At 45.8% G+C, this 71,929-nt stretch overlaps 1 protein-coding gene across 4 annotated transcripts; it reads right to left on the bottom strand.

Moving 5' to 3' along the window:
- Nucleotides 1–24,224: 24,224 nt before the first annotated feature.
- Nucleotides 24,225–60,682, bottom strand: KIF3C (kinesin family member 3C). Of its 4 annotated transcripts, XM_087437040.1 has the most exons (9): nucleotides 60,403–60,681; nucleotides 58,367–60,239; nucleotides 41,461–41,562; nucleotides 40,633–40,755; nucleotides 39,387–39,505; nucleotides 38,795–38,911; nucleotides 27,025–27,133; nucleotides 26,675–26,847; nucleotides 24,225–26,435 (listed from the first exon to the last, which is right to left on the bottom strand). In XM_087437040.1, exons 2-9 carry the CDS (start codon nucleotides 59,906–59,908, stop codon nucleotides 26,342–26,344), a joined length of 2,379 nt encoding a protein of 792 aa, XP_087293166.1. In that variant the 5' UTR covers nucleotides 59,909–60,239; nucleotides 60,403–60,681; the 3' UTR covers nucleotides 24,225–26,341. The 4 variants fall into 4 exon arrangements, with proteins under 4 accessions (XP_087293166.1, XP_014637357.1, XP_004418325.1 ...); XM_014781871.2 differs by having other exon boundaries at nucleotides 27,025–27,130; nucleotides 58,367–60,682; XM_004418268.3 differs by having other exon boundaries at nucleotides 58,367–60,681.
- Between the last annotated feature and the right edge of the window lie 11,247 nt (nucleotides 60,683–71,929).

Genomic DNA, 71,929 nt, shown 5'->3' with positions numbered 1-71,929 from the left:
GAATGCACCAGAGCACAGGGCTGCTGAGGCCTTCATTAGCTCTCACCTAGCCACAGACTTTAGCCTTAACCAGTTTAGCATCTCAAACATGCTTGCCTTGAGTTAGGTCATGACCAGGAGGCAGGCTGTAGGTGGATCCTGTTCAAAGTTCTTACCTCTGACCTCATGTCAGTCAGTAACAGTGACTGCACAGAGGAAGAGGTGCTAGGCTCAGACTGCCTGGACTGGAATTCGCCCATCTGAGTACATTCTTCCCATCAGAAGTTGGGCAAGCCACTTAATCTCTTTAAGCCTCAATTCCCTCTTCTAGGGTTATTGTGAGGTCTGAACGAGGTAATACATGCAAAGTGCTTAGAACAGTGTCTGGTACATTGTAAGCTATCAATAAATGTTAGCTATTGTATCTTATATATTATACCTGACCAGAAGAGAGGGCAAAAATATACCTTCTCCACTCTTCTTCCCTCCTGCAAAACCTATAAATACCCAGTTCCCATTTCCCTACTGTGCAATAAGATTTAACTTACTTGTGACCAGACCAGCAAAAACCTAGAGGAAAGGAGAGAAAAGGAATTGCCTAGTGAATGTCTGCTATATACCTGGCCATTTATATGAGAAAATAAAGATTGAGGAACTTCTCAAGAAATATTTCTTTTCAGGACAGTTTCTACAAACTAGTAATATGACCTTGAAATACTCAATCCTATTCAATTAAACAGATTAATTTAGTGTCCTCAACCATGAGCTAAATACTGACGACCAGAAATGAGTGCAAGACTGCAAAGTAGTGAGGACAGGGACTGTGTCTGTCATGTTCATTATTATATTTGCAGTGTCCAGAATTCCACCTTGTAATAGAAGATGCTCTGTACAATCTATTGAATGAATAAGTTGATAAGTAAATGAATGAATAAGACACAGTCCCTACTCCCAAGTAGCTCATATTAAAGTAAGAAAGACCTATAAACAAATTAAATGCCATACATTGTTATACATGCAATCATAAACGTAGGTACAAGATCCTAAAGTGACACAGAGGAAAAGATGATAAACTCTATGGGTATTAGGACTGGGGAAGGTGTCCAGCAAGGCTCCAAGGAGGAGCCTTTTAGATTGTGATTTAGAATGACAGTCAGGGAAGAGAATGGCTGGGGCAGAGAGAGTAAATGAGATTAGAAGCAGGGAGACCAGTTCAGAGGTCTTTGCAACGCTTCAGGGACATTATGTCCACAGGTTCTAGATCAGCGTTCTTAACCCGGGCTCCAGGGGAGGTGTCCATTAGCTTAGACAAAATTGCATCTTTATTTTCACTAACCTTAAACTGATTTGTTACCTAGGACTTTGTCACCAACAGAAATCACAGATATTTTCATATTATATTACAGTTAAGATATCTAGAAATATTTTTACATTTATCACAACTTCACAATTTCAGTGTTATTAGACCTGCCACTAGATCTTGTTATTTGATGCATTAATAATGAAGCATATATATCACTATATCACAAATTTGTTTTTTTAATAAGCTGATCACTGTATTTCAATATAAATGTCTTTCTTTATAATCCTATGTATTTTATTCACATGTTGAAAGAGATTCTGAAAAGGGCTTCATAGATTTCAACAAACTGCCAAAGGAATCCACAGCAAAAACAAACAAACAAACACAAAAACAGATGGTGGGGGTTGGTTAAGAACTCCTACTCCAGAGTCAGATCAAGTGGATGAAATCCTGGTTTCACCACATAAATGTGTGACTTCAGGCAAATTAAAAAAAAAAAAAAAATCTTTCTTGGCCTCAGTTTTCTCATTTGGAAAATGGGTGTAATATTGGTAGTATTTATTTCGTAAGTTTGTTATAAAGATAAAATAAATACTCATAAAGAGCTTAGAATAATGCCAGGTATAGGATAAACATTCAATAAATAAAATATTATAACCTGTCTAGATCTTGATTTCTGAAGAAAACCCAACAAATGATCCCTTAAATCCAGCATTCCCTGAGACTCTAGACTATTTGTGAAGATTTCCCTGAATATTAACTAAGGCAACAGCCTAAAGAGTCCTCATTTTCTCTGCTTCCCCTTTTGTTTATTAGTCAATTTGAAGATCAATGAAGTGTCAACACAAAGTTCTCATTTTCTGCAAAGAACCAAAAAGGCAACTTCCTGAGAATTAAGGCTGATGTATAAACTCAGATTTAGAGTTGATAGAACCCCAGGGAAAACATCCTATTCCAGGTTCTCTAAAGCATGAATCTAGATACTATTGAAAAGCATAAGCTAGCTGACTTCCTGGACATGAAGGGAAAACCAGAGCCCCACTTAAACTGTACTGTACTGCAGGTGGCCATAGGCTCAGAGATGTAGGAAGCAGGAAGGAAGGCGGAGGAATTGGAGGCCAGCCAGGAGCAAGCTGGGATGGCCAGGCTGTGCTGCTCCTTAGTTACCAGGGGCTTTGTCCAGCCAGATGTCCTCAGCACCCCCTTGGTTTTCTGCCTGAGGAATTTGACTATTCATTCTGAAGTTGTCTTAAATGCTGTCCACATTCACAAATACTCCTCAGAGGCCAAACACATTTTTAAATGTTCATCCTAGCAAGAGATGGTTTACGTAGATGAGGATACAGCTTGGATCTAAGTAGATTTAGGTGCAAGTCCCAACTTTGTCATTTACTACCTGAGTGAATTTAAGCAATTTATTTAGATTCTCTAATCTTCAGTTTCCTCATCCGCCAAACATTGGGATAATTTACTCAATAAATATTCATTTTTGAGCACCTATGGTGTGACAGGCTTAGATTTGAACGTTGAGAATACAAAAGTAAACCAGATAGGGAAGGCCCTGCTGTCATGGAGCTTTATTCAAGTGGAAATGGGGGAGAAATAAATAAGACAATATCAGATGTTGATAAATACTTGGAAGACAATCAAACAAGATGATGTGCAAAAGAGTGATGGAGTGGGAGCATTTTTAGATTACAAGGAAAGCCTCTTTGCGAATTCGACATTTAAGCTGAGACAGAAGACAAGAAGGAACTGGCCCTTTGAAGATCAGGGTGTGGAGTATTCTAATTAGCGGGGAGGGGAATTTCAAGGGCCCTAAAGCCGAAGAAAGAGTTTGGTATATCAGTGGAATATAAAGAAGGTCCAGGGCCGGCCCTGTGGCTTGGTGGTTAAGTGCGCAGTGCGATGCTGGCGGCGCGGGTTCAGATCCCGCGTGCGCATTGAGGCACCACTTCTCTGTCCATCCTGAGGCCGAGTCCCACATACAGCAACTAGAAGGGTGTGCAGCTGTGACATACAACTATCTACTGGGGCTTTGGGGGCAAAAAATAAATAAAATCTTAAAAAAATAAAAAAAAATAAAAAAATAAAGAAGGTCCAGAATGGAGTGAGGTGGAGAGCCATCTGGGAAGAAGTGGGAGAGGTAGGCAGGACTGAGGAGGTGGAGGAGGATCTGGGAGATTTGAGGAGAGCAGAGGATGTGTGAAACAGTTGTTTTGGAGAATGGAGGAGAGAACATACTGGGGAAGTGGAGTAGGGTTGCTTGGCAGCACTGAGACTCCTTTTGAGATGTGTGGTCATGAATTTAAACTAGAACTAGCTGGCATAGTGGATGTTGCTCTGAGGATTAGATAAAATGAATGGCAGTTTTTGATACATGGTATGCTCTCAAAAATGTTAACTATCATAAGAGGTAAAAGAAAAAGATGAGGAAAATTAAACAAACTCATTTATTTTTGCCACCATTTGCAACTCATAGGAGAGGTAAATAATACACTGTGTATTCTGATCTTTGGTTTAAGACAAAGGTTTTCCTCTAAAGTGAGGTTTTTTTGCATATGGACATTTTAAACCTGAGTGTTTTTGCATGCCTAATACAAAATGCTGTGATTTTTGCTCTTGTGGTCTTAATAAACTGGAAATAAATTTCTTCAGTCAGTCCCTTGTAGAACCACTTCCTTATATTCCAAATACAGGAACACAGCTCATCTTAGTATTTACACAAAATTTGCTTCTCCTTATCTTTCTGAGTGTTCAGACAAAAGAAAGATTTCTTCTGGTAACCTTCCAAGATGTTCTGAAATGTTAATTCACAACATTTGGTACCTGGGAACAACTCTGCAGTCTAAGACATCACATCTATTTCAACTTTAAATATAATCTCCCTTGCAGTGCAGAAATGGAGAAAATCCCACCTGCAATTTCCTATAATTTCATCTCACTGATGAGATCTTTTTTGACAAATCCCTTTTTAAAACTTCTTAAGGGTTAGAAATCCTGATACAGGAAAAGCACTGATACTGATGTGGGATATAGCAGAAACGCTGAATGAACTAGATTTGAACAGGACGGGATCTGGAGTTGGTGGGGACCTCAGGGGCAGCTGCTGAGAGACAGGTAGGTGCTGAGAGGTAAGAATGACAACTGGGTTGGTAGGAGGCTAGTGAGGAGTCCAGCAAGGAATAATAAGTGTGCTTGCCCACTAGGAGGCAGAGAGCAATGGAGAGGAATCTGAGAGCAAGCAAAATGTGGGATTCTAAGCATGCAGTCTGACAGCAGGCTGTGAGAACTCCAGCTCTTATACAGCCAGAGAGGTTGAAAAGAACAAGGTAGGCCCCCAATCTTGGTCTTTGATAGCCCCACTTCTATGTTCTGCAAATTCTTCCCCCAGGTAGTGGTGTCTCCCAGAGGCACCATCCACTCCAGTGTTCCTGGTTCCTCAAAGAAACCTCCTACTCTCCATCTCCCACCCACCTCCAAATAATGTTTACAGGTTGGAGAAAATGAGGTTCCGAGGTTGTAGCGAATGCGGCTATTCTCTGCCGTATCCGCCCAACACTCCGGGTTCCTGTATATGCTGACAGCTCCTTCCTGCAAGCATCTGGGACTCTCTGCCTGAGAGTTTTCCCTGATCACTGGAACATGCTTGACTCATGAGCAGAGCAGACCAGAAAAGCCGGGGTCTTAATGCCCGTAAGAGCAAGCGTCAAACAATGATTGGCTGGAGTTGGTGCAGAAATAGGTCTTTCAGTTACCTATTGCTGTGTAACAAACCACCTCAAAAGTAGTGGCTTAAGACAACAACAGTTTGTTATTGCTCATGATCCTGTGGGTAGGCTGGGTGTTCCTCTTCTGGTTTTGCCTGGACTCACTCACATAGCTGCATTCAACTGCAGAGTTACCTGAGCTGAAAGGTCCAAGCTGGCGTCACTACATGTCTTGCAATTGGCGTTGGCTATTGGCTTGGGACACTTTGGTATTCCTCCACATGACCTTTTTTCTTTTACTGGGCTAGACCAGCTTCCTTGTCCAGTGGAGATCTCAGCATATCAAGAGGGCACAGGCAGAAGCTGCAAGGCGTTCCAAGGCCTAGGCTCTGAAGCTGGCATAATATCACTTTTGCCATTTGTATTGGTCAAAGTAAGTCACAGATCATTCCGGATTCAAGGGGCAATGGCTAATAGACACAAGAAACAAGAAATGTAGACAATAAGGGGATTGCTTAACTTATATAATTAAAAAAAAGGTCAAGAATGAAGGTGGCAAACACACAGACACACCATAGGGTGAGCCCCCTCCCGCCATGAGTCATGCTCTTGTATAATCCCCTTTCCTTGAGGACCTATGCCTTGATTCTAGCTAATAGAATATGGCAAAGATGATAAGATAGTCACTTCCTTAATTAGGTTACATTATGAAAGACTCTATCTTAGCCAGCTGGACTGAGAGATCCTCCTGCTGGCCTTGCAGAAGCAAGCTGCTAAAAGGTGAACTGCCTGTAAGAGAGAGGGCCATGTGTCAAAGAGAATGGTCCATTTGTCTCGCAACCACAAGGAACAGAATTTGACCAACAACCACATCAACTTAGAAGAGTACTCCAAGCTCCAGAAAGGAGCTCCATCCAGAAAGGAGTTCCAGAAAAGAACATAGTTCATCTGATACCTTGATTACAACCTAGTGAGACCTCGAGTGGAGGATCCAGCTAAACCATGCCTAGACTTCTGACCCATGGAAACTGTAAGATAATAAAATAGGGTTTGTTTTGAGCTGCTAAATTTGTGGTAAGCTGTTATGCAGCAATATAAAACTAATACGAGTAAGTAGAAAGCTGAGGTCAGCCACTACAATGGAAAATCACAGTCCCTCACTCAGTTTCCAGACCTGAGCCGGTTCTTACACCTAGAGCCCATCAATTGAAGGAGTTACTGAGTCCCCTTGAGGGGGATCCTAAAATGCTGCAACAAGTATATACAGTAGTGATTCCCTTAATCCACCCACAGAAGGACTATGGCCATTTACTAGAATAACTGAATAATGGGAGAAAGGGAATATCTAGATCTTCAAGAGCTCTGACTTGACACTGATTCCAGGTGACACAAAACACCGGCTTGGCTCCCTATTGGAGGATCTCCTGGATTGGGGCACTTGGTTCTCAGGCAAGAGCTCGGTAACTGAAGACTCAGACTCCTCAGGGTTGGAGGCCTGATACTCCTCAAGGATGAAGGCAAGCAACCAAGACCAGCAAAATGCTGGCTGAGGGTGAGGGGGATCCAAAAATGAGTGGTATAGGAGAGAGATGATAAATAATGGTACAGCCACAGTACCCCTGCAGTAACAGGGACTGAGGCTGGTTCTATTAACTCATCTCAATTCATTTTTATTTCAGCTATTGTCACTGGTACCATCTTGAAGAGTCAGTGATAAAATGGACTTAATTTGGGATACAAGGAGTTGAGTGTGGAACAAGGTGAATTGACGCCCTGCACCTATTCTCTTGGCATAGACCTCTCCTCACCCTGATAGCTTTTTCCTGCCAGCCCCTGCAACCCTGTGCCTGCTGGCTTTCTCTGGCTATAGACCCACATTTAGCCCACACTTGGGGCAGACTGCGATTGCCAGGGTGTTTATGTACTCAGCTCTCAAGCAATAACCCCAGCTTCTTTGCTTCTCTGGGGACAGCTCTGAAACACATTCTACACAGTCTCCTGGAGGTCCCCCATGGGACTGAGCTCCAGTTGCTCGTTAACTTCTCTGCCTGGCTTCCTCTCTTCTGTGTTTCCTTCCTTACTCCCTGACTGGTGCTTCCTGAGATCAACTCCCAATAGACTACTTGCACTTACGTTCTTGTCTCAGAGTCTGTTTCTCAAAAACCCAACCTAAGACAGCAATCAAATAAGTTTAGGAAACATGGCACATTTTAGAATCTTGGGATAGGGAGGCCTAAAGTTGAAAAATCTGCATAGTGAGAATGCATGGTCTACAACAAAGCATAACAACGTGGATGAATCTCACAAACATGATGTTGAGTGAAAGAAACCAGACACAGAAGATACACACTGTGTAATTCCATGTATATAAAGTGCAACAAGAGGCAAAACGAATCGGTGCTATCAGAATTCAGGCTAGTGGTTACCCTTGGGAGGCGTAATGACTGGCAGGCAGGATGAGGGGGTTTTTGGACAGCTAGAATTATTTGTTTCTTTATCTAGATGCTGATTACATGGTGTCTCTGTGAAAATTCATCAGTATGCTTGAGATTTGTACAATTTTCTCTACGTATGTTATATATTTTAAAAAATTTTTTAAATATTCTGTTTCTTTAGTGTAGTGACAGATTATTACAAACGGCTTCTGGGGCCAGCCCGGTGGTCTAGTGGTTAAGTTCGTGTGCTCTGCCTCCACAGCCCAGGGTTCGCAGGTTTGTATCCCGGGAGGGACCTACGCATCACTAATCAAGCCATGCTGTGGCGGTTCCATATACAGAATGGAAGAAGATGGGTATGGATGTTAGCTCATGGCCAATCTCCCCCACCAAAAAAAAAAAAAAATTGGGAGCTGGCCCCGTGGCGTAGCAGTTAAGTGCACGCGCTCCGCTGCTGGCGGCCCAGTTGGGATCGCTGGGCATTCGCATGCGCCGGTGCACTGCTTGTCAGGCCATTCTGTGGCGGTGTCCCATATAAAGTGGAGGAAGGTGGGCACGGATGTTAGCCCAGGGCCAGTCTTCCTCAGCAAAAAAAATAAAATAAAAAAGAGGAGGATTGGCATGGATGTTAGCTCAGGGCTGATCTTCCTCACAAAAGAAAAAAAAGTTGGCTTCCAATAATTTGAGCAACAAAATAACCCAAAGTATAAAATAAATTTCATGAGTCTATAGAGACATAAATTAATGATTGAAAAATAAATAAGTAGAGGAGAAGAGACAAATTTCCCATGCAGGAGAATTCCAAATAATTTATGTAAATAGTACTCTACCCTCAAGGAGGGGGAGTGTAACTGGCCACCACTTAAGTGTGGGGCACACGTAATGACTTCCTTCCAAAGAGCACGGTATGGAAAGAGGGTAAAAAAGTGTAGCTTTACACTGGAGAAACCTGATAAACACTACTTCAGCCAGGTGATCAAGGTCAAACCAGCAGCGATAAGTCATGTTAATAATATGTACCCTTAATATAATGCGATGAAAATGACACTTTACCTCTGTGGTCTTCTTCCCAAAAACCCATAGCCCCTGCCTCCCCCAAACCTAATCACGAGGAAAATATGAATCAAAGCCCAATAGAGGGAGCATTCTACAAAATGCCTGACCAATATTCCTTAATACTGTCAAGGTCATCAAAAACAAGGAAAGTCTGAGAAACTGTCACAGCCAAAAGGAGCCTAAAGAGACTGGCCGACTAAATGTAATGTGCTATCCTGAATGGAATCCTGGAACAGAAGAAGGACATAAGATAAAATCTAAGAAAATCTGAATTAAGTATGGACTCTAGCTAATAATAATGTATCAATATTGATTCATTAATTGCAACAAATGTATCATGCTAATGTAAGATGTCAATAGTAGGGTTAACTGAGTATAGAATGTAGGGGAACTCTCTGAACTATCTTCACAATTGTTCTGCAAATCTAAAACTCTTCTGAAAAATAAAGCTTATTTAAAAAAACAGAAAGAAAAATGGTTCCCAATGAACCATGCCTCTCTGTGTCCATTCCCCTTTGTAATAGTTCTTGCCGCTCCTCCCATCAAAAGAGAGTCTGTTTCTCTCTTTGAATCTGGGTTGACCTTTTGTCCTGGTTTGACCAATAGAATGTTGTGGAAGTGATGTTCTGAGTCTCCCGAGCCCCGGTCTTAAGAAGCCTTATAGCTTCCACTTCCATTCTTGGAAGCTTGCTCCTAGGTAAGAAGTCCAACTAACCCAAGACCACCAGGCAGTGAGGAAGTCCAAGCTGGCCACAGGGAGAGGCCAGGGAAGCAAGGAACCCCAGCAGAGAGCCGCAGCCCACCCACTAGTTGGATGCAGTTGTATGAGTGACTCCAGGCAAAACTAGAAGAAGAACTGCCCAGGCAACCCCCAGAAGTACGTGAATTAATAAAGTTTTGGGGTAGTTACACAGTAATAGTAAACTGAGACATTTAGGGAAGCACTTTATTCTGGGAGTTTGAATTTAAGCCCCACTAGCTATAAGATCTTGGGGAAAATGAAAAGAATATTACCTGCTAATGTAGAGGTCCCTCATGAGAATTGGATGAAATAAAGCAAATAAAAATGTTTTGTAAACATTAAAATGCCACACGAGTTTAAGACATTATTAGCAGAAAATTATTAGTAATAATTGTAACTGATAAGTGCACAATGTGTTTCTCCTCCTTGAATTTTAATACCAAAGAAATATTCTCTAACCAGTTGTATTTCTACTCTCTATGGTGTTTAAAGAAGCTGTTTTTGGAGAGAGAGTCTATTCTGAGGCCCCTCAAACTAGCCAAAAGAGGGTCATCTATTCTACCTATAAAGTAGTTCAGCCCTGCTTGGTTATTCCAGTTTTCCACTGAGACTTCTTTTGGAGAGAAGCAGTGGTTATATTCTTATCCACCTCCTCCCACAATCTTTTTTAGTTTTGCCTAAATGATACATCAGAGGCCCAAAAGTCAGGAATAAGGAGCTTCCCCTCCTGCTATGCTCCACTGAAATTCCCTGAGGATCCTTTCCTCACTGAGGGCCTGTGTTCTAGCTACACCCATGTGCAAAGATTCTCTAGGGATGCTACTTGCCTGCCTGAGCTCAGTCCTTGTAAAAGAGACAGGCAGACCCTGAGGAGGCTGACCTTTCTGCCCCTCTGTGAGCCCAGGGGCTGGAGCTCCAGCAGAGCCCTTAGCAAGGATGTCTCATCTCTCAGGTTGGCCTTCAGCAGAATCCCCTGGAAATAAACCTGCATACACTTTGGAGACCAATAGCGCCTCCCATGCATAACAGTAAGAAATAGCAACCCTTGTGGTCCTTGCTTGAAATAGAGGGTAACAGTATCTTTGGGCAGCAGGACTCGGGGTAAGAAAAGCATCAGGGACTCACTTAGCTATTCCTTCCGGCTTCTGCCCATGAGTGGCATGGTGGTCACAACGAAGGACACATCAAAGAAAGCAAGAAAAGAAAGAAATGCTTGTTGAATGCTTATTGTAATGGTAGCTGCTGTGCTAGCTTCTCTCTCTCTCTCAACTTTTTATTATAAAGAATCCCATACATATACAGAAATATAAACAATAGTTTAATGACCTCCTATTGATCCATCACCCAGTTTCAACAAGTATTCAGGCCCAGTCTCGTTTCATCTTTATCCCCACCCTCCACCTCTTCCCCATACTATTTTGAAGCAAATTCCAGATGTCATATCATTTCATCCAGAAATAATATTTCAATATGTATTTCCAAAAGATACTCTTTTACAACATAACCACAAATCATTAACATACCTTAAAAAATTAACAATAATCCTTAATATCAAATAGCCAGTCAGTATTCAAATTTCTCTAAATGTGTATGTACATTTTTTAATCAATTCAGACGTTTCTCTTATTTTTGAACCCTTCACTGCCCCTTGTCATATCTATACTTTTACATTTGTTGTCTTCTCTGCCAGGATTCCCCTTTCTGGTTTACCAAGCAAGACACAGCCTTCCAGATCTACTCAAGTATCACCTCCTCCAGGAATCTTTCCCTTGCAAAACTAAGCAGTTAGTCATTCGAACATCACTAACACTCCGCTCTGTTTGAGTACATGCCTGTGTCTCCTGGAGACTGTGAACTCCTTGAAGACATGCCCTAATATTATTCTCATGGTCTTTGTAACCCCAGTAGCTAGCATGGTGCCTGACCCACAGTGTTTGCTTCAAGCCGGAATATTATTTCTAAGGAGGGGTTCCCAAGCCCTTTCCATTGTTCTCGGTGTTGATCTAACCTCTTCTCAAGTTCAATGTCTTTTGCAAAGACAGTGTTTTTCCTCCCTGATCTGGGCTGGGAGTTGACCTGGTGTTTTCAATCTGAAAGCTTTTAGAAACCACTGGAGGCAGGATTAATTGGTTTAGAGCTTTTTTTTTTTTCTTTTAAGATTCCAGGATTGACATAAAGCAGAAAGACTGAAGAAAGAGAAAGCCACTTTGTCAATCAGCAGCCTGCTCTGGGATTAATGTAGTAAGAACGGCACAGAACGGAAAAGAAAAGGACATTAGTCTTGCCCTCTAATTGGATACAATCGACAAACCTCTGGTTCTCTGAGAAGGACTTTGGAACATGCTTGCAGTTTCCAAACTGTAATTAATAACAGTTTGAACCACAGTTTTCAAGCATTTCTTTAATCTCAGAACCCCTTCTTCAGGTTTATCTAGGCTGCAAGATCAATATTTTACACAGATAAAGGCTTTCTGGAAAAGTGGCGAGCAGATCTCTGGGGCCTAGTTCTGTTGGACCCTCTGCTAAGTCTCTCCCACATGGCCCCTGAGACACAGAACTCAGAGCACCAAATCAATCATTCACTCAATCTGTCACCATTCAACAACTACTTATTGAGTGCCTGCTATGTGTTTGGTGCTGGTAGCACCATGCTGAACAAGACAGATGGACTTCCATTTGCTTGGATTTACATTCTAGGGGAGACGAGGGAGAGAAGCAAAAATCATTGTAAGCCAGGGGTTTTCAACCTTTAATTTTCATCAGAATCACCTGGAGGGTTTGTTAAAATACACATCTGGGCCCCATCCTCAGAGTGTCTGATCCAGTAGGTCTAGAGTAGGGCCCAAGAATATGCAGTTCTAAAAAGTTCCCAGGTGATGCTAAAACTACTGATCCCGGGACCACACTGAGAACTACTAATGTCAACAATCAAATAAATAAAATACCTTCAGATAATGGTAAGTGCTATGCTTTCAGAAAATAAAAAAGGGTAACGGAGGGCCGGCCCCGTGGCTTAGCGGTTAAGTGCGCATGCTCCGCTGCTGGCAGCCCGGGTTCGGATCCCCAGCGCGCACCGACGCACCGCTTCTCCGGCGATGCTGAGGCCGCGTCCCACATAGAGCAACTAGAAGGATGTGCAGCTATAACATGCAACTATCTACTGGGGCTTTGGGGGGAAAAATAAAAATAAATAAAATCTTAAAAAAAAAAAAAAGGGTAATGGAGTAGAAAGTTACCTGAGTGGGCAGCCACTATCCACTGGGTGGCCAGGGAAAACCTCTCTGAGAAGGTAACATTTTTGATATGAGACCTGAATGATGAAAAGGAGTCAGCCATCTAAAAATCTGGGGGAAGGGTATTCCAAGAAAAGGACATGGCAAGTGCAAAGGCCCTGAGCGGGGAACAAGCACAGCACATTTGAGGAACAAAGGAAGACATTAAAAGCGCCAGTGTAGCTGCAGAGTATTTTGAAGGAGGAAGAGTGATACAAGATTGTCATTGAAGTGGACAGGAATCAGATCATGCAGGACCTTGTTGGCCTTTGTAAAAAGTCCAGTTTTTAAATTCTTTTTTATTTATTTTATTTTTTCCCCAAAAACCCCAGTAGACAGCTGTATGTCATAGCTGCACATCCTTCTAGTTGCCGCACGTGGGACGCGGCCTCAGCATGGCCGGAGAAGAGGTGCATCGGTGCACGCCCGGGATCCGAACCCGGGCTGCCAGCAGCTGAGCCTGCGCACCCAACTGCTAAGCCACGGGGCCGGCCCAAAAGTCCAGTTTTTAAAGTGCAACATAAAGCCATTGGACAGTTTTAAGCAGGGGACTCATATGGGCCTTAGTTTACATTTTAAATATAAATTCTTTGCTATGAAATACCTCTTTGGCTATTGTGTAGAGAAGGTAGCATGGGGGCCAGGAGGGAAGGTGAAAGCAAAAGTAGAAGCTGAAAGAGCGGTAAGGAGGCTCTGGCAGTATCCTGGGCAAGGTTTGATGGGAGAGGGGAAGTAGCAATGGCAATGGTGAGAAATGGTAAGCTGTGCAGTGGTGAGGACTTGTTGATGGAAGCCACACTTAGCATAATGCCTTGCTCCTTGTAGGTATTCAGCAAATAGTCATTGAACGAATGAAGGAATGGATGAAGCTCCCTTCCTTTCTGAAATGCCATGACTGTAGTCCTTGACTGATGAATTGAACAATATTGTAAATTAATCATTCCCTGCACTGGAGTCCATTTCCTAGCTGGTAACAGGGGTTTTGTATAGGTGTATGTGGGTGTGTGTGCATGCACGTTAGTTGAATTTTTTTTGAATGTCCTATTCCCCTTCCACTCTCTAGCTCTCTTTTTAAATATTTCACTGCTACCCTGCCCTCTTTTTTTCAGATAGAATGCAATTTTCCAACAGCTCGATAAGAATTATTTTCCCTTTGTAAAGCAAATTGAGTGCAGCAGCCTGGGAGCTTGTGGTTCCCCTGGGAGGCATAAGTAGTTGGTTGGTCTCCGGGGACTCTGTTGCTGGGAGAGGCTGGGAGTGATGAGCGACTCTTCCCTTCTGCACTGAGGGCAAAAATCAATTTATTCCTTTAAGTCGTTTTCACTGAACTGTTTTTATTATCGTTTCCACTGCGTCTCATCCTACTGGAACGAAATGCAATCAAAATATGGATCTAATTTGACAAGGGGAAAGGGCCACAAACGACTGTGAATTGTCAGTACTGTGGCAGACGACAGCCCTGGTCTCTGCAGGAACAGAGATGAGTCAAGCAGCTTTTGCAGATCAAAGGGAGCCGTCATACTGCTCCACTGACAAGGCTTGTTAGGTACGGGAGAATATATCTGAAACACAAGTCCTGCCTTCCACTGCTAGCAAAACTTGTAGAATTTCCTGGGGAAATAAATCATTGTTTGGGCATGAAGTTTCAAAAGCTAAATAATAATAACAGCAAAAAACCTGTTTTTCTTTGCAAAGATGACATTGAAATTCTTGCACCAGTTAAAAGGGTTCAAAGGTCAGCCTTAACTTGCTTTAGCTCCCAGAACCCTGGAGGACAGGAGTGGGGTGCCCCAGCACAAAGCACTTCCTGCTGGGCTCCTTCGCCATCTCCCACCTCTTCATTGCTCTTTGCACGTTGTCCTTGCCGAATACTGTGTTTTCTAGATGACGTCCCTGGATAGCTCTCTCACGTCTTTCTTTATCTCTTTCCTGCAAACACATTTTTTCTCTTTCTCTTACACGTATCTTAACCAGCCAAACACAAAACCAGCTGAATTGCAGAACTCAAGTCGGTTCTTTTTTATACGTTTAACTATTAGTTTTACATACAAACTATGTAAGCTATATATAAAACATATATAAAATACATATAAATATATGATATTTATATAAAAAATATAAATATATAATATATAAAATATATATATACAACATGTAGTTTTATATGTAAATATATATTAGTTCTTCGTTCTTCATTAGATAGGTAAAATATATTTTCATTCTTTCTCAAAAATAAAAAATATTCAATATTTTCTTTTTCTTTATTTTATTTTTTATTTTTTTGGTAATGAAGATTAGCTCTGAGCTAACATCTGTGCCCATCTTCCTCTATTTTTTGTATGTGGGATGCCACCACACCATGGCTTGTTAAGTAGTGCATTAGTCCATGCCTGGGATTCGAACCTGCTAAATCCAGGCTGCCGAAGCAGAGCTCACAAACTTAACCACTACACCACTGGGCTGGCCCCTATGTTTTCTTTTTAAATTACTGATTTTCCCCCTGTGGGCCCCTGGCTCTCCAAAAAGAGAGAGAGAGGTGGAGAGCAAAGAAGGAGGGAAGAAAGGAAGACCCTATGTGCTTGAATTCCATCCTGTGAGAGCAGCCTAATTGTGATCAGACTTTATGCTGATTTTTAAATAAAGATGTTCCTTAATCAGCTACATTCCAGGATTGGCACTGGCTTGGGAAAGGAAGGTCACACAGACTGGACATCAAAAATGAACGTCTGTGTGAATACATGGGACTCTAAAAACTCTTCATCCTCTCTGGAGAGAGACCAAAAACATGGCTGTATGAGGAAGTGTGTGTTCAAAAAGCATCTTTGAAAGAGAAAAGAAGAGTGCCAGCCAAACAGAACACAGATTCTACACCATACCTGATGTAGAACAAGTGTGTATACCTGTGTGTGTACAAATAGGAGTGCATGCGTGCACATGCGCACACACACACCCCTGTCATGCCGAGCAGCAACACTCTGGAGAAGCTCAGCCTCCGTGAATGCTGCCTGTGAACAGGGGCTGGGCACAGTCCCAAGGTGGGTTAAGCAGCTCTTAGCCACCCTTTCTTAATAGTTTCCAAAATACATAGACAAAAAAATTAAAATTATTTATCTAGGTATTGTTTAATGTCCTGTGTGTGTGTGCATATGTGTGTATATGTTTATTTCAAATTTTATGACTTGGCATGTATTAATCTTATAATTTTAAAAAAAGCTTTATATTAAGAAATTTTTCCATGGTGATACTTGCCCATTTATGTTCTCTTCTTCAGGAGGAGAGATCTTTGGGATGGAGAGGAGGGCAGAAAAGGCAGGGCTCGGGTACCAAAGGGGATGCAAAGTTGCTTTCTACCTTGAATCATGGCCATAAAAGTGCTGCCCTGCTTCTAGGGGGACTGAGGTAGATTTACGATGAAGCTACTGAAGCTGAAACCCCAGGACTCCCTGCTTGAAGGGCCCAGTATTCATATGCTCATATGGTTCTTAAAAAATTCTAAAAGTAAGATATTTTAGCTACAGTCACTTAAGACCACTGTCTCTTTCTACTCCTACTTCCCTCTTACCCTCATGACATGGCTGCATGCATTTTTGAGATGTAGCTAAAAGGAAGTTGAGTTGGGGACATATTTAGTTTGGTTTAGTGGGATATATTTATGTGGTTCACAGTCACTTGCGTGTATAGATAGATTATTGTGCTGACCTGGTGTAGGAATGCCTGCCAGGAATACTCCTATCACCCACTCTGCCAACTCACCCACTCTGGTGGCAAAATATGAAGGTGCAGGGTCAGAGAACATAAATTGATAACAAAGAGTCCTACAGTGCCTGGCACCAGACATCTGTGGGTAGTGAAGAAGGGACAAGATTTGAAATTTACAGAGCCAAAAGCTAGTCTGAGGAAAATTCTTCCAGTGATCAGACATGCAAAACAGTAAATGGAATATTTGCTTCTCATCAATGCCTGATCAAAAGGGACGTTCTCTCCTGGGAGGAATGTCCATGACACAGTGTATATATTCACAACACACAATTCATTTTTTTCCCCTCTTTTTGAGGGAAACTGTGCAAAAGAGAATTATCACAATTCTTGTGTTTGCAGGCACAATCTTGTAGCAGTACTAAAAGAGCTAGTACATCTCTGTGTATGTTATATGTTTTCTGCATCCCAACAAATACTGACGTATGAAATATAAAAAATTCCTAATAAGCCATTACAGTTAAGATATTGTCAACAAACTGATTAATGAGCATTATTATTTCAAACAGTATTTGGGATTAGTTACTGCACACGCACACAAATAACTTGAAATTCCCTGAAATCTTATAGCTCATATATGAAAGAAATTTGATAGAGGTGTCTCCCAATTTAACCATAATTCTAAAAATTTACATGACATTACCAATAATGAGTTGAAGCATAAGGAAACTTTTCTAAACTCTTAATAATACAAAGAATTTTCAGTCAACCATGTTAAAAGGAAGACTAAATTATTTTCCCATTTTTTGGCTAGAAAATATTACAAAATTGTTGTCGTATGCAGAGGCAACCAAAAAGTACACAGTCAGAAAATGCAGGGCAAAAAGTTTTAGAGAGGTAGGTTAGGTATTTTTTTTTTTTTAAGATTTTTATTTATTCATTTTTTCCCCCAAAAGCCCCAGTAGATAGTTGTATGTCATAGGTTCACATCCTTCCAGTTGCTGTACGTGGGACTCGGCCTCACGTTGGACGGAGAAGTGGTGCCTCGGGGCGCGCCTGGGATCCGAACCCGGGCCGCCAGCATCAGAGCGCGCACACCTAACCGCTAAGCCACGGAGCCGGCCCAATGTTAGGTATTTGAATAATAAAAACATTATATTGTTTTTCTGAATTTTGTGATGTGGTATTTGTCAGCTTTTAAATTGTGTAATTTGTTGTGATTTATTCTCTCATTCTAACCAAGTATTCACTTTTATACCTAATTTTGTTTCACAATTTTCATTCTTTTTCTTAATAAGAGCTTTCCTCCCTCTTGCCAAAGTTGTAGAAGGTCCGACTCCTGCAAACTGTAGCTCTGCTGTCCTTGGCAGAGACACATCTGGACTCTGCAGAGGCCGTTATGAAGAGCCCAAAGAATACAGGGCTTGTGAACAGGAACAGGGCTAATACATACAGTTGCACCATAATAAAACCAGTGATTATTAGTCATTCAGATTAAAGACACAGATTCCCACCTTGAAGGTAGGTGTGACAAGGTTCTGGCCAATAGGATTATGCAACTTCCGAGTTCCCATAGAGGAACAGGGCACGCCCTCGACTTCTCGTTTTCTCCCTCCACTGACTGGAATGCAGATGTGGTGATGAGCATCTTGGCCATGTGTTCAAGGACAACACTCTAAAGATGTTAAATCAGCAAGATGGAAGGCGTGTAGGTCTCTAATCTCATGGAACAGCCCTATCAGTCTCCAAACCAGCTCTGGTCTACTTATACCCATATTACTATGTGAGAGAGTAATAAAACGCCTATCTTGTTTAAGCTCCAATTATTTTAGATCTCCATTAGGCAGCTGATCTTACGTCCTAACCAATATAACCACAATAATAGCCCATTGCATTTATAGGGTTCTTTATTCTTTGTAAAATTCGGTAGTGTCTCTTATCATCAGCAACTGCTGATGAGGGGTGGGGTGGGGAAAAGTCTTCACTTTGACCTTTCCTATGAGGAACCTGAGCCCCAGGGAGTTGACTGACTTGCCTAGGGGCATACAAGAGAGGGTCCCTGATACCAGCGAGGACAGGCGCCAGATGGAAGCCAGATGCGTGCACAGTGAACAGCAGGGTGGGTGATGAGCACACTGGGTTTTTGCTCTCAGCATTCAGAAAGAATTTCTTCCTGACCATTCAATTTGTAAACCCCTGCAGTAGGGATGGTTCACATCCCTTCTTTTCGTATCCTCTTGGACTTTTCTAAATTTGCTGCAGCACATAGAGAGGAATATAAAATAGAGGAGGGTTCCTCAAACATAATGTGTCTCTCCCTCTCTCCCTCCTTTTCTTCCGTTCTTCCTTAGTAATTCAGTCAAAAAGCCACTAGGCAAGGCCGAGCAGAGCAAGGGCCTGGCAGATGTCGGGGCCCACATGAGGAGGGCAACTGAACAGAGTGGCAGCCCTGTGGGGGTCAAGAAATTGACCAAGTACACAGGAATTGGGCAAATAAATAAAAATATTGAGGTTAATGAAAGCCAGGTTTCTCAACTGTCAGAGAAAAGAGTTATAAATGTGAAAAACAGGAACACGGGAATAAACCCTGAGATGCTGGGTTAGAACTGGAGGAAGTGTGAACTCATGGTTAGATAGGTAGATGTAAAGTAAATATAATTGTAAAGTGCGTGTATGTGAAGCATGAGTGTACTATATATATATATACACACCCACACATATATTTCCAAGCTCTGTCCACTGAAAGCGCCTGGGAGTAGAGACAGCTATTAGCAACAAGCGCACCATTCTCCACTAAAAGGATTCAGGACTCCTTGGATAAGTCTGGAACATCTTTTTGTGGCACAAAGTAAGGAAGTGCTCAAAGAATAGTGGGAACATTTCAAAAGGACACAGAAGCCAGCTTGAAGGCACTGCCACTGACGAAATCTGGGATAATTTGAACAAAAAAACAAACAACGTAATAATGGATTATAACATATAACCCATTGAATAAAATAGGAATTCATAAATCCACATTGATATAAACAAACAAACAAATAAGGGGAAGAGAAAGCTGTTTCTCACAAGTTAATGTCAACTAATAAATGTAGAAGAAATAATGGAATTAAAAAGCCATCATTTAGCAACCATATAGCAATAATTAATTTAAATTAATAATGCTTAAGCAGAAAGCATCAATGGATTTTAAAACTAGTGGGTGAAATTTAGAGGAGTGAGATATTTACATAGTTTCACGGTATCTCCTCACAAAATGCTTACTAATTATAACAGGATAAAGAGTAACTACTTTACAATAGAGAAGCTTGGCAGACACCACCTTAATAACTGATCAGTTAACATCACCAGTAATAGGACAAAGCACTGTCATCGTGTGCCACCTGATGGGATACAGTGACCAGAGCGTCACTTCTGGGCATCACCTGAATCTAATGAGGAGACAGACAAACCTGAATTGAGGGACAGTCTACAGATTAGCTGGCCTGTAACATTAAAGAATGTTAAGGGTGTAAAGGACCAGGAAGGACTGAGGAACTCTTCTAGAGAAGATACTAAAGAGACTGAGTACAACACATGATCCTGGATTGCATCCTTTTGCTATAAAGGTCGTTCTTGGAACAGTTGGCAAAACTTGAACAGGATCTCTGGGTGAAGAGTATATGGGAGGGGCAGGCCCCGGTGGTGTAGCGGTTAAGTGCATTCGTTCTGCTACTGGCAGCCCGGGTTCGGACCCTGGGCGTGCACAGATGCACCCCTTGTCAGGCCATGCTGTGGCAGTGTTCCATATAAAGTGGAGGAAGATAGACACAGATGTTAGCCCAGGACCAGTCTTCCTCAGCAAAAAGAGGAGGATTGGCATGGATGTCAGCTCAGGGCTGATCTTCCTCACAAAACAAAACAAAAAAAGAGTATATGGGAGTCCTTAGTACAATTTTTGCAAATGTTTTGTGAGTTTAAAAGTAATTTTTAAACAGAAATAAAATTAAATAACATAAACAGTGTGTCTGACTAGTATGTCCTTATGCTTTCCAGACCCACCTTGCCTGCTAACCATTAGGGTGACTTACAGGAAATCACCTTCCTTTTCTGGGTCTACTTTTCCTTATTGCAAAATGGGAGCTTTGGATGTTAAATCATCACTTTGGTTTTCTAGCTCAAACAAACCGTCCCCTCCCTCCCCCAGTTGTGAAGAAGCGACATGTGGCTGAGCACAGGGGCTCCAGGGGCTCCGAGGTGCCCTCAAATGGCTTTGTGCCCTGTGCCTCTACCATCCTTGAGTTCAGTCCTGGTGTTTACATAGGCAGGTGGCCCCAATGTTGGCGCTTGTTGAAGGGCAGGCCCACTGTGAGCATGACTGGGAATCACAAACGGCTGGAACCCAGATTCTCGACTTGAGTGAATGTTCACTGGAATCGCCTAGAGGTGCTTGTTTCAAATGCAGATTCTCGGCAAATCCCCCTAACACTGGCTTAAATCTGTAGGGGCTTGTCTGGCATCCAGGCTGGTGCAGCAGCACCAACTCCGTCAGGTACTTGTGTCTCCCTTCTCTCCACTCTATCAACCTTTACATGGAGTACTTGTTGCTTTGAAGTTACAATATGGCGGCTACTGATTGAACAAGCCTGACACGCTCTCATCCACGAAGCCTGCATTTGCTTTCCCTCTCCTGGAGTCCACTTCCTTATCTCCTTCAGGAATTTGCTCAGACATCACCTTCTTAGTAAAGGCTTTAACTCCCCACTCCTATCAGTACTTGGAACTCTCATCTCCCGTCTCCGCTTTATTTTTCTCAACCATGCTTATCACCATCTGATAGGTGATACATTTTTCTTGCTTAATGTCTTTCTCCCCACCCTAGAACGTAAGCACCGTGAGGACAGGGACTTCTGTCTGTTCTATTCCCTGCTGTATTCCCAGCACTTGGAACAATACTTGGAATATATAGGTTACATATAAATATTTGTTCAATGAATGAATGCACTTCTAGGAGGTGCATTTGAGTTCTAGGCAGGAAGAAGAAAGGAGAAGAGGAGAAATGAGCGATGTCCATATCAGGAAAGCAAAACCATTTCCAGAAATCCCTAGCCAACTTCCACTTACATCTCCTTAGCCCAAACCATGCTACATGGCCACCCATTGCTGCAAGGGAGTCTGGCTGTGCACTGCCATCCTTGGACAAAATTATTTTGTAAGTAAGGAAGAAGGGAAGAACGGTTATTGGAAAGGCAATCTGTAGTGTCTACCACACTGATCTCTCCTGGACCTAATGAAGTAGAATCTCTGAGGGGGGTAATTTTGATGCAGGTGATCTGTTGTAAGAAAAATGGCCAGAATGATAGGATAAGCTCAGAGCAAATTTTTCTTTAGCCATCCTGGGTGATAGAGGCACTGGTCATGGACATCTGACACAACCTGCCCAGAGCACACCCCACCCCCACCGCCATCCCTATCATCTTTTTTGACAAATATATTTCCACCCCCACCCATACACATGGTTATAGCAGTAGGACTCTTGGAGATCTTGTTCATATATCATGCTCCCACCCACCTGACCCAAACTGCTGAATTGGAATCACATTCCCATGAATTTGGCATTGGGACTGAGATTCTAAGTCTCCCCAGATGATTGGATCATGTAAATAGAAAGCTACTGGCAGACGTGTTTTCTACGTCATGAAGTGGAGCAGTTGAGGAAAGAGCACGAACCCCACACAGGAAGGAGAAGTGTGGTGAAACAGGGAGGGTCTTTGCGGTATGTGAGTCTCCAGTACTAGGTCACTCCAGAGGCCTCGTTCTGTCCTAGCCCTTGGAGTCCACTGCATACTTCTGTGTCCTTATTTTGTTCAGGCCAGCTTAAGGGAATCTTCAGTAGCGGCCAAGGGTTCTAACTAACACACCCCCAGCCCTGGGCATCTGAAAACAGAAAGAACTCTCTGGAGCTCAGGTGCCCAGTCTTGGAGGAAAAAGTGAAACGCGGCAGTTGCCTTATCCACAAAGAGTCAACAATAGACTCAGCCAAGGGTGAGTTCCTACCCTCTGGCCGATTTGTGGAGCTCTACCTATCTCAGCCACACACATGACCCCACTGTCAACGGGAGGCACGAGTGGTTTTTATTTTTTTGTGAGGAAGATCGGCCCTGAACTAACATCTGCCAATCCTCCTTTTTGCTGAGGAAGACTGGCCCTGGGCTAACATCCGTGCCCATCTTCCTCTACTTTATATGGAACGCCACCACAGCATGGCTTGACAAGCGGTGCGTCGGTGCGGGCCCAGATCGGAACTGGGGAATCCCAGGCCGCCTCAGCGGAGCGCGCACACTTAACCACTTGCGCCACCTGGCCGGCCCATGAGTGGTTTTTAAATAGGATCCCCAGGTTGAGGGTCTGGAGATTTGGCTTTAGTTCCAACCACTCTGCCCTTCTGTCCCTGGCTTTCTCCTATCAGTTTTCCTGAGGTACAGATGGTAGAGGTAGCGTGGCACAGAAGAAAAAAATATGGACTTTAGAGTCTGGAAGTCCAGCTTCATCAGTAACTGCACGTCTTTAGCCAAGTTAATTAATTTCCCTAAATCTCATCTATAAACCAGTGACAATAATTCCCACTGCGGAGGATTGAATGAGGGCGCGTGTCTAAAGGATCTAACACAACCTGGCAGATCCCTCTCAAACAGCAGAGCCTCTCCAGCCCTGGAACCCTGTTAGAACTCAGGGCTACAGCCTGGCATGGAGGCAGGGAGCTCCCCCAGGAGAACCGTCAGTGCCCAAACCCGGGCTCACTGCCATGCTTTGTGCACCAGGCCAACCACAGTACTCCCCTGGGAATGAGGGGCTTTGTGTTTGTGTGTTTAGCAGCAACTACTTTTCATTTCCTGTAAGACCTCCATCTAACAGGGAGTCAATAGCTAGAACCCAGGGGGAGGGAAAGAGGCCCCGGGAAGAGAGGATAAGGGGAAGCTAGTCTTTTAAGTTATTTTAATTCAGCACCCACCATGTGCCAGGCCCGTCTACGTGCTTTGCCACACATTATTGCCTGCTTTAATCTCTCTTGGCTGATACATGGAGGAACAAAGGGGGCAGAGCTGTCAAATGATATTGACAGCTAATCTGGACAGCATCTAGGCTGTTCTAAAATCTGCTAATAGCTCGAATTAACTGGGTGGGGACCCCTGCCCTAGGACTCGACCAGCTGCTGCCATAGGTGTGAGACAAAGTTCAGGCCAGAGCCTGGGCCCTGCTCCTCAGCCCTACTGGGCAGATGGACCCCCTTTTATTTTTTATTTATTTTTAAACTGTTTTATTTATTTATTTTTTTGTGAGGAAGATCAGCCCTGAGCTAACATCCATGCTAATCCTCCTCTTTTTGCTGAGGAAGACTGGCTCTAAGCTAACATCTATTGCCAATCCTCCTTTTTTTTCCCCCCAAAGCCCCAGTAGATAGTTGTATGTCATAGTTGCACATCCTTCTAGTTGCTGTATGTGGGACGCGGCCTCAGTGTGGCTGGAGAAGCGGTGGGTCGGTGCGCGCCCGGGACAGAACCCAGGCCGCCAGTAGCGGAGCGTGCGCACTTAACCGTTAAGCCACAGGGCTGGCCCCAGATCCCCTTCTATTAAGCAGCCAGTTCTTTTCCAAGGTGCTGATAACTACAGCTGAGCTCCAAATACTCTTGAACCCCTCTTGGAAAAACAAGGAAGAGAGAGAAGGGAGAAAATGAAAAAGGGAGTAAAAGTAGGAAGAAACAAAGGGAAGAGAAGGCAGGCACCCAACTCTGTCCAATATTCATTCCTTTATTATCGACTGTGTTAATTTGAACAGGGCTGGGGCCTGCAGGCTGCTGGCAGCACTGAGCTGCAGGTGCACGTCAGCTCAACAGAGAGGCCTCATCCTAAGCCAAGGAGACAGAGGGTAATGTTTTATATATATATTTATATATTACATATGTCCTGTATTGTCATATGTATAGAGTGACAAGAATGGGCCACTGCATTGTTAACTGTCGTCCCAAATAAAGACCATAGCAACAGACATGGAAATTTGGTCCTAATCAAGGCCCTTATTTTGTCAATCAAATGTTTGATACATCAAAAGGAAAAGAAGAGAAAGAGAGAGAGACAGAAACTGAGATCCAGCCACCCCAGTGGCCGTGTTCCAGTATATATTACGCTGAGTGTAGAGTGTCTTCTGTGGAGGTAAGCACACACACAAACACACACACACACATACACACGTACACAAAACCGCAGGCAGGAGCTCCTCCTCCGACCACACCTCGGGCCCAGCCCTCAGACTGGGGGTGGTGAAGTTGGGTATATTGTGCTATAAGACTTTGAGGGTTGAGTGACCAGACAATGCAGAGTCCAAGTGATGAATGGGGGTGACACGTGCTGCTTCATCCACAAACAAGAAAGAGGTCAGTGGGGGAGGCTGCCCGACACGAGCCGGGAGGGTCCCCTGTGCCCAGGCCACCTGGGGGATTTCTATACACAACTCCTGTCTCAGCCACAGCTCAATCTGATCTGAATCCTGAGTCTCAAAGAATCTCTTGGGCTCTGAGGAAAAATGTTATTTCCTTGATGGACAGGAGCAAATGGCAAGTGAGCTGCCCAACCATCTAGGCCAGTAATTACAGCAGAAATGACAGCATCATTGAGTTGAACCAAACCATAGCTCGGTCCTTAGAGCAGAACTTGAACTGTGAAAGAAGAGGTCATGTCCCGATGGAAAGAGAATAACCAGGTAATCAGCCCCCCTCCCCCCACCTCCCACAGACCAAATTGCAGGCAGATCTGTCAGTTTCATGTCTTTACCCCAAGGACTAAACTCCTCATATTCTAGGAACTGGATTATTCCTATTAGGAATGCCCACTATTAGGGCATTTTGAAATCCTAAACCACTTGTTTTCTTTCATGATTACCTCTTCACTCCTCCATCAAAATACACACTTAAAAAGTAAGTCAAGGAAAACTAATCTCTCTCTCTCTTTTTTTTTTTGGTAGAAATTTACTTATCACTTGAGATACCAGGAGACATCTTGGGATGTGACAATGGAAGGTGAGGAGTACTTCCCTAGGGACCAATTTGCACAACGCTGAAGAAAGGGTCAGCTTTCAACACAATAGTGTCCAGAAACAGGGGTAATGGGCAAAGTTGACAGATTATGCCTGGGTCTCCGTCTCCTATGCTAAATGAGGGGAAAAGCAATAGATTCTGATCCCTTTGTTTAGCCAAGGGGAGAATGGCGTTGATCTCTCCCACTATGAACTGGGATCCAGCAGCTGCAGGGAAAATGATCAAAGCAGGAAGGAGTAGCATCTCAGAAATGGGGAGGTGGCTTGATCATTTGTTGACCAAAGTTACTTCTCAGAGGGGACAGAAACAAAGAGACCTAGATGAGGGACTTCCCTTGATGACTGTCCATGTTGTCTCCATTACTGTTCCATTTCCTGCAGGTCCCCAGGAGGCAGCAACTGGTTGGTTCATAATTCCCATCTTGGGAATGTGGGCAGGAGGCAGAGTTTGGGAAGCCATGAGTTCTTGCCAAAGCTGAAGAGCATGGGTGGTGTCGGTGAGGTCTTTTAAGTCCTTGAAAAGGAGCCCGAGAAGCCGAAAGAGGTTGTCTGAGGCGCAGAAAGTGGAGAGCGGGGCTCTCTCTGCTGGGAGCACTGTCAGGATGTCTCTTGTCCTCAGGGGACATCTAGCATTTTTCTAGTCCCAGAAAGTGCTTAGGAGCTGCTCACCTTCAGCATAGGAGGAGATGGAGATTATGGAGCGAGACAGGTAGAAACAGTACTCTCTTCCCAGGCACTGGCCACCTTCCCTTCCGGGGGCAGCTGACAGGGAGGAGCTTGATGTCTGACTCGGGGGGAGGGGTCTAAAGTCAGAAGAAAAGGAGGCTATGCAGTGACCACGGCAGGCTCAGGCGAGGGCATCTCTCCCACACTAACTGAGCTCCACGAATAAATAACATTAATTAAATAAAGGAGGCTAAGAAGAGCAAGCAGAGGCACGGTCTGCCAGATTCTCACCCCCTCATACATATGCACACACACATGCACACACACACACGCACACCGAGCGGCAGGGGAGATGATACAGGGTTGGCTGCCCCATTCCAGGAGACTGTCAGATGGGCAGCCTGACCGAAGGTTGTCACTCGTGGTCTAGCACGGTCGTGGGGTGCAGAGCAGCGGAGGCCAGCGAGGCATGTGTGGTCGAGGCTGGAGGCCGCTGAGGACTCGGGCACCTGCAGGGGGTAGGGATAAGGTGGGTGAAGGGGGAGGTTGGGGAAGTGCAGAAAACAGAAAAGTGAGGACTTTCTTCTCCCTCATCCTGTTGCTGTAGGAGCTCCACCCCCACAGCCCCAGTTGTCACCCTCCCTTGGTGCCCTTTGGGTATAACCAAAACCCTCTTCAGCCTCGATCAGCCCATGTGGTTTCCACGCCTTCTAAGTCCATTGCCCACTCTGACCATGGTGGTACTGACCAGGACCTGGACTTTCGGACTTTAGACGTGGAAGGTCTTTCCAGAAAGCTGTCCAACCGCATAAGCCTCTCCATGTGTAGTGCACGAGGGTCTTGTTCTTGGTCATGAGAAAATTCCATCTCAAAGACAGCTGGAGGAGACACATCCAACTCCAGAAACATTATGTTTTCAGCCTATAGTGGGAATATCAGGCCAGACATGAGCAGTGGCCCAGATGATCGTATCTTCTAGGCGCTCAGTATATTACTAGGTGTAGCAAGGTGAGGAGGTAGGCAGATGAAACAGAGGTTGTGAGCATCACCTCCCTTGGGCTCTCTGTCCCCTCCCCCCTTCACTTCCCAGCTTCTTACCCTGTACCTGGGGTGGGACCCCATTGCCATGGCAACCCGAGCATACTGGCTGATAGGCCTTTTGTAGCCCACCGCAGACGTTGGCCGCTTCTTCATTTGGCTGCTACTGCTGTAGGGAAGAGCCTATATTAGAATGGATTTCCTTCAAACGCAGGGGGGAGATGATATCATGAGGAATTAAGTATCATTCAAGTAGCCCGGAGGGCCTGAAGACTGCAGATTCTGGAGTTTTCTTCTCTTTGCTCTAATACAACCTGACAACTAAAACTAGTATAACACAAGGAGGCACATATTTCTTCACTCTTGTTGCTTCAATTTTTTTCCACAGTAAAAAGATTTGACTGAGGGCTGGAATGAAGAAAGGAAAATCCAATCTTATTTTGGCTTTCAGACTCATATACACACTACACAAAACCATCGATGATCAGTGGTTCTGCTTTTCATATTCCTTCATAGGAGTTAGCACAATAAAATGATTAAAAACTCAGACTTGAAATGCAAGGGTCCCCAAATAGCCAAAACAGTCTTGAAAAAGCACAGAGTCGGAGGACTCGCATTTCCCAGTTTCAAAACTTATTGCAAAGCTACAGTAATCAAGGCTGTATGGTACTGGCATAAAAACAGCATATAGATCAATGGAATAGAATTGAGAGTCTAGAGATAAACTCTTATATTTACAATCAATTGATTTTCTCTAAGGGTATCAAGACCATTCAATGGGGAATGAATAGTCTCTTCAACAAATGGTACTGGGACAACTGGATATCCACAGGCAAAAAAATGAAGTGGGACTCTTACCTTGCACCACATATAAAATTAACTCAAAACGAATCATGTAGATCCAGCTATCCCACTACTGGGAATCTATCCAACGAACCTGAAATCAACAATCCAAAGAGGCTTATGCACCCCTATGTTCACTGCAGCATTATTCACTATAGCCAAGAAGTGAAAGCAACCCAAATGTCACTGATGATTGGATAAAGAAGATGTGGTGTATGTGGTGGCCTCCCATATAAAGTATAGGAAGATGGGCACGGATGTTAGACCAGGGCCAATCTTCCTCAGCAAAAAGAGGAGGATTGGCAACAGATGTTAGCTCAGGGCTAATCTTCCTCACAAAAAAAAAAAAAAAGAAGAAGAAGATGTGGTGTGTGTGTGTGTATACATACACACACACACACACACACACAATGGAATACTACTCAGCCATAAAAAAAGACAAAATTGTCCCATTTGCAACCACATGGATGGACCTGGAGGGTATTATCTTAAGTGAAATAAGCCAGAGACAGAAAGACAAACACCACATGATCTCACTCATATGTAGAATATAAACCAACACACAGACAGAGAAAAATGTATAGTGGTTACCAGGGGCAAGGGGGTTGGGGGGTGGGCACAAGGGGTGAAAGGAGACATGTATATGGTGATTGACAAACAATAATGTACAACCAAAATTTCACAACGTTATAAACTATTAAGATATCAATTTAAAAAAATGAATCATGGACTTTTTTTTTTTTTTTTTTTGCTGAGGAAGATTCGCCCTGAGCTAACACCTGTTGCCAATCTTCCTCTATTTTGTATGTGAGCTGCCACCACAGCACAGCCACTGACAGATGAGTGGTGTAGGTCCGTGCCCAGGAACTGAACCCGGGCCGCCAAAGCAGAGAGGGCCAAACTTAACCACTAGCCCACTGGGCTGGCCCTGAATCATGGACTTAAATTTAAGAGCTAAAACTATAAAACTCTTAGAATAAAACATAGGGGTAAATTTTCATGACCTTAGACTAAGCAATGGTTTCTTAGATATGACATCAAAAGCTCAAGCAACCAGGGGCCAGCCTGGTGGTGCAAGCGGTTAAGTGTGCGCTCCGCTGCGGTGGCCCGGGGTTCGCCGGTTCAGAACCCGGGTGCGCACCGATGCACTGCTTGGCAAGCCATGCTGTGGTGGCATCCCATACAAAGTGGAGGAAGATGGGCACAGATGTTAGCCCAGGGCCAGTCTTCCTCAGCAAAAAAAGAGGAGGATTGGCAGATGCTAGCACAGGGCTGATCTCCTCATACACACACACAAAAAACGCTCAAGCAACCAAAGAACTTTGTGCTTCAAAGAACATCACAAAGAAAATGAAAAGACAAGCTACAAAATGGGAGAAATTATTTGCAAATCATACATCTGATAAGGGACTTGTATCCAGAATATGTAAATAACTCTTACAAATCTATGATAAAAAGACAAACAATCCAATTTAAAAATGGACAAAGGATCTGAATAGCCATTTCTCCAAAGAAGATATACAAATGGCCAATAAGCACATGAAAAGATATTATTAATCATGGAAATGCAAATGAAAACCACAACGAGATACCACTTCACAGTCACTAGGATGACTGTAACCAAAGAAGACAGACAATGACACATGTTGGTGAGGATACAGAAAAACCTTTACACATTATTAGTGGGAAGGTAAAACAGTGCAGCCACTTTGGAAACAGTTTGGCAGTTCTTCAAAAAGTTTAATATAGAGTTATCATATAACCCAGCACTTCCACTGGGTCAAGAGAATCAAAAACATATGCCTACACAAAAACCTGTATGTGAATGTTCATAGCAGCATTATTCAGAATAGTGAAAAAGTAGAAATACAGTTGTCCCTCGGTATCCACAGAGGATTGGTTGCAGGACGCCCCTCCTCTCCCTTCGTGAATACCCAAATCTGAGAATGCTCGAGCCCCTTAGCTGGTCCTCCGTATCCACAGATGGGAAACCTGTGGACACAGAACCCACAGATACGCAGGGCTGACTGTAACCCAAATATCCATCAACTGATGAATAAACAAAGAAAGCATGGTATAGCCATAGAAGGGAATATTATTCAGCAATAAAAAGGAATGAAGTATTGATACGTGCTACAACATGGACAAACTTTGAAAACCTTTTGCTAAGTGAAAGAAGGTAGACACAAAAGACCATATATTGTGTGATTCTATTTATATCAAACATCTGGAATAGGCAAATTCACAGCGACAGAAAGTAGATTAGTGGTTGCCTGGGGCTGGGGACATTGGGAAGGATGGGAAGTGATTGCTAACAGGTTTGGGGTTTCTTTTTGGAGTGATGAAAATGTTATGGAATTTGATAGTGGTGATGGTTATACAACTCTGTGAATATACTAAAATCCACTGAATTATACATTTTAAAATGGTGAATTATATGACATGTGAACTACATCTCCATAAAGGTGTTATTTGAAAAACAAACAAAACAAAACTCAGGCTTAGCTTTTAAAAAGTGCATATTCTTTGACCCAAATTCTCACTCCTATGAATTTTCCTAAGGAAATAATCACAGATGGAGACAATAATTTACATGCAGGGATGTTTGCTGCAATATTATTTACAACTGCAAAAAATTAGAAACAACCCAAATGTGCATCAATAGGGACCAGTGGAATTATTATTCAGCCACGGGAAGGAATATTATGTAGTCATTAAAATGGTGTGTGGCTCTATGTATACATGAAAAGATTTCCACAACATACTAAATAAAAAAGCAAATGAAAAGATGAAGTTTTTTGTTTTGTTTTTAAAGAAATGTGTGTGTACGTTTGTGTGTATGTGTGCATATGCTTAGAAAAAAGTCTGGATATTCAACAAAATGTTAACAGTTATTGTCCTTGAATGGCGTGATTATGGGTGATTTTTATTATCTTTATGCCTTTCTGCAATATCTGAATTTTTTTACAATGAATATGTATAACTTTATATCTAATGAATTATTTCAAACATTCAGAAAAGTCTAGAAAATAATATATATCTGTATGCTTACCATCCAGCTTTGTCAAATCTTAACATTTTGTTATACTTAACACCAAATTGTTTTTTTTTTTTGGTGAGGAAGATTAGCCCTGAGCTAACATCTGCTGCCAATCCTCCTCTTTTTGCAGAGGAAGATTGACCCTGGGCTAACATCATGCCCATCTTCCTCTATTTTGTAGGTGGGATGCCTGCCACAGCATGGCTTGATTAGCAGTGCATAGTTCTGCGCCCAGGATCCGAACCTGCAAACCCCACACCGTTGAAGTGGAGCGTGTGAACTTAATCACTACACCACCAGGCTGCCCCCACCAAATCTTTTTTTACGAAATAAAATGTAGGGGCCAGCCCTGTGGCGTAGTGGTTAAGTTCACCACGCTCTGCTTCGATGGCCCAGGTTCAGTCCCTGGGCACAGACCTACACCACTCATCGGTGGCCATGCTGTGGCAGTAACCCACATACAAAATAGAGGAAGATTGGCACAGATGTTAGCTTGGGGCAAATCTTCCTCAGAAAAAAAAAAAAAATGTAGACAGTTTTTAAGACACCCATCTCTCTCCTTCCCCAGGTTAATCACTCTCTTGAGTTTGTTGCTTATCAATGTCATGCATGTTTTTATACTTATTTATATATATGGGTATTCATAAACATAATATATGCAGTATTTGCACATCTATTTCTAAATTTTGAACTGTATAGTGTACTTACTGCCTTTCTTTTGTGCTGCTCGACAAACATGTTTTTCAGGTTTATCCATGTAGCTCTAGATTATATTATTAAAGTTTAACTATATCGAGTATTTTAAAGTTTCAATATAGCATTTTATACATATATATGTTTCATATATATTCTTTTGTTGATAGACATCTAGGTTAATTCCCTTTTTTTCTCCATTAAACACAGTGCTGCTATAAACATTTCTATATAGGTATCTTCAAGTACATAGTCAACAGTTTCCCTGGGTTATATACCCAGGAATGGAATGGTCGTGTCGTAGGGTGTATTCATTTTCAACTTTACTAAATATTGCCAAATTGCTTTTCAAATTGCTCTACGTCCTAGCCAAATTATAGTATATCAGACTTTTTTCTTTCAGCAATTTGATGAGTGTGATATATTAATTTTATTATTCAAAACAAACAAAAAAAGATAGGAAAGAAAGAAAGTTATTTCCATTAAAAAAATAACAGGTTTTGTGGTAAGACAGACCTGAGTTTGAATGCTGGCTCTACCCCTGAGAGCTTTGTTACATTGGGAAGTGGTTTAATATCTCTGAGCCTCAGCGAGCTCATCCCTGTCAGGCAGAATTGCTGAGATGAAACCAGATAAGCCCTCAGCACAGGACACCGCAAGGCTCAACATGTGGCAGCTGTGATGATGATTTATCCCCAATTCCACAATTCAAGTAGGGATACAAACAAGCACTGATAAAAGCCAAAAGGCAGACAGAAGACAGAAGAGGAGAAGAAACAGGCCGAGTAATTCACGGATAGGACACTCTGTCCTTGAAGAGGAGAACAAGCCGTGCAGGAGCCAACAGAACAGTGCCTGCCTTTGCAGAGGAGAGTAATGAGAAATAACATTCTTGTAGTTCACTCTATCCGCAGACAAAAGAGTGCTGGAGCCCACTGAGGGGTCCCTGCTGACCCCCTTTACAGATGAAAACAAGGAAGGAGGAGGCTGCAGAAGCCCCAGCTCACTCTGCTGCTGCAGAGCCTCCGGGAGGCTGCGTGCGGGGAGAGCGGCAGCATCGGTGACAGCTCTGAGAGGGGAGCGGGAAATTAGTAAAATAACAAGTTGTCATTCATAAGGTGCCTCTATGCATCCCCTTTGAACTTTACAACAACCTCTTGAGGTGTAGACAGGGCAGACAAGGAGACTGAGGCTCAGACAAGCCACGTGCCTTTTGCGTCCAAGGTCATACAGTTAGGAAGAGACTTGGAATTAAGCCTTCCCAAATATTTTATTTTATGATGCTGCACTGTCTCTCAGGAGTACACACAGAACAGTCTGGGGCTGAAGTGCGCCTGGAAGGCTGCGGGCTCTGGGAGCAGGACAGAAGGACAGGGCTGGGCGAGCAGGGCAGTGGATCAGGGCGAATTGGCAGCCTGACCCAATAAAGATGCCAGGGCTATTCTGGGTGGCATGTGGGAAGAAGGGGCTGGGGGAGGGGAGTGTGTAATTGGGACACCAAACTTCCCTTCTACTCCCTCTTCTGCCCCAGGCCTACTTTCCATGATTGATCCCTCTGGAGTAAGCAGGTCGTGGCAGACAGCCCAGAGTGGAGGCCTGGCTCTGCTGGATCCACTCATCCCAACAGTGACCCACAACAGTTATCATGTACCTAGTAGGTCCTAAGAGCTCTCCTAGGACCCTCCCTCCGTATGGCTGCTATCACAGTATTTTCTCCCCTTAATATTAAAAAGTCCTCTCAGCTCCATCTCAGGGGCTGACCCTACTCTCCTTACCAGCTCTGTCTGATCACCCCTTTCCTCTCCTGTTCTGAAAACAGGCACCCAATATCACAGGGTGTGCTTTCCTTCCAGGTCCTGCACGCGCAGCTGCCACAGTAAATCCAACTCTCCCCCGCCCCGTGCTCTGGTCCCTCTGCCCCGCGGGGCAGCTGTCCACCTTGAGCACCCCCTGCGGGTCTCAACTCTCTTCCCCCTCTTCACACTGCCCCGCAGCCCGCCCGGGAAGGTGGAAACTTCTTCCTGTTGCAGACTCTCCTCAGTTGTCACAGGCCTGGGAATAAATCTGGGGACTCAACCCAGAGCTGAGAATGTTCTTACCGAGGTAAACTTTGCCTCTGTAAAAAAGCAGTTTAAGGTCTCATCCTGATTCTATCTAGAGCAAGGAATGCTCTCTTTCTAAACTTGGAGGCAGCCTGAATAAAAAAATCAAAATCCAAAATAAAAACAATAAACTAAATGGCCCTTCTATGGCACTTCTAAGGGATGAGGGCAAACTGGCTTCTCTGGAGTCCCTGTAATTATATTGGCTTATTAGTATGATTGCGACCATTTATTGATCATCTCCTCTGAGCGAGGTACTGGCCTGGAGCCTCCCAGACATTAATCTCATTTCAACCTCAACAATTCTGCAGGGTATATTTATTATATTGACTTTCTAGGTGAAGAAACTTGGGTTCAGAGAGGTTAAAAAACCTTCTCAAGACCACAAGAAAGTAGCAGAGCAGGGACTACAAATCAGAATGTTCTAAATCCAAAGTCCAGTCTCCTTCTACTGCACCATGACACCTTTGAAAGGAATCTAGGGTGGCTGGGGTTGTGAAGGGCAAAGGGCTAAAGTTACAAATAGAATTTTGTGAACTGGAAACCATAGGCTACAGACATTGCCAAATACTGGACCCTTAGAAGACAGCTTTGTATACACACGATTAAAAATAAAGGCGATTATGAGAAACTAAAAATAAAAGGTCATACTTGTAAAATAGTTATTGCTGGAGCTGGTCGCAAAAATGTTTTTTCAAAGTAACTTTAATACAAAATCATTGGTGATTGTGGGAGGTGCCTCACCTGAAGTCATTGTGTGTCGACTGGCGGGGCACAGAGATAGCAGATGGAGAAAAAAGAAAAAGGGGTAGACTTCCAAAATAAGTTGATATGGGTGTGTTTCAAGAGTTGCCTGACAATCACTCCTTGTTTTAGAGAGAGGCACAAGGAGGGGTGTGGGGGGTAGACGTGCGCAGCTAGAGTAGGATAAGGGAAAAACGTCCTCGAACAAAAGCTTTCTAAAGGGACAGCGTGACTTTAGGTAACTGCTTTCCAACAATGCTTTTTTCCTCTCCCTTTGAGCAGCCTTCAGTGTGCTCATCCCCAGAATACCATAGGCCAAAGCAAAGCAAAATATTCCACACTCGAATTGAGCAAATGGAACAATGCCCTGATTAGTTAAATATGCTTTGGGAAGAAAGAGTTTTTCAGCCCTGATTAACTTATGTTGCAAATAGTGGGACCCAGTGCTCCCTTCCGTCCCAGGGAGGCAGCGTGTTCTACAGCCTCAGACCCCACGGCTCCTGGGGCTGAACCAGAGAAAGCTGCGTTCAAGGACCTTCCGCTGTGAAATGAGGGGCTAGGAGTAGCTGATCCTGGAGGTCCAGGCCAGTGACTCGTGCCCCATGATGCTACCCTGAGGCTCTCGGTGCTGAGTCAGAACCATAACTGGGATTCCAATCATGAGGGAATTGGTTTTACTTTATTTTAACCACCAACTGCTGCCAAAAAAAAAAAAAAAACCTAATTAAAAAAATTTGTTTCATATAAAAACTTCCTAGATCTATTTTTACTTTTCTTTTATATTTTTGTGATTTTAAAGTTCTGAGATAAATATTATTTATTACAGTTATCAGACATAACAAAATGGATAGTGATATTAAAAAAATTTATAGTAGTAACACAGAATCGCATATAGTTGATTACCTGGTATTTATTAATAAATCTTTTTGAAGTAATTTATTGAAGTTTTTTCTTAGAGAAATCTACAATGTGTTTATATAATTTGTAGTTAAATATAGTAGAGAACACTGGTGTGTCATAATTGCTCTAATACCTTTTATTCTTACTCAGATATATATATATATATATATATTTTTTTTTTTTTTGCTGAGGAAGAGTCACCCTGAGCTAACATCTGTTGCCAATCTTCCTCTATTTTGTATGTGGGTTGCCGTCACAGCATGGCCACTGATGAGTGGTATACACCCGCGCCCAGGAACCAAACCTGGGTCACCGAAGCAGAGCATGCTGAACTTAACCACTAGGCCACTAGGGCTGGCCTCCCTTACTCAGATATATTTTGATATTTTCTATTTAAAATATATACTCTAGGGGCCAACCTGGTGGCATAGTGGTTAAGTTCACATGTTCCACTTTGACGGCCTGGGGTTTGTGGGTTTGGATCCTGGGTGTGGACCTACACATTGCTTGTCAAGCCATGTTGTGGTCGCGTCCCATACACAAAATAGAGGAAGATGGGCACAGATGTTAGCTCAGGGACAATCTTCCTCAGCAATAAATAAATAAATAAAATTAAATTAAATTAAATATATACTCTGTATGTATTCCAAGCAGGTCCATTCATATTCTGTATAAAATAGCATGGTTAAGTTGTGAATATACTTAACCACAATTTTGAAACAGCTTGTGAATATATTTATATCTTTACATTTTTAATATAAACTTTTCAGGGAACACAGTCCAACTGGGATCCAGTTAGAAGCACTGCTAACACAGACCTGCAAATGCAGGTTGGGGAGCAACTCTGTGCAGATTTACATGAAAGGGGTACAGATGTCAGGTGTGATTCTTCCCAAAGAGTTATGGAAAAGAAAGCACTACAGAGTAAGCTAAAGTTAGAAGCTTTCGAGGAATGATCAGAGTTTTCAGGTTTTCCAAAGGAAAAAAAAACATTGAATATTTCTCTCTTTGCATTACTTTCCTCCAGCAAGAAAGACTGTGGGGGAATCAGAAGAGAAAGGAAAAGTGGGAAAAGAACATCACAAGAACTAGCTCCACTGTGTCCAGCCCAGGGGGCCTTTAAAGCAGAAGAGAGGGATAAGAGACAATGGGCTGGGAAAGGCAATAGTTAAACAATAAAGACACTGATCTCTATTTTGGAGGACTTCTTTCTTTTTAAAAGTTATTACTGGTATCCACTCTAAAAATTATTTAAAGTGTGCTTTTTTTTTTTTATAACTTTATTTATTTTTCCCCCAAAGCCCCAGTAGATAGTTGTATGTCATAGTTGCACATCCTTCTAGTTGCTGTATGTGGGACGCGGCCTCAGCATGGCCAGAGAAGCAGCGCGTCAGTGCGCGCCCGGATCCGAACCTGGGCAGCCAGCAGCGGAGCGCGCGCACTTAACCACTAAGCCACGGGCCGGCCCTAAAGTGTGCTTTTTTAAGACAGCTGTTTTAATTTTAAAAATCTGTGAATAGTTTTTCAGTGTATGCAAACCATTTTATTTTTGCAAAAAAAGAGAGAAGTTATTTGAAAGGTTATTTAATTTAAAAGTTATTTAAAAGGAAGAAAGTAAACAACAAAAAAAAAACCAGAAATAAAGAATGGAAATTCATAATCATTAAGCAGAAAGCTCATCTTAGCTTCAGGCAAAGCACTCGCCATGCTCTAAAGTCTGGATCGTGTGCTTAGGCAGTCAAATCAAAACTGCAGGGACGATGTTTTGAGAAATGAACAACCTCTTCTGAAGCATAAAACTGCAAAACTCAAATTAAGATCCCTTCTCATTTCCAGATTAAAGGAGACTAAACAGGCATGATAATGCAGTGTATGATCTCAGTTGGTGGGGTGAGGAAGGAAATTGCCAGAAAGGACTGGCTAAAATTGAATTTTGCCTATGTAATAGTATTGTGTCAATATAAAATTTCCTGAATTTTAATCATTGTACTATGGTTACGTAAGAGAATGTTCTCATTCTTAGGAAACACAGGTAAAGGGTCAGGATGTCTGTAACTTAAATGGATGGGAGTGGGGAATTAATAAAGCAAGATGTGGCAAAATATTAACAGTTGGTGAATTTTGGTGAAGGGTATATGGGAATTCTTTGTACTATTCTTGCAATTCTCCTTTTTCAAAATAAAAAGTTAAAAAAAAACCACATGCCTTCTCAGAGCCTCTTTCATCCCATCTCTATCCAATGTAAAGAAATTCCTCCACCTGCAAACTTTCAACTCAAGAACTTTTCTAAGTGCAAAACAACTCTACAGAGCAGAGGTCTCACCAGCATCCCTCTCCAGCAGAGGGCACTGGAGTAGTGGTTTGCAAGCCTGGCTTGCAAACCTGGAAGCTTTGGGGAAAAAAAATTAAGTCCTAGGATCCACCCAAGACCCTTTAAATCAGACTCTCTGGAGCCAAAGTGACAGGTGATTCTAGCTGTGGCCAGGGTGGAGACTCTCTACATTAGACGCTATACTACCGCAGGTCTCTACCTAGATGGGAAAGGTGGATTGTAAGTCCAAGGTGACACCACTGAAAAGTCTTTTACTCATCAACTTGCCACTTACAAGTCTGTGTAGTGTCACCTTGGCTAGGATCAGCCTTTCAGAAAGTAGACAGATTAAGTTGGCATCTGATGTTCCAGTAAGAAGCTGTGGACCTCCACAGCTAGCTTCCCACCCCAGCTTTGGGAAGACTCCAGCTCTATCTACCTTCCTAGGATAGAGAGAGCAAAGAATCTCTGGGGAAGGCACAGGTATCTGGCCTCCTAAACACCTCTGTATACAGATTTTCAGTTAAGGGACAGAGAGGTCCAGCTGGGTGACGCAGTCACTCTGTTGGGCTTGAACGTCTGGTCTTCTTCTTCATGGCCACCAGCAGAGGGAGCTGCACACTCAGCCAATGGACACAAACTGTACCTAAGGGCTAGGATGAGGAAACAGGTGGAAATGCTGAATCACCCAGCTGAGTGAGGCTATAAAGACTGGATCATATCTCTATCATTTCCTGATCTGATCACTACTCTGTATTCTCCACTGGATACACTGGAGCTCCCAACTCTGTCTGGTTTACCTTCTGTCTGCAGAGTCTTGCACAGTGCCCGACACACAGTCAGGCAAATATCAACTATTGTTGCTGTTTTTGGCATCCAACAAATGAATATTCACCAGACTGGCCAAATGTTAGTATACCCTGTGATTGCCAAGAGGCTGAGATGCTCTTCCTCTCCTCCTGAGGCCTCTCATGGGGTATTCTCTGCATCCCAGGCCAATGAGACATTTTGTTTTTGTCACCACACCCTTCCTTCATGGAGATGCCTCCATTAGGTCCTGAGAAATCCATCCCCCATCTGCATCCTCCCACCCCTCCCCCATCCACAAAAACCTCAGTCTCCCAGCAGGCTCCTGGCCACCCCCAACCTGGGGAGGGCTTGCAAGTCCCTAGGCCCAGACAACTTAGAGAGACTCACGCTCCAGCTGACACGAGTGGCTGGAACTTCCACTGCTCCTCCTCACAGTCCAGAAAAAGCCGGTTCATGATCTTGTTCTTCTCCTCAGGGGGAATGAAGTTCTCGATGATTAGGTACCTGAGGTAGAGATGGGGATTTGGGGAGGGAGAGACCACACGGTGTATGTGAAGCTTGAAGATTTAGAAGCAAGAAGCAAAGAGGCAGAGGGAAAAGAGGACATGGCAAAACCAAAAAATTCAGGGGAGGGGATCCCTATAGAAATAACAGAGCTTGAAAATCACTGCTTCTAATGCAAAGATTGTAGGCTCAGGGCATTAGGGGTTACTTTTGGCCAGCACCCAGCATGCACTCTGAGGGGTTCATCAAATGTAGGTAGAGGAGAGGAAGGAAGAGGAAATAAAGGAGGTAGAAGAAATCCCAGAAGTTGGGCCTCTCCCTCCCCCCTCAGACTTGTTCTATTCCTAAGACACACAGACTCATGGGAGAGTACACAGTCAAAACGAGGCCTTCAGGAAAGAGAAGAGCCTGTCAGGGAGAGGCCTGGACGAGGGATGGCTGTGAGGACCCAGGTCGGGAAGACTAGGGGCCCTACTTGAGCTTGAGTTCCCGGGTCTGCTCATTCTGCGCCTCCTCCAGGTCCTGCCGCACGCGGATGTACTCATCATGCTGGTCCTGGATCTCCGCCTTCACCGCCTGCAGCTTGGCGTAGAGCTGGGTGGGGACAGGTGCAGCTCAGAGGCTGCACAGTGAGGCAAGGAGACCTCGGCCACCCAGTCTGGGCCCTGACAGCTGCAGGCTCAGGGTCCACCAGCTCAGCCCAGGATGAGGCCAGGGCCTGGTCTGAATCTGCCCCCTGCTGCCCCACCACGAATTGGGTGCTGCCCCACCCCTCCTACACAGTGGCCTGTTACCTGCTTTCTCTCAGCTGTTGTCAGCCTCGTGGAATGTTCAAATTGGAAGGGACTCAAGGGACCTTTTGGTCCAACACCTTCTTTTTATAGATGAGGAAACTCAGGCACAGACTTGCTCAAGGTCACACAACAAGTCAACAGAAGAGCCAGAATCAGGACCCAAGGATAGGACTGCTGGTCCAGAGTTCAGGGAGGGAAGGGGGCTAAGCCAGTTTGGAGAGTGACCCATCCCACCCCTGCCTCTCCAGGGGCTCTCAGAATAGGGGTGTGGAGGGCAGCACTGACCCTGCTGTCCACTCCTAACCCAGTGAGAGATGTCCCTGGAAACTGCCACTGTGGCTGGGCCTCTACCTGGCCTGCTCTGGGGCAGCCATATCAGCAACTTGAAGGGCTCTCCAGGTTCTTCCCAGAATCCAGACCCTAGACCCTCATCTAATGTACACGCCTTTCCCCAACAATGGACTTTGCAGGGCCCTGGTAGCCAGATATTCTCATCCCTTCACATGTCCTCAAGGGCCTTGTGCTCCTCGCTGAGCACCCCCAGGCTTGAGTCTCCTCCGGTCTCCTCGCCACTCCCCTGGCCCTGCTCCAGGCCCAGCTATCCAAACTGACTCACTGGTGACACTGTAAAGAGGGAAGGTACCCAGGAGCATGAGGACGGCAACCGTGAAGACTGGAAGTGATAGTGTTCTCAGCCTATCAGGCCCAGCCTTGCCCAGGAGTAAAGGCTCCAATCTCCCCCACGCCAGACCCCTGCCTTCCCTGACTCCTCCCCCCGCAGCCCAGGCAATGTGACTCAGGGGTTCAGCAGTTCAAGTAAAGTGGGGCAGGGGCCCTAAAGCACACAGCCCCTGGGCAGGTGACTGTCTTCAGCAGAGGCTGCCGGGCCCGCACACACCCTGACCCCATCCTGCTGCAGCATTTCACCTTCTTGAGTTTCTTGGTCTTGACCTCCACCTCCTGCTGCAGGGACGTGTAGGTACCCCGGAGCTCCATGGTCTCCTCATCTCGGAGCAGCATCTCCTGCTGCATTTCCCGCTCACGGCGTTTCTAGGCCAAGGCAGGGCAGAGGGGCTCAGTGGAGCAGCATGTACTGGGGAGGGCCAAGGGAACCTGGGGGACAGGCTCACTCTGCCTATCACGGGACCTGGCTTCATTGTGGCCACAGGTGCCAGGAAGGAGAAGGGAGGGTCTCATGGCCCATGTCCACTGCTCCTGCCCTGTCCTCAGTGGAGCCTCTCTGAACCTTCTTCTCAGCTCATATGGCCATACCTTTGCCAGGCACTGCCCCATGTGGATGGAGACCCCAGCCCTAAGAGCTGGCACATTCTAGGGGTGTCAACCACACATACAGATGCCCATCATACTGGCTTCCCAGATGCCTCACCCTCTCCCCACGTAGTATCACAGTTGACTAGTAAGACCAACAAATTGTGGTTCTTGATGATTCAGGACACAGTCATACAGTTGGCAAAGAACTCACACTCTTGTGGAAGGGCCAGGAATTAGTAGCAGGTACCTCGCGGAGGTTGACATCATGGGGAACCAGCACTTTCTCTCACCCACCAGCTAGCAGTACCCCTGCCAGAGGCAGGCCCTGGGCTGGTGGACCCATGGGATCCAGGGAGCCATGTCTTAGATTCTCAGCACTTTAATTCCTGGGATCCTGAGTCCATGATGGCTCAGTGCCCTATGCCTCGTAGACACGACCTCAAGGCCACGCGCCCCCAGGGGACCTGAAGCTCCCAGCCCTACCTGCTCCGCAATCTCCTGCCTCTTCAGTTCCAACATCTTCTGCTGCTCATTGGTGTGATCCATGATGTTTCTGCCCCCAATTAGCAGCTTGCTTTCCATGGCCTGGGGACAAAGAGGGGTTAAGAGACAGGTTTTTCAGGGGCCATAGCATCCTCAGCTGGAGAAGTCTGGCTTCCCTGCTCTGTGGTCCTTCAGGAGTGGACACAAGGTGTTTCCCAGATGGGGCCTCATGGCCCTCACTTAGAGTGAGGTTTTCCCCTCCAGCCTCCTGAGCCCCAGCACAAGACTCCCATTGTCAGCAGGACCATTAGGTGAGACAAAGAGAGAGAATCCCTCAGGGAATATAGGGGACCTGATCTGTTTGCTTTGGATACAGAAGGAAGGTTGGTTCCCTGTGCCTGGGAGGTGGGTGCGGTGCAATCTAATCCTGGCAATCAGCCCCAGCTGGTGTTTAAGAGTAGGGAGACAGAGGACACAGTCACCGGGCAGCCCAGCCCTTTAGCTAACTGGCTCTGACTCAAGAAAAGGGCTCTCAACACAGGCAGCAGAAAAGCGTGTCATCTGTGGCTGACGTGGAAAGCAGAAGAAAAGCCAAAGGGAGAAGACTCTGCAGCACTAAGGGGCCCCAGAAGCAGCATGAGCTTTGGAGATGGCCAGAAAAACTGGATTCTACCCACTAGCTGCAAGGCCAAGGCTAAGTTACCCCTTCAGTTCTCACACCCGTGATATTGGAGCCACCTCTCTTCCACGATGGCCAGCAAATATTTGCTGAGAGTTATTTGCTGGGGGCTGAACTAAGCCCTTAACAGACATTATCTCCATCCTCACCCTCAGAGAGAGGGACTATTACTCTCCCCATTTAACAAATTGAGAGTAATTAACCTAAGGTCATGCAGCGGGTTAACAAAGAAGTGAGACTTGAACCCACCACCCCCAGTCTCACTCTGAGTGCCCGTGCTGTGTGAAAGCCCCTGGCCCAGCGCTTGGCACAGACATTCCATAGTCCTTGTTGATTCTGAAGCTTAAATGGTAACAGATTTGTGTAAACTGTGTAAATTGTGACTACATAAAATGCACTTTCACTATTGCTGATCAGAGAGTGCGGCCCCAGGACACCCCAGCTGTCCTCTGATTTCATCCCAGGCCTCCCAGAAGGTTAAAATCACCTTGAGCCACCAGAAGAATTTGGCTGCCTCCCCACTGGAATTTTTCCCAGTGTAACCGGCTGACCAGCCTGAGGGCTCACAAAGCAGGGGTTGCCATCAGAATGGGGGAGCAGGGGGCCCCTGTGCCACCTGTGGGAGCCCCATTACTGGGGACAGAGCAGGTCAGGGGTTAAGGGTTGCTTTTGGGAGGTCAGAGGTTGGGTTGTGTGAGGGTGCCATCGAGCAAAGCTGAGCCAGTCAGAGCCGCCCCACACAGCCTCAGAGGCCAAGGAAAGAGCTGCTGCAGAGGAAGGGCCCCAACAGCTGCCTGTCCTCACCGCCACACCACAGCCACCTGCTGCCCTTGTACCTCCCCGCCCAGGCTTTGCTCTCGGTTAATGCCTCACCATCCAGCCCACTACCACACCATGACCCTAACTCATCCTAGACTCTTCCTTCTCACTCAAGGTAGGCATGTGCACCACACTTTTAGCGGGTGACTCCTTAAATTTTGTGCCTTAAGCATCTTACCTACCTCACCCTAGTCCACACCCTGCGTCTCATGCACCCCCTACATCTGGCCAGTCGTTAAATCCCATCAAGTCTGTCTTCTTGGGATGGCTCACACCACTCCCTCCTTCTCATCCTCAGGACACCTGCCGACTTCACTGTGATCCTCATGACTCACCCAGATCATTGCCGTGAGCTCCCCACTGCCTCAGTTTCCCCTTCCATCTATCTCCACACGATACCCAGGGGGATCCACCACAAACACAAGTCTGAGCATGCCTCTCCTCTGCTACAAACTATTCAATGGGCCTCCATTCCTTGCAGGATACAATCCAAAATCTGTAGCAGTTACAGGCCTCGTGGGCTGTCTCCTCTTACCGCTGACCCCCCACGTGTGCTCTGCACTCCAGCTCCGCCAAAAGAATTCCAGCTCCCTGAATGTGCTGTGCCTTTCACAACACTGGGCTTCTCTTTCCACCCCACGTCCACCTGGAAAGCTGCTACTTCTCCTGCAAGACACAGCTTGAGCATCTTGGGACGTTTTCTCTGGTTCCCTCAAATCTGCACATTTCCTCCTTTGGGCCTCCTCAATATCCAGGACACATTCGTCCTATTTTCCCATAATACACCATTATCTTTTTACATCCTGTCTTCCCTGTGGGCTCCTTCAGGGCAGGAATCATGTCTTACTCAGATCTCAATGTCCTAGGGCTTAGCACAGTGCTTGGCACGCAGTAAGTGCTCAATAAATGTCTGATGACCTGAAAGGAATTCCCAGGATAGTCCCAGAGGGGGGATCCAGGTCCTTTTCCTGGGCTCTCTCACCCAGAGCAGAGCCAGCTCTTTATCCCAGCTGCTCCTCGTTTAATTGACCAACCCACACCCACTCTTGCAGGGCAAAAAGGCAGGGCAGCAGATCTGAGCACCTGGGAACCTGGCGGGAGGGATGGGATGGGTGTGAAGAGGGAGAAAGGAGAGAAGGCAGCTTATCTCTCTTGTACACAGAGGAAGCCTCTACTGCTGTGGGCCACGGACAACCGATCCCTCTAACTACCGGGTAATGGAATCTTGGGGGACCTGGTGTCTGACTTGGTCCCCCATTCTGGGACACACTTGTCCACTCCAGCCCTGAGTCTTTGGCATTTTATGTGACTCTAGTGTGCTTCACTCTTTGCCACCTCATGAAAAGACACTAGTTCTCAAATTTGGTTGTGTATTAGAATCACTGGGGAGTTTTTAAAACTCCCAATGCCAGGCCACATCACATTATTATCTTGGTCCCTTCCCCTCATGACTAGCTGTGACAACTCCCAAGCCAGATGCTCTGGAGAAGACTGCAGTAAGGAAGGCATGGGGCAACAGGTGATACCCTGGCTTTTCCTGCCTGATTTAAAGACTGGGGACTAGGGTGGAGCAAGAAGCACTGGGCAAGGAACCAAGAGGAAGAAATCATTATTTTCCTTGCACCCACTATGTGCCAGGTGTTTCACTTGCTCCTCCTAATAACCCTGTAAGCAGTAGGTCTCAAAATTTGATGTATATTAGAATCACCAGGAGAGCTTTTAAAAAGCCCAGTGCCAGGCTACACCCCACTGCCAGTTAAATTGGAATGGGGGGGAGGCAGGTGGTAAGGTCCCAGCATCTGTGGTTTTTAAAGGTTCCCAGGTGATTTCAATCAAATTTGAGACACTGCTTTTTGAGGTCCCCAGAATCAACATTACCTGGAAATTTGTTAGAAATGCAGGGTCTTGGGCCCGATGCAGACCTAGTGAATCAGAATCGCATTGTAACGAGATCCCCAGGTGACTTGTGTGACATGCTTTAAGGGGCATACTATTAGCACCATCATATTTCCAATGAAAGCTCAGAGAGGTTAAGTAATCCATCCAAGGTCACATCATGGCCATTAAATTTAAATGGAGAATCCAGACCCAGGTCAGCTTGGCTCCAAAGCCCACGCTCCTCCTACTGCAGACATTGTGTTTTGAGTGCTTTAGGAAGCAGAACCTGCTAAAAGAAAAGCAACATGTCTCCAGCAAGAGGAAATCACGTCTGACTCATCTCCAAGGTTATTACAGTGCATGGCATCTCTCTAGATGGAAAAATGTTCAAATTTTAAATGATAGACTGGTCTCTGTTAGAAACTGTGCAAGAAAGAGTGCACTGGTGAAATACCCAACTCCACAGATGCCCCCAAATCCTTGCAGGTGGTAAAGTAAAAGAGAATTTCTAAGCCGTGTGAGCTGACAAAAAATGGCAGATGAACTTCAATTACAGTTTTACATTTTGGGAAAAAATAATCCTAGCTCTATTCAGTAAATGATAGCTGTGAGCAATCAGTTACAAGCCAAAAAAAAGAGGGGGGGGGGAGTAATTTTCTATTGTTCCCAGAAGACATTGGCTTAATATGCTGCCACAGCTAAAAAAGCCAATAGCATCTGGCCAAGCACCATCATGAAGGCTTTTTGGAAACAAAACAAAAATCATTCCACCCTAATATAAAACCATGATGCAGCTGAATCTGGAGTACTGTGTATAGTTCCCTCACTGCATCTCCAGGGACACGAAGGAGAGAGAAGATCCAGAGAACGGCCGCTGAAAACATCCAATGGCTATTCTAAGAGACTTAAAAAAATGGGACTCTTGAGTCCGCAAAGACAAAGAAAGGTTAAGACAGTAGGCCTGGAAACTATACAATCAAAACAGGTGTGAAGAGGAAAGATGTAGACTTCTCCAATCAATTCTGGGTTACAGAGTAAGAGCTTATACCTCGAGTTTTTAGGACAAATAAAGGGAAGTTCTACTGTTTATAGAAGGTAATAAATTTATGGAATTTGTTATCGCAGGAGTACTGGATTAAATACTTAACAGTTTATTAAGGGACTCTGGGGACACATTTTTAACCTTTTATTGTCTTTCTCTCCTTTCAGAAAAAAAATTGCACTAACATCAAAATAATCACAGAAATAAAACAAAATAAGAAAAGACTTCACATTTTCCTCACCATAGCTAATCAGCTTCTTTTATTTTCCCTGTTCTTTCCAGATTTTTCCATATGCACACATCATTTTTTCGCATCCATAGACATGGTATAAATACAAGCTTATGTCCTCCTATTTCCACTTTATCAAATATCTCAAGCATTTCCCGTTTCTTCCATAAGGTTTATGATTACAAGTTTAATGACTGCATAATATTTAGTGGATAATTTATAATAGATTTCATTAATCCCATTATAAGATATTTTGGTTGTTTATAATAAACACCCTTGTGCATATAATTTTTGGCTTTTTTAGATGACTTTCTTAGAATGAAATTTCAGGAGTGGACAAAGGGTTATAAACATTTTGTGTATCTTAGAACGTACTGTCAAGTTACATTTCTAACGGTTTATACCACTTTACTGCTAGCAATAAACGATGGGACCACTTTTATTATAATGTCATAGGCATGAAGTATTATTATTTTAAAAATTTGCTATAATAAGAGATATGAAATTGAGCCTCCCTATTTATTTTATATTCTCTGTACCTCTGAGGTGGTCTTGTGGAGGTCTGATCTCTCCTTTCACAACATACCCTTTTATGATGTTTTTTGGTGATTTTAAAGCAAGGAGATGGACCTCTGATTTAAAACAATCCTTTGTTCATTTAGCTTCCACCTTCTCCAGCTACCCACACCTAGTCCCACGCTCTCCTCATTCAAAATTCTGACTGACAGTGTTGAAAGAGGGTTCAAGAAACCCATTTGGACATTGGCAGGCAGAATTTGAGCTACCAATTAGGCCTGGAATCTGATGCATCAGTCAAGACTACCAGGGTCCCAAGTCCCACACCTTCTCCCACACTACCCCCTTGACATAATTCCCTGGACTGGTTTCTGTGTTGGTTCTTGCTAATCTGCCTCCACGTTAGACCTCCTCCTTGGACCTAGAACTCTGCTTCAGGATCTCTCCTTCTGGCTAGGCCCCGGGTTCCACTAAGAGAATTTCTGCATGATGCCTGACTGCCCATTATCACCCCATTCTGTTTGTCCGCTCCCCCTATGCTTCTCTGCCTGCCCTGCCGGGACCCAGCACAGACGTGGTCTGAATGACAACTGAACTCGCCTTATTGATTACTCGCCAAGTCTCACCCACTTACGCAGCCCACACTATCAGCCAAGCCTGCCTGACAGAACCTGTCTTGTGCTGGAAGAGGGAGCTGGCCCTGGCAGGAAAGCTGGGGGTGGGCCTCAACCCAGGTGCAAGGTCTCAGCCCCTCCTTCTCCCCAGTCTCAATCCATGCTGTCTGCTTCACCCCCACACTCTGAAATATGTCAGGCACGACTTGAATTCTTTGCTTAGAAACAGGTTTTTTTTGCTTTTCCCTCATTTCTCTGAGGATACCAGTGGCCATCTCCTCCTTTTCCTGAGATCTCTGTCCTTAACTGTCACCTACAGAGGGCAGGGAGAGACAAGGATGCCTCCAATCCCTAGGCCCACTTCAGGCTGGGGGCACTAAGCAGAGGGGCTGGGATTATGGGGTTCTGAGTCCCCAGGAAAAGTTCCCTAGAGCTCTCAGCTGCCTGAGTTAATGCTGCCTTTGTGATCTCTCAGGGCAAAACAGTACAGGTGGGTGGGGCCTGTGGATAGGACTGGGTTTGGTCCTACTGGTTCTAAATAAGTCCAGTGTAACTAAAAGGCCACCAGAGGCTGTGGGGGCAGGAGAGACAGGGCTGAGAGCTCCAGGGCTGTGGTCTGACTCCTGAGAGAGGGATACAAATCACAGGGTAACTAAGGTGACCTCGGGGAATCACTGACCCCAACCCCCTTGGCTTATAGATGAGGAAACTGAGGCCCAGAGATGGAGTATTCTAAGCCCAGAGTCTCATAATTAAGGAATCTTTACGTGTATCTGCTCCTATACAGTCGACGCACTTTCCAAATAATTTCCCAATTTGATCATGGTCCTAAATCCAGGTATTAGAAGCAGGTCAGGGCCGGCCCTGTGGCTTAGTGGTTAAGTGAGCGCGCTCCACTGCTGGCGACCCGGGTTCGGATCCCGGGCGCGCACCGACGCGCTGCTTCTCCGGCCATGCTGAGGCCGCGTCCCACATACAGCAACTAGAAGGATGTGCAGCTGTGACACACAGCTATCTACTGGGGCTTTGGGGGGAAAAATAAATAAATAAAATCTTTAAAAAAAAAAAAAAAAGAAGCAGGTCAGCTGCTGTGACAATTAACAGCCAAGATCACCACAGGGACCACGTCAGCTTGCAGCCACAGCTTGGGATATCAGAGGCTCACCTTTTCCTATGTCAGGACCAACTGGAGCGCAAAACCAGAAGGTGGAGCAAGGAGGCCCCAGCACTCATTGAGAGCTGATCTGGAAAGCCAGAACGGAGACAGCCGGGCCCAGACAGACACGCTTCTGAGAAGACACCATCAAGTATGCTTTTACAGAGAAGCCAAACAGGCTGTGCCCAGCTACTAATCTGTGACATTCTGGAGCCGACAGGAGTCTCAGATGCAACTCGCTATGTGCCTGTGGCTGGGCTAGGTCCTTTTTACATTAATCATCCCCTTTAATCATCAAAAGAACCTTATGAGATAATGAGTATGATCCCCATTTGACATAAAAGAAAACTAACGCTCAGACAGGTGAAGTGACTTGCTCATGGTTTTTTTGTTAGTGCTGTCAAGTGGATTCTGATTCCTAGTGACCGTGTATACAGCAGAGCAGAATCCTGTCTGGTCTTTTTGTACCATCCTCTCACCTTCCGGCGCTATATTAGACAATGCTCCGCTGCTATTCATAGGGTTTTCATGGACAATTTTTTTCAGAAATGGGTGGACAGGTCCTCCTTCCTAGTCTGTTTTAGTCTGGAAGCTCTGCTAAAACCTGTCCACCATGGGTGGCCCTGCTGGTATTTGAAATACTTGTGGCATAGCTTTCAGCATCACAGCAACACGCAGCCGCCACAGTATGACAACGAACAGATGGGTGGTGTGGTTCCCTGACTGGGAAAAAAACCCAAACTGCAGCGGTGAGAGCACCGAATCTTAACCACTAGACCACCAAGGCTGGCTTGCTAAAGAGTATGAAGCTAGTAAACGGCAAAAGTGATATTGGAACACAAGTCTCCTAATTCCAAGTCCAGTGTCCTTTTCCCTGTTCCACAGCCTTCTCCTGAATTCAGGCAGGAAGGCGCCTTGGAGAGAAACAGAATTTGGTATTTGCACCTTTGCCAACTCAGGAACCATCAGGAAAGTTCAAGGCACCATTTCTTTTTCTTCTAGCTGAAACAGGCAGGGCTCTGCTGAAGATGATTCTGCCTGTGTGAGGATCTTATGGGGGCCTCTGAGAGGAACGGGTCAGAGCTCTTAACTGCCTACTTGCGAGGAGGTTGTCAGTATCACTAGAGTCCCCAAGAGAGACTAAAACCCGGATAGCTCATGAGAAGGGCCACCTTACAAGTTCCATGGTGGGATGATATAAAAAGCACTGGGCATGTCAGTCAGAGAGTGTGAATCCTGGTACACACTCTGCCACCCAAAATCTAGGGCATCAGCCCTTGGACTTCAGTTTTCTCATCTATAAAATGGGGAGAATACCCACTAACCTTGCAGGCCTTGGGTAGGAATGGGGAATTGGATAATAGATGCAAAAGTACTTGGTAAATGATGAGGTACCATCAAATGTCAGTGGTTACTTGCTGTTTCAGTTCCTGATTGACATTTACCCACCATTCATCATAAAGAGCAAAACAAAACAACTAGTGCACCAGTCCTTGCCTCCATCTCCAGGAAATACAGCCACTCCTACCGTCACAGACCTATTTCTCCTTTTGTGGCCCCCTGGTTGCAGATCTCGAGAAGCCAGCAGTAAGGGAAGAAGAAAAGAAAGACGCAATGATGACGGGAAGAAGAGTGCTATTTTGAGTGATTCTCTGCCCTGGGGACATAAATCAGGAGACTGAGTCTGAGTTTCTGCCTTGAATCTCCTTGGATGGCCCAAAATACAACACAAATGCTTGGTCTTTCAAATGCTGGGAATTCTCTCATCAAGAAGAAAGAACAATTAAAGATCAGGAAACACCTTGGTTGGGGAGTGAGGTGAGCTGGACTCTACTCCCAGCCTTGTACTGGACGGAGTATTGATGCCCAGAAGTGCTTCAGTCCACCTTGGAGAAAAGCAGGAAGAAAGAAATCAGCCCATCCACTTCAGTGAGAAAATCAGGAGCACCTCAGAGATAGTCCTTACCTTCATCTTTCTCCTCTATTTCCCTCAATTATTTGAAGTGTTCTAGAGGGTTTCTCTCCAGCACCATGGATGCAAATCCAGTCAGACAATAGGATGCTACAAGGTCAGAACTGGAGGAGACCTAAGGATGCATAAATTGCAGACTCGGCATTTTACAGATGCGGTACAGGGCCCAGAGGGCTGAGGTGGGTCATCCTGGGTCATACAGCCTCCAGCTCCTGGGCAATGCTCAGTCATTCCTCTCCAGTCCTCCCTGCCCCCTATTCAGGCTGATCTCTAACCCTGGGCTCCTGACTCACTGCTTCCAAGGTGAATCGGCAAATGGTGCAGAAAGTAAGGAATCATCTATTGATCATTTCTTACAGTCCCTGGGGGGTGGGGGGAGAGTGACTTGTCCAAGGTCACAGGATTATCAATAACTGGGTAGCACTGAGTGTTATTATCAACCCTGGATTTCTCTCAATTTGTCAATACCTTTGGAATCTAATCTAAGCTAATCTTCTAACCAGGTGTTAACACATTTCTTTTATATTTTTTCTCCCTTAAAAAATTGAGATTAGTTTTTGTTTAATTAACAAAGTAATATATGCCTGCTGTAAAAAGAAAAAAAGTAGAGTAAAAAAAGCATAAAGTAAAAAATAAAAGCCCCCCTCCCTATGAAAATCCCTAGAAATAACCATTACCAGCGAGTTCTCATGCTTCCTTCCAGAAATTGAAATAATGTAAAGACAAAGTTAAGGATATCTACCGATTTATGTTCTCGGCCATGGTTACTCAAGAAGATTTGTTGATTATATGAATGAATGGCGCTAGGCTGAGGTCAGAGGCTGGGGTTTTGCATTGTACGGATGGACAGAGATGAGCTCAGGAGACCAGAGCTCCCACTGGGGCCTATTAGCGAGGGATCTGGCATGAATCCTTCCTTTCTGAGGTGGTATTATGCTGTGGAGGTGAGGACCATGGGCTTTGGAGTCAGACAGACATAGGCTCACATTCTGGCCCTAACACTTCCTAGCCTTGTGACCTTGGGTTGTTCATTCCTTAATGTGCCTCAGTATCTACATTTGTCACAAGGAGATTAAAACAGTACTACTTCATGGTGCCATTGTGAGGACTGAATAAAACAACGCACATAAAGAAAACAGCAGAGGGCTTGGCATTAAACATGCACTAAAGAAATGGTAGCTACCATTATGATTACTATCGTTGTTGTTATCATTATTCTGCTGGCCCACCTCAAAAAAGGAGAAAGACTGCTGGTCTATTACCTAGTGCTACAGAAACAGTTCAACTCAGGGCCTGGTACGTCTCTGTCGAGTACATCTGGGAGGAAAGGGAAACAACTAGAAAGTAACTCTTAGTCTGACCAGGAGTTAATGCCCAGGAATTTCTCAGGATATTAAACATGATAGATACACCAAACCACAAGTGTAGGTGCCTTATTAGCTCTGAGCATAGGGGTCTGCCTTGCACAGCCCCCATGGCCGAAGGGCTGGATTTGTGGGAAAAGGGACCATTTTCTTATCTACTCAGGCCACCTGGTTCAGCAGCTCTCAGGCCCAGCCGGCTCCAGAAGGGCCCAGACTTGCCAGCCGCAGCAGGCTGGCAGGGCACAGGCGGGGAGAAGGGTGCCCTTCTCTAGCTGAATTCCAGGCGCTTCCTCTTAGTCCTCAGAGCACAATGAGAACATTATCATGGCCACTTCATCCAATCTTGCGCTATCTGGGGGCTGGAAATGGCTAAGGGCAATATGATAATATACTCCTCCAGCCAACACACATCCAGAGAAACCCAACACTGGACCAAAAGGCCTGCTGAGCCTCAACATAACTTGAGGCCCAGAACCTCTGATGGAAATGTCTTATATACTTCCTGCCCATCAAATCTTTATATTACAAAATGCCCCCAGCTCATGACAATTCTGTCAACAGATCACATCCACCAGGGATAGGAAAGAGTATAAGTCACGGCTCCTTTCAGTGCCAAGAGGCCATGGGCTCTGACCTAGATGCCAGACCCAGCTTGGAGAACTGGTCACTTGTTATTGTGACGCTTCTCTCAAGGATTGTGGAGGACTCAGCTGGGATGGGGGCGGGGTGCACACAGTCTCCTGATCACCCAGCCCCACAAATCTCAGCGAGTCTGGCATGGGGCTGGTGTCCTTGGGAACATGCGGAAGAAACCAGACCAGCTTTGGGAAGTAGATGCTCCCTAGATTATTGGAAAGTCTCTGGTGACTTGGTACAGCCCTATTCGGAGACTAACATCAAGATCAGGACAGTGGAACGATACTGAGTGTTTAATTCTCTCCTCTATAGCACTTTTTCTCCCAACTGGGGTTTCTTCTCCCCAGAAACCCTAGTATCCACCCCTGAACCCACTCTCTCCCCTTCTTTTTCCTTGCCTCTATGACTCCCTTTCTCTTGCCCCTCTTCACTGTCCCCTTCTATTTCTTTGTTGTTTTTCCCCCATTTTCTTCTCTCTCTTTTCTTCTTTTCATTCTCTTTCTCTAACTGGCCATGATAGAGAGCTGAAAAATATCTTTTAATATTGGCTGAATTTACACATTAAAATTTAAACCCTTTGATCTTAATTTTCAAAAAGATGAACTGAACATTTTATATTTTGCTCTAAAAATACTATTTTTTAACAATTAAGGACTTTTAAGAGGCGGGGACTTTAAAGATCATCTAGTTCAATGGCTTTTCTGATACATGAATCCCTCTAGAGGAACTCTGACATTCAGTTTCTCCTCGAACATTTCCAGGGATCAGAGCCCATTACCTCTTGAAGCAGCCCAATTCTAACTGCTAAGAAGTTCTTCTTTATATTGAGCTTAACCTGCTCCCATAATTCCCACTGCCTGCTTACCAGGACTATCTAGCATACAAACACAGTGCAATCAGCAGAAAGGCAGTGAGGTACACATTAAGTTCAAAGGATAGGGGTAGACCAGCTGGCTGTGAGGTTCTTGTGTTGGAGTAGCTTGCTTGAGCAGGCTAGATTGAAGAGATATATTGCAGCCCGAGTCCGGTAAGCCTTTAAAGCCAGACTAAAACATGATGTGTCTGACGTATCAGGAAGGTGGCCAAGTGAAAACGTCCATTAGGCAGTTGGAGATAACAGTAACAGACAGTTATTATTTACTGAACAGTTACATGCCAGGAACTATGCAAAGTGCTTTAACGTTGATTACCTCATTTAATCCTCTCAATAGCACTACAACATAGGTACTATTATTATTCCATTTTATAGATTTTATAGATGAGGTCTCAGAACTAGAAGTGACTAAACCCAGGCCTGCCTGACTCTGATGCCCGTGCTCTGAATACAGCACTCTACAAAACGAGGTCGGCAGAGAGACCAGGACAGGAGACCTCGATTTGGGAGCCATTTACATAGAAGGAGAGAGTGTCCAGAAAGAGGGCCATGGGTCTCCTTTGAGCCCTCTTCTAAAGCTGAGCCCCTAGTCTCCATTTCCAGTCTTGTGCTTGCTTCTAAACTCCACCGATCCACCTCCAGCTGCCCACTGGATTTTGTCACTTTAAATTCAACATGTCTACACCAGCTCCTGTCTTGTTTTACCATGTTCCCAGCAACCAGTTCCCAACCTGATATTCCCAATTCTTTAAGCATAAAAGAGGATCAAATTTCATGTCAAACCATCAAGGGCTCACCTAGATTTGCCATATTCAAACCACGAGGCCTTGGGCAAGTTAATTAACTTCAATGGGCCTCAGTTGTCCCTTCTATAAAATGGGAACAGTTACAACACCTTTCTTGGAAGGTGCTCGTGAAGATTAAACGAGATAATTTGTGTATAATATATAGTACTGTGCTTGACACATAGCAAGTGTTAAGTAAATGGCACTGTTATCGCTATTACTATTTTTCCTTGGGCTTGAAACTCTCTCTCTTGCATACCCATTCATGGTCAATCCCAATGCTGAGAGGTGGGAGGAAGAAGAGGGACCCACAAAGCGGACAGTGAAAATTCAATGTAGTTTGTATTCTCTGCAGTGACCTCATCCGTCTGGCTTTGAGGCTGCTTCTGCAGGGTCTCTTTCCTACACCCACCACAGAGAGAGCTGGGCTCTAGCCAAGACCCCCCTGCTCTTCTCCCTCTAGACCTACTTCCTCGAGGATCAACAAGCAGGGCTGTTGTTTCTACCTCTTCCACTCCCTCTTCAGTTGGAGCCTGCATTTTGTGTCACCTGCAGCCTTGCCTCCCCCAAACACTCTTCTTTCTCCCTAAGCACCTAGAATCAAAGTTCTAGATATCATCTAGTCTAATCTCTCAAAAAATTAAGTTCAAAATTAAAGCAGTCATTTAAAAAATTTTCTTGCACAATTAAATTTGAGTAAAGTGGGCCTTCTCCCAACCCATCCACATGCATTCACCAGTCCTCACTGCAGGATGTGCATTGTGCACAAACATGTGAGTTTTCACCATGAAGAGACATAACCTCAGTGGTGGGTCTGTCTGAGACTTTACCTACTCCCCCACCCCCACCTCCTAGGCCTAATATGCTCTCAAGCCCCTGGAGACACTGCATAAGTATGGATCGCTAATGATTAGCGAGAAATAGGGCACTGATCACAATCACAAACCCTTACACGTTTGCACACCCTAACACCCCCTGAGGCCCATGGTAAACATGAAAGGAGAGATGAAAGGAGACTCCAAGGAGACAGACATGGTGTTTGTACACAGTGAGGGGAGAACAAAGGGGACGGGGAGCCTGGAGGTGGCAGGCAGGGAACACAGGCGAGACAGACTGTAAGATGAGTCAGAAAGAGTGAATGAGGGCACTGGGTCGCGTCAGCTACCACTTAGCTGCCCCCAGAGGGTGGTGTGAGCTGGAAGGGGGGACTGGGCGGAGGCGACAAGGGGAGTTGATACCATATCTCAGAAAGTGGGAACCGGAGTGTGTTGCAGATGGGGAGCAAAAGCTAAGCTAATTTCCAGGAGGGACCCAAGCTCCTGCCTTCTGAGGTCTCCTAGATCTTTCTTGCCTGGCTCTGCTCCCAGGTCTGCAGAGTTATGGCAAAGCAGCAGGGGAAGGAAAGAGTTAAGCTAACAACAAAGATGTCAATCCTGGAGATCACTAGACCCCTGCTTGGCAAACAGAAGCCACCCTGTGGCTGCTAATGCTCCCCATTTATTTGGTGCTTTCAACTGATTTCAAATGCCCTCACACTAATGATCTCATTTAATCTTCAGCACAACCCTGTGCAATAGGCAGGCCTGGGATTATCTCTAACCTGCTCCACCTCTCTTTACCCTGTGGATCCCTCAAGGGTCCTCAAATTGTTTTCTCCATCCTGGAAACATCCACACTGAACCAGGCGGTGCCTTAGGGGCTATAGGGAGGTTGGGGTCCCCTGTCTAGGCTCCATTCTGGGCTTGCTTGCTGCTGTTTGTCCTGGGCCAGGCCTGATGAGAAGTCACAGGATATGGAATCATCCCCTCCTGGAATTTCCCAGGCACCCCTCCCCCTTTGCTTATATCTGGAAGCCTGGCACATAATGACCATTTCACCCAGTCCCCAGGGAGCTATGTCAGACTTCTCGTCATTAGCCGAATGGAAACCTGAGGGCTAGAGAGGCAAAGGCCTTTGCCCTGAGTCACACCGGGAGAAAACATGGAGGGATCTGTGATGACTTGGAAAGAGCACAGGTCTAGGGGTATCAAAAGACCTGGGTTCCAGTTCTGGCTTCACCACTTATCAGCCGGGGTCACCAAGACAGTCGCTCAACCTCCCCAGCCTTGGTTTTCATAACTGTCACACCCATCTCTTGGGGTTTCTGGGAGGATGACATGAGATTAAGATGTCAAAGCGTTATATAAAAACGAATGATTCTGATTATCAAGTAGTACAGGTAACATCAGGACTCTGGTGTAATGGAAAGAGGCTGGCCCAAGTATAAAGAGTCCGGGCTCTCTTTCACTCACCTGTGTGGCCCTGGGCAAGTCTGGGCCTCATTTTTCCAAGGCCCCTGCCAGCTATAAGATGGGGGGTTATATGGGCTACGCCTCTGTGCAAGGATTCTGGTTCTGGCCACCCTGAACTCTTGACTGTCCTATGATCTGAGCCCCACATTGCTTTCGATCTAAGAATCTTAGTGAACCAGTCAGTTGCCAACAATGTGAGAGCCCATTGTTCCCAATGGGAAGGACCACTGGATCCTTCGCTCCATCCCTTCTACCCATTTCCTCAGGGCTGAAGTGTGCTTCTGCACTCTATTCTTAGCCTCTGTTGCTTCCCCACTTTAAGGTGTGGTGGGGAAGGGGAGTACGGGGCATTGGGGGTGGGAAGGGCTCTTGGTAATGAAACTGATCACAGATTGCTCACATAAGATCTCTCAGTGGAAAGCACCAGACTGCCTGGATTCCCTTTCCCCTAGGGAGAGCTGACTCCAACTGTCATGCTTTTAACATCCTGCTTCTCCCAAGATGGCCCCAAATGTGCCAGGCCCCTGATCCTTTTTGAGGAAGCACCACAGCATAACTCTTGCTGAGCTCACGGAGATGAATTAAATATTAAATATGCGAGGCCAGAGCCTCTGGTGCAGCAGCACATTCCCGTTAACACAGACAATGGCACACAGCTCATCTGTCCCTTTTCCTGTGGCTACAGCTCTCTCTCCAGGCTGGGCTTCCCTGCTCCCAGCCCACACTCCTGAGAGGCAATAAGAAATGCCAACATTTTGCTCTCCCCAGCAAGTGATCAGTTCATGGTTCCCTGCATCCTTCCTCCAACTCCCAGTGTTGACGGCTCCAGGGAACTGGAAATGCCTGGAACATTGAGTTGTGGCATCTGCAGCACTGAAATTAAGCAGGTCTGTGGCTGACCAGGTGGGAGCCTCTGTAGCCAGCCCCTAGGGCCTGGAGGCTCCCACGGGGAAAGGAACAGCTCAGGAAGGATGCTGAGGTCCTGATGTATCTCAGGGCCATGGGGAATTGGATCTTACCAAGATGAAGCCTGGGTGTGGGGGCCAGTTGGTTTGCTTCTCCGATTAATACAGGTCATAGAACTGTCAGGTTAAAAGAGCCTCAGAGATCACCAGGCCAACCCTCTATTTTACAAAAAGGGAAACTGAGGCTTGAGGAGAGGAGGAAGCAACTTACACAAGGTCACTCAATGAGCTGGAAAATAGCTAGGCCTAGACTCCAGGTCTCTAGTGTAGAGCCCAGTGCTCTTTCCACCCTACCCTCTGCGTGATCCCCTGAATCTCTTTCATAAAGATACCCTGCCATGGACTCTGCACTGCATGGGCGCAGTGGACCATTTTCACAGGGAGAAGGATCCATTCATAGTCCTGCCTTGCCCTGCAAAAAGTTAAAGAGCACAAGGTCTGTGGTTCCAGCTCAGCTCTGCCACTTCGTAGGATGGAACCTTGGTCACGTCACTTCTCTAATTCCTCACCTGTAAAATGCGGAATTAAGAACTGGTACCCTGGATGGCAACTGTAAGGATCAAATGAGATCATGTACGTGGAGTATTTTGGTAACTGTGAAGTGCTATCCAAATGTCAGATATCATTAAAATGGCGTGAGGTTTGAAGGTGCTGCAGAGGGAGGAGGTCCCAGGGGAGGAGACTGTACAAGAGTGAGAACCCACACCCATGAGAGGCTGAGGATCTGCCTGGCCATCCCACGGACCTGACCGATTCTAGGGGCCACTGGCAGAGACTGACAGGCAGCAGGTCAGACCAGCCCAAGCTCATTGGCTTGAGAGACCACCTGCCTGCTTTGCTTTGTGTGTGTGTGTGCGCGCGTGTGTGTCCATCCTCCTAGGTGCTCCTGGGAGGCTCTGCCTGGCAGCCCAAAATAGCAAGAATTTGCCTGGCTGCTGCAGGGAAGTATTTGGCAAGAGGGTGGTGTGTGATGCTGAGGGAGGACACCTTGCTTCAGGCCAGGTCACAGACCCTCAGAGAAAAGCCTGCCAGCTCAGATCCCTCTGGGGACCTCTGGAATGCCCCTGCTCCCTCTGGGGCCCTTACCTTGTACTTGGCTGCGAGCAGCTCTGTGGCCTGCTGCTCCCGCCGCAGGTCTTCCAGCATCTTCTCCTTCTCTTCTAGCAGCTTCTGCTTCTCCTCGCTCACCAGGCTGCGGTCATCCTGGATGGCCGCCTTCTCCTCCTCCAGCCGCTCCTTCTGCTCCTGCAGGTAATTCTCCATGTTCTTATCCAAGGCTGACTCCAGGATGGGCTGCGGTGGGCGGTGGTTGTTGTTGTTGTCATCCTCCTCTTCAGCCACCCAGGCCTCAATCACTGGCCCCTCAGGGTACCCGGCTGGAGCAGACACAGCCTTCTTCCTCCGGCTGCTCTTCCTCCGGAGCCGTTTTCCCAGCATCCCCCTCTTCTCCAGCTGGGCCTTCAGGCGGGCGATCTCCTCCTGGAATTCCCGCAGCAGCGTGTCCTTGGGGTCCTCATTCACCCGGGGCTTGTTCTTGATGTTCTTGGCCCGGTTGGCGAAACGCAGAGTGGAAAGGCTCTCGTCATAGCTGTGAGAAGCTGGCCCCAGGGTGGCCACCATGATGGTCTTGGCGTTCCCTCCCAGAGAGTCCTGGAGCAACCGGGTCAGCTTGGAGTCCCGGTAGGGGATGTGGGTGCTCCTGTTGCCCGCCAGAGCAGCGATCACATTGCCCAGGGCAGACAGTGAGAGGTTGATTTTGGAGGCTTCCTTAGGCCTCTCTCCACCACCACCACCACTGCTGCCTCCACCACTGCCACTACCCGTAGACTGTGTGGCTGTCCCTCCAGCTGTGTTGGGGCCTGCCTTATTCTGCCTCTCACTGCCAGCCAGGTCCACCAGGTTGAGCTTGCCCACACGGATGTGGTCCTGGCCGTCCAAGCCACGCTCACTGCACTCCACCGTGATGACGAAGATGGCATGGGAGCGGGAGCTGACCTCATTCATGTGTGTGCTGCCCACTGCCCGGGTCTGGTTCCCTAGGTTCATCACATGCTCAATCTCCTTGACATTCTTGGTGACGAAGGAGGAGAGGTCCTTGATGTAGACACCAGTCTCAGGGTTCTCCTTCAGCTCCAGCCTCTTGCCGGGCTCCTTGGAGAGCAGGTCTCGAATCTCCTCCTGGTAGATTTCCAGGTAGGAGGCCCGGACCAGATACTGCTGGTTCTGGGAGCGCGAGATGTGGGTGAAGATGTGCTCAAAGGCATTGGGGATGACCCCGCGCTGCTCGGGCTCCACCCAGGTTCCCTGCATTGTGTAGGTCTTGCCAGTGCCAGTCTGGCCATAGGCAAACACGGTGCCATTGAAACCCTGAAGCACGGAGTCTACCAGGGGCCGCACGGTTTCATCATATAAGTCTGCCTGCTTGGAGCTGGCATCATACACGGCATCAAAGGTGAAGGTCTTGGGCAGCTCCCCGGGGGCAGCGCGGGGGTTCTGCAGGGTCACCTGGCCCAGTTTCACGTCCATGGTCAGGATCTGCTCGTGACCCGCAGCCTCCTCCTTCCGGCTGAGGGGGCGGCACCGGGCCACCACCTTCAGGGCCTCGCTGGCCTTGGTTTTACTGGCCATCTTGCTGCTCTGTCCTTGCTGCTCCCTCGGCCCCCTGTCAGCCTGGGCGGTCCTGCTGTCCTTCCTAGGTCCGGATCAGCGGGGCCGGCCCAGCCCCCAGGCGCCGCTCTTCAATCCGCATGCAGCCTCCTAGGGTGGGGATGCTGGGAGGTGGCCCCGCCGCTGCTGCAGTCCGGGCCTCCACCGCTCTCCGGTCCTCGCTGCACCGGCTGGGCAGGGAGAATTAGGCAGAATCCCCGGGCAGCCGAGGGAGCCGCAGCAGCAGCGCCTGCTGAAGGGCAGTGCCGGGAGCCCGCCCCATGCTGGGGCAGAGGGAGCCGGCCGTAAACAGCTACGGCAACAATGAGATAAAGGAAGAGGAAAATGGGATGGGGGTGGGCGGCAGAGCTGTCTTCTCCTCCTCCTCTTCCTCCTCCCCCTCTAAGGATCCATAGCCGGGGCTGCGGGTCCCGGGGCGGCCGGGGGTCCCGGCCCTCCCAAGGGCAGATGCTCACCTGGAGTCCTCCTCCCCAGCTGGGGGATCATTCATTGCAGCACCGCGTCTGCTGCTGCCTCCGCCTCCGCCTTCCCCGCCGCCGCCACCGGAGAATGAGAGAGAAAAACAGAAGGGGATGGGGCGGAGCAGCCGCGGCGAGAGTGATGTTGCCGCCGCGCTGCGGCCGCAGCTAAGCCGCCCGGCTGGGGTGGGGCAAGGGGCGGGGCCGCGGGGCGGGAGGCGCGAGCCCGGCGCGGCCAGTGCGCGGCGGACGGGGGTGCATCGCCGGCCCGAACCCCCGCAGACCCCTCCAGAATGACAGGCTCGGGTGCCGACCCAGACCCTGCGCCCACTAGGCGGGTGTAGCGCAGCCACCGCCCGCCGTCACCCCACTGGGCCCGAGCATGCTGGGAGTTGTAGTCCTGCCTTTGTTAACCCAGTTCTGGCAGGTTGCTGATGCCTTCTCCAGTCCGGGAGGCCCCTCCCTCTCTGGCATGCAACCCCCGGAGTGACTGCTAAGGTTGCAGCCTCCCTGGGGCTGGGGCGGGGGCCGGAGGGACAGGGGATGGGGGGAGTTATCCACCACCCACACTTATTCCCTCCACAGTCACCATCCTCTGTCTCTCCACTGCTCCTGCCTTTCTGCCTGCAGACGGGTACATGTCACCCCTCTCCTTCAGGGTGTCATCAGGCACCCTAACTCCTAAATGTTTCTTGACTCTGTCCTTTCCTCTCCCTACCCTGGTTTACCTCTGACCTTCCTCTTCCCTCTCCAGGGACTGCCTTCCAGCTGATTCTCCCCTCACCTCTTCTCCAACACATGCACTCTGGTCCCCTCCCTCCTCCTGCACCCGTCTTCCATATTGTATAAAAGCCTCTCCATCTTCTGACTCCTGCATAACTTCCCAGCCTCACCTCCAGCTACTCTCCAATAGACAATCTGAGTTCCAGACGCTCATTCCTTCAAACAGTTATCCAGCACCTGCTAAACCCCAGGCCCCACTGGAGACTGGACCTTCCTGTCCTCAAGGGGCTCACATGTTCTGTTTCCTTCACTGGCTGTGCTTTGTGCATCCTTGTACCTTTGCCCAGAGGACCCTGTCACCCTTCTGCACTTGGTGCCCTGCCACTTGGGCAGTTCAAGCATCTCCTCTGTGAAGCCTTCTCTAACCAATTTCTTTTCCACAGCAGAAAAAGACACAGATTTTGCATAAAGCAAAACTTGGATTCAAGTTCCAGTTCTGATCTCCATCCAACTGTGTGACTTTGGGCAGTCATTTACCTTGCCCCAGCCTTAGTTTCCTCATCTGTTTAAAAAAAATTGGAAATAATACCTACTTCAAGGAGTAGTTGTGAGACTCAAATGAAACAATGAATCATGAAGTATTGTACCAATGAGTAGACCTATTTTTAAGTGAGCCCTTAATAATGCATGTAGCCTGGCTTGGATTGCCTGATAGCGCCTGCTTCCTTGAGTATCCTGAATGGGCAAGGTCTGTGGGAAACCAGGGGCCACCTTGCTTTGACCATACTCAGTTAGTTGTCTGTTTGCAAAAGTAGTTAGATAAAGCACATTATTAAATACCAGTACTACCAATACTGCATTACTAAATCCTACCCTATATACAACATCTCTGATGCTTGGGTCACCATGGTAATGGGTGGGGTGCTTAAGTTTTTCAGAAACTGAGAGTTGACTCCTTGTTCAGTTCAGGCTGGTTGAGACCACCAACTCATCAGCTAGGCCTGCATGGATGGATGACCGATAGGTGACCCTTTGACATCAAGGAGCTGAAAACTCCACCCTCAGATCATGGTAATGCCAGCCATTTTGTGAACATGCATCCAATGAAGAGCTGTGAAGCTTGATTACACCTGCGCAGATCATCAATTACCTCACTTCTCCTTACCTGCAATCATCTATTCCCACACTTCAGACCACCTTGCCCCTTTATCCTATAAATATCCCTAATCCCCATTTTCAGGGAGGTGGATGTGAGACTTGTTCTCCCATCTCCTCACTTGGCTGTCTTGTTAATAAACCCTTTCTCTGCTGCAAACTTGTCATCTGGGTGATTGGCACAATCATGCAGCAGGCAAAATGAACGTGGTTTGGTAACATGTGTTTGGGGTTCCTCTTTGGGGTCTTCATATTTTTCTTCCAGGATACAAATCAAGTGTAATTCCTAAAGTCCAAGGACCAAGCCAGTGTCCTACCCATGTTCCACTCTACAGAGTGGAGTGGAATCTGTGGACTGAGCCCCAGTTGTCCTTACTCTCTGTATGAGGTCCAGATCAAGGAGGTGCTGAAAACTTGAGGCCCTTCTTCATAGGGGCACCGGAAGAATCTTTCCACAAAACATTTCCAATCATGTTTTTCTCTAGAGGGGCTAATCCTTTAGTTTTTCAACTCTGCAGAACCTACCTCCTCACCTCTTCCCCATCTTCAAGTCTCCAGGAGCTGAATGCCAGCTCGACTGGAAGCTTGAGGCTTAGCTGATGGCTTGCCCCGTTTCTAGAGTTTCCTGGCCTTCCTCAGCCCTCTCTTTGATCACGCTTGACTACTTGTGATTGACTTGGCTTTCAGACCAATTGCTGGGTGAGGTTTTGGCTTTGTAGACTAACCTCTCTTGGCTCTGGCACCCTGACCTCTGGATGATCATTTGGCCCTGGAACTATTTTCTTGTAGCACTTGGCTTTGGTTTTGGACTACCCTTTCTCCGCTTTGGCTAACCCTCCTGACACTACAGTGCTGGATGAAAGGGATCCCCTGTTCTCCCCACCCGATGTCACTACCTGGCAGGGCACCTGCCCAGACCCTCCTGTATGGGAGGGAGACTGGAATCCCATTGCTTACAAGATGTGTGACCCTGAGTAAGTTATTCAAACTTCTCTGAACAGCTATTTTCTTAGTGGGAAAAGTGGGGATAAGAATGCTTACCTTACTCACAGGATTTACATGAGGATTAAGTGAGATAATGTATGTGAAAACTCCCAGGGCATAGAAGGCATTCAAGAAATAGTAGTTTTCCTTCCTTTTGTCCTTTTCATTCAAGGTTGTTCACATTCTGTGTCTCCCTTTTCAGCATTGTCTTCAGCCATTCCTCCTCCCCTCACAATCTTATATACTCAAGCCTCAGGCCACTCTGGTTTGTTTAACATCCTCCAAACACACTGCAGTTTTTCGTGTCTCCATGCCTTTTCTCATGCTGCTCTTCTGCCTAAAATGTCCTCCTAACATTGTCTGTCCCTGTTTACACAGCCTCACCTTCTATTCATTCCACAGCTCAATCTTATATGGCTTCTACTCCTACTGCTCAGTAGAGATTTCTCTTACCAAGGCCATCAGTGAACTCCATGGTCAATTCTAGTGGACCCCACTCAGTAGGGGCACTTGACATAATCTACTTCTCCCTTCTTTGTTAAACTCTCACTGCACATGGTTTCCATGACTCTGCACTTTTCTGATTTTCCTCTTCCAGCTCCTAGGAGTTCTAGTTGCTCGATTTCAGTCTCCTTAACCGGTTGATCTCACTCAACCCCAACATTAAATGTTAGAGTTCTCTAACGCTCAGTCCTAAGCCCTCTTTTTCTTCCAATGCCACCCTTTAGTGATCACTACAACTTACGGCTTCAATTATTGCCTAAATGACTTCTAAATTTGTATCTCCAGTCCATACTTCTCCTCTGAGCTCTAAATCTATATATCCATTTCTCAAATTGACACAGCTGCTTGGATGGCTCCCATGCACCTGAAATTCTACTTGTTCACCCTGGACTCATCACCCTCCCCTCCAAACTTGGTCCTCCAAAAATGGCCCCTAGCTCTGTAAACACCCTCACTGTATCCATTCAAACACCAAATCCTATCAACTCAACTTCCTAAATATTTCTCAGATCTATGAACTTCTCCACTTCCCCGGCCAATATCATGACCCAAGCCATCATCTTCTCTGGCCTGGCCTCTCACAAGAGCCTCCAATCTGGTCTCCCTGGGTCCGCTGTTGCCTCCACCCATCCATTCTCTACAAAGCAATCTGTTAAAAACACGTCTGATCATGTTACCCCATGCTTAAAACCTTTCAATGTTTCTCACTGCTCTTAAGGTAAATTCCAAATCATTAATGTAGCCCCCAAGGCCCTGCACAATCTGGTACCTGCCCACATCTCCCATCACATCTCATGCCACTCTCCACCTTGCTCCCTGGCCTCTAGTTACAATGGCCCCTTCCAACTTCCTACCACATGACCCTTACACATTCTGTTTCTGCTGCATAGAACCTTTATCCTCACCATGTTTGCCTAGATACTTGCTCTTCATCCTTCAGCTGTCAGCTTGAAGGTCATTTTCTTTTTTTTTTTTATAATTTTATTTATTTATTTTTTCCCCCAAAGCCCCAGTAGATAGTTGTATGTCATAGCTGCACATCCTTCTAGTAGCTGTATGTGGGACGCGGCATCAGCATGGTGGGAGAAGCAGTACATCAGTGCGCACCTGGGATCCGAACCCCGGGCTGCCAGCAGTGGAGCGCACGCAACTTAACCGCTAAGCCATGGGGCCGGCCCTGAATGTCATTTTCTAAAGATGCATTTCTTGATTTCCCCACCTAGTTTATGTCCCTTTGTAATATGTTCTCATTGTTCCCTGTACTTTCCTTCATAGAACTTAGCATAATTGTAATTAAATAATTATTCGTCTACCTGTCCTCTTGTTCTGTGAAGACATAACATGTCTGTTTCGTTCATTTTTGCATTCACAATAACTAGTCCAGTTCCTGGCACATAGTATGTGCTCAATAAATATTTTTACAAATAAATGAAAGCCCCATATGAATACCACCTCTTGAGAAGCCTTCTTTGCCTCCTCTGATTCTATCTTCTAATTAATCGCTCCTTTCCTCATGATTCTATAGCCCATTGTTTAACTAGTCCTATAGTACCTGTCACGGTCTGACTTGTACTATGGTTAACTGAGTCTGTCTCCCTCACCATAGTGTGAGCCCCCTGAAGATAGGAGCTGTGATTTTTATCTTTGTGTCTCCTTTCCCCATACATACCGCAGGACTATATACACTTAGGTAATCAAAGTCGGTTGTTAAGCAGATTAATGAATGTTCCCAGACCTTCAGGGCAAGAAAATGGGGAGGCAAGACAAAGAAGTGACGGTAATAAACCCTTACATTTGCAGAATGATTTACAGTCAATAAAGTATTATCGCATATATTACTCACTTGATCCCTGCATCAACCTCAAGAAAGAAGAAAACACTAAAGGAGGACTCCAAGCTTCAGGTTGATTAAGTGACTAGAGAAGGAAAGCCAGCCATTAAGTGGCATAGTCAGTCTTCAGAAGCCAAACCTGCAACACTGGTGGTCTTTCCCCTATGCCATGGGGAGAGCTTACCATGGAGATGACAGAACAGTTGCCTTTCAGTCCTGGTTTGAATGACAGTTTCATGAGTCCAGACCCATCCATCATTGGCTTGGTGAGAGGAAGAAGCTCCCTTTGCTGCATTCCCTTCAACAATGAAAGCTCTTTTCTCCCAGGGGATTCCCATACCAGTATCTTCTTCCAGTATGGTCCACTAATAGTCAGGGTGAGATTATACCAAGAAGACACAGTTAGCTCTTTAGTAGTGAGGCCTGCAAATTTTCAAACCCAAGTAATTCGGGATTTGGGTTTACCCTGCAAAACCAAGTTCTGCCAGCAGAGGGAGATATGATTATGTGACAGAATCACCGGATGAGGTCCAAGTTTCTGGGCTGTCAATCACTGTAAGATGAACTCAAAAGACCTCCAATTGTGTCCAAGTCTAGATTACTAACAGCTCCTCTTTTCCCAATATCTTATTTTCTCCTTTCTCTGCTGTCATTTCTGGTGAATGGGATTCGCGTCAACTCCGCATCCCCTCCCCAAAAAGAATAGAAAAATATGAAAAATTTTAAAAATCTGAATATTAAAAAAGCACGATCCTTAGTAGCCACCCTTCATTGAGCACGTAATAGGTGGGTTACAGATGTTTTATCTAACCTTCACATTAACCAAGTAGTAAGTGGCAGTACTGGGACTTGAGCCTAATTTCTTCACCTCCAAAGCTGGGGCTCTTTCCACCACCTTGTGCGGGGCCCCGGGGCTCAGCTCCCAATCCGCCCCTACCTGGACTAACTCCACCTTCTTTCAACACCCGTCTCAACTCCTGCCTCCTCAGGAAAGGCTTTCCTCCCTCCTCCAGGCCGTGGGGGTCTCTTTCTTTCCTTACCTCCTGTGGCCATTTGTACTATATACAATTAGCGTCTGGTTTTTTTATGGTCTTATCCATCCATCTAAGAAAATATTCTGTCTCCCCAACTGGATTTCTTCTACTTTGCCATACTTATGTTTCTCATTACCAAAAACAGTAATTTAGGAATATGTTTTGAAGAGTTTTGGCCCTACTATCTGCAGAATTGTGTATCCCAATTTTCTTTTTAATTTTACACACATTATTGACTCCTCTTCTTCTTACCCCATGTGCAATCCATCAACAAATTCTATCTGAGTTCTACCTACAAAATCTGTCAATCCCGACTCCAAAACACTGTGCGCCATCACCACTGCCAGCCTATCCATGCCACCTTCATTGCTGCCTGGACACTGTGGCAGCATTTTAACAGGAATCCCTGCTTCCACCCTTACCCCCCTACTCTCCCTCCTCCACAGAATAGCCAGCATCTTCCTTCTAAACTATGAATCAAATCATACCACTTCCTGCTCTCAACCTTCCAATGGCCTCTCATCACTCAGAATAAAATCCAAAGTCCCTTGCCAGGCGTGTAGGCCTTCTGTGATCAGTCCCTGGTCACTTCTCCCGTTTCATACTCTCCCCTTCCCTCACTCTGATCCAACAACACTGGACTCCTTGTTCTTGGGTCCTGCCAAGCACATTCCGGTCATAGGGCCTGTGCGTTGGCTCCTTCCTCTGCTGCAGGCTTTTTCTCCCACGGCTGCACGTGGCTTCTCTCCCCCACTTCATTCAGTTGTGTTTTCAAATGTCATCTCCTCAGAGAAGCCTTTTTGACCATGCTTCCTAAAATATCTCTTCATCACTCTCTTACTCTTACTATCCTTACTCAGCTTTGTTTTTCTTCATAGCTCTTACTACAATATGACATTCTAGATGTTTCTATATCTGTTTATGGATTATGTTCCCATTAGAATGCAAGCACCATGACAGAATTTTTTATTCTGTATCCCAGTGCCTAGAAATATGCCTGGTGCATATGAAGCCCCTAGGAAACATCTGTTTAATGAAGAAATGAGTAAATGAAGTTATTAACAGCCTTCACAATCATCTCTTCTTTAAAAATTATTTTATCGAGGTCATATTGGTTTACAGCATTGTGTAATTTCAGGTGGACATCACTATATTTCAGTTACAGTATAGACTGTACAGTCCAGTTTTTATCCGTCACCATACATATGCACCCTGTACCCCTTTTGCCCTCCCCCACCCCCTTCTCCTCTGGTGACCACTAATCTGTTCTCCTTGTCTATGTGTGTATTTGTTTATCTTCCACATATGAGTGAAATACGGTATTTTTCTTTCTCTAAGTTATCTCACTTAGTATATACCCACAAGTTCCATCCATGTTGTCGCAAATGGCATGATTTTGTCTTTTTTATGGCTGAGTAGTATTCCATTGTGTGTGTGTGTGTGTGTATATATATATATATACTTTATCCATTCATCCATTGATGGGCGCTTAGGTTGCTTCCACGACTTGGCTACACAATCATCATTTTGAATGGCTGCTTAACTTAGTGTAAATTATTTTTTATTGTGAAATATTAGAAATACGAAATCACCATGTTGTAGGTTAAAAATGGTTGAATATTGGCAATTTCACCCAGTTTACTTGAACAAAACACACACTCAGAAAGTTGCATTACATAAATATACTGCTTAAAGAGTTATTATAAAACAACATCCATGTATCAACCACAAAAATAGGACATTGCCAGCATCCCGGAAATCCCCCGCAGGCCCTCCTGCAGTCACAATTCCCTCCTTCGTCTCTAAGGTGACCACTCTCCCGGCTTTTACGATAATCACTTGCTTACTTTTCTTTGTTCTTTTACCATCTAAAGAATACAGTTTTGTTTTGCCCATTTTTGAGCTTTATATAAACTCATACTTTTGTATGTTTGTTTTTTTTGTATCTGTATTCTTTTGTATCTGGCCTTTTTTTCTTTTATTAGAGAGATTCATCCATGTAGTTGTGCCTGTTGTGTGTAGTATTACTGCTATATAATATTTCGTTGTATGACTAAACCACCCATCAGCTACTCTTGGTGGACATTTGGGTTGTTTCCAGTTTGGGATTGTTACAACTTATGCTGCTGTGAGCATTCTTGTCCGTGTCTCCTATGTACATTGAACACATTTCTGATGCATATACACCTAGGAGTGGAATTACTGGGTCATAGGGAATGCATACCTTCAATTTCAGTTGATGTTAAACTGTTTTCCAAAGTGGATGTGACAATTTGCACCTCCAGCAGTGTATGAGAGTTCCGGTTGCTTCACATCAGTACCAACACTTAATATTGGCATTCTCAGTTTTAGGTATTTGGTATCTCATTGTGGTTTTAATTTGGATTTCCCTGATGACGAATAAAGTTGAGCACCTTTTCACAAGCTTATTGACATGTCAATGTCTTCTTTTGTGATTTGCCCATTCAAGTTGCTTGTTCATTTTTCTACTGAGCTGCCTGTCTTTTTCTTATTGCTTTATAAGAGTTCTTTTATACTTTGGCTTTGAGCTTTTTGTTGCTTATATGCGTTGCAAGCATCTTCTCTGTGGCTTGGCATTTCATTTTTTTCATAGTGCCTTTTTATAACCAAGATGCCTTAATTTTATTTTATTTATTTATTTTTGTGTGTGAGGAAGATTAGCCCTGAGCTAACATCTGTTGCCAATCCTCCTCTTTTTGCTGAGGAAGATTGGCCCTAGACTAACATCCCTGCCCATCTTCCTCTACTTTATATGTGGGATGACTGCCTGCCTCAGCATGGCTTGATAAGCAGTGCGTAGGTCTGCACCCGGGATCGGAACCTGCGAACCCCAGGCCGCCGAAGTGGAGCACGCAAACTTAACCACTACGCCACCAGGCCAGCCCCTAAGATTCCCTAATTTTAATGTAGACATATCATTAATTTTTTTTTTTTTTTTAAAGATTTTATTTATTTTATTTTTTTCCCCCCAAAGCCCCAGTGGATAGTTGTATGTCGTAGCTGCACATCCTTCTAGTTGCTGTATGCGGGACTCGGCCTCAGGATGAACGGAGAAGTGGTGTCTCGATGCGCACCCGGGATCCGAACCCGGGCCACCAGCATCGCAGCGCGCGCACTTAACCACCAAGCCACAGGGCCGGCCCCATTAATTTTTTTTTTTGATTGGCATTTTTTGTGTTTTGCTTAAGAACTCTTCCTTTACCCCCAGGTCACAAAGATACTCTATATTATTTTCTAAAAGCTTTGTTGTTATGAATGGCTACTTAGCTTTTTTTTTTTTTTTTGATTTATTTTTTTTCCCCCAAAGCCCCAGTAGATAGTTGTATGTCATAGCTGCACATCCTTCCAGTTGCTGTATGTGGGACACGGCCTCAGCATGGCTGGAGAAGCCGTGCGTCGGTGTGCGCCCAGGATCCGAACCCGGGCCGCCAGCAACAGAGCACGTGCACTCAACCGCTAAGCCCCGGGTCTGGCCCTACTTAGCTTTTTTTTTTTTTTTTAAAGATTTATTTATTTATTTCCCCCCCAAAGCCCCAGTAGATAGTTGTGTGTCATAGCTGCACATCCTTCTAGTTGCTGTATGTGGGATGCGGCCTCAGCATGGCGGGAGAAGCGGTGCGTCGGTGCGCGCCCGGGATCCGAACCCCGGGCCGCCAGCAGCGGAGCGCACGCACTTAACCGCTAAGCCATGGGGCCGGCCCCCTACTTAGCTTTATACAATGATTTATTCCAGATCATTCTTCTTATTGTTGCACATTTAGGCTGTCTCTGGTTTTTTTTTTTTTTTTTTTTTGAACTATTATAAATGTTGTGGGAGCAACTCCCATCATGCTTTTCAGTCTCCTTCAACCCCTCTGGGACTCAGGAAAAGGAAGCAGAGGATGAGGTGGGGTGGGAGGGATTGCCGACCAGACCCACTAACATTCCAGCCTTGCTCTGTTTCTTGGATTCCAAATGGGGTCTCCCACTGCCTGCCTGGCCTTCCCTCTGAAATGCTCGCCTTTGCCATCATCATGACTCTGGGGGGTCTTCTATAGTGCAAAGTCAAGAGACTTGGGTTGAGGCCAAACTCTGGCCACCCAGGCATTTGATCTTGACAGGAAAAGTGCCTGAATCTCTCCGCCTCATCTGGCTGTCTGCAGATCAAGGCATAGAGTCCTGCAGCTCCAGACTGCCCGTCTGTGCCCTTTCCCCTGACTCACACCACCAATCAGCAGTCAGACCAAGGTCCTGGCTTTTGCATCCTGGAATGTTGCAGGGGCGGTTTCCTGGTGTGATTCACCAACAGCAAGAACTTTTCAGTCTGACTCGGAGACTGACTTGGGGGAGGGGGACGAGGGTGTCCTCAGCCAGGAAGCTTCCTCAGAGCCTCCTGGTCCCCAGAGATCTCTGCCTTTCTGAGCATAGTGTCTCTCATCCTGGAGGATCATCGTGTCCCCCCATGAGAGGGCACTCCCACCATCCTCTGTGCTGTTATTTTCCATGTGGTGCTGTTTCTCCCGCTGAGAGCAGCTCCAGGCCCGGGAGCATGCATGTATTTCTCTCCCTCTCTCTAGCCCAGTGGCTGGACACGGGTAACACTCACTAGTTGTGAGTGTGAGCTATCAGACGGTGTTTGTGGAGTACTTAGGCATTAGCACACTTGTGGTTAGAATCACACCTGGAGGAAGGATTCCAGAATGGTCCAAAATGCGCACCTCTGCCTGACTGTTGGCTGACCACTGTCACAGAGGAGTGACCAAGGAGCCTGGGCAACCCCCCCAGGCTTGCAGTGAGTAGATTTTCAAAACCCAAGCCCGTCTCACTGGCCAAGGCTCAAGTGTCCTTTGAAATAGCTGCATCCAAGGGCCATGCTAACAGCGAGGAGGAAGGTAATACTCTAAGAAGATCTTGTCTATACCCCTGAAGGTTTAGAACCTAAAGAGAACAACAGCTGATACGCGCTGGGAGCAGAGCGCTCCAAGAGCTGGGAGAGGCCCCAAGCTGGAGTCAGGAAACCTGAGCTCAGGCCTGGCTCGGCCACAATGTGCCCCGTGACTCGGGGCCACCTGGTGACGTCACCCCTCTGAGCCTGTGCCCTTATATGCCCAGCAAGGGGCAGCCTTGTCCAGCCACTGCACAGAGATGGTGTCAGAGCAAATGACACTATATATATAAGTACTTTGAAAAGCTCAAAGTGTTGTAATGACATGAAGAGTTGTTAGAAAAGCCCTGAGAGATGAAAGGGGCAGGCCGCCAACACTTCTCAAGGTAATTTACTCAGTAGCAGGAA

Source organism: Ceratotherium simum, chromosome 11 (genome assembly GCF_057802395.1).
Source record: "Ceratotherium simum simum isolate JZ-2026a chromosome 11, ASM5780239v1, whole genome shotgun sequence".
Taxonomy (NCBI): Eukaryota; Metazoa; Chordata; class Mammalia; order Perissodactyla; family Rhinocerotidae; genus Ceratotherium; species Ceratotherium simum.
Note: the sequence above shows the minus strand (reverse complement) of the source record. Positions and strands in the feature narration are given on the sequence as shown.

What these genes read in the sequence shown, in the direction of transcription:
- KIF3C (XM_004418268.3), bottom strand. Translation starts at nt 59,908, where the DNA reads ATGGCCAGTAAAACCAAGGCCAGCGAGGCCCTGAAGGTGGTGGCCCGG. An exon ending in TGCTCGCAGCCAAGTACAAG is followed by an intron (nt 41,563 to 58,366) that starts GTAAGGGCCCCA and finishes CTTTGTCCCCAG; the next exon opens with GCCATGGAAAGCAAGCTGCT. An exon ending in ACCCGGGAACTCAAGCTCAA is followed by an intron (nt 38,912 to 39,386) that starts GTAGGGCCCCTA and finishes TCTCTACCTCAG; the next exon opens with GTACCTAATCATCGAGAACT.